We start from the raw sequence: 72,089 nt of genomic DNA, 5'->3' as shown, positions 1-72,089 counted from the left end.
GAACCCTCAGCTGCAGGTCTGTTAGAGTTTGCTGGAGGTCCACCCCTGACCCTGTTTGCCTGGGTATCAGCAGCGGAGGCTGCAGAACAGTGAATATTGCTGAACAGCAAATGTTGCTGTCTGATCGTTCCTCTGGAGGTTTCATCTCAGAGGGGTACCCAGCCGTGTGACATGTCAGTCTGCCCCTACTGAGGGGTGCCTCCCAGATAAGCTACTCAGGGTCAGGACCCACTTGATGAGGCAGTCTGTCCATTCTCAGATCTCGAACTCCATGCTGGGAGAACCACTACTCTCTTTAAAGCTTTCAGACAGGGACATTTAAGTCTGCAGAGGTTTCTGCTGCCTTTTGTTTGGCTATGCGCTGCCCAAAAAGGTGGAGTCTACAGAGGCAGGAGGCCTCCTTGAGCTGCAGTGGGCTCCACCCAGTACGAGCTTCCTGGCTGCTTTGTTTACCTACTCAAGCCTCAGCAATGGCAGGCGCCCCTCCCCCAGCCTCACTGCCGCCTTGCAGTTTGATCTCAGACTGCTGTGCTAGCAATGAGTGAGGCTCCATGGGCGTAGGACCCTCTGAGCCAGGCGTGGGATATCATCTCCTGGTGTGCCGTTTGCTAAGACCATTGGAAAAGCACAGTATTAGGGTGGGAGTGACCGGATTTTCCATGTGCCGTCTGTTACAGCTTTGTTTGGCTGTGAAAGAGAATTCCCTGACCCCTTGTGCTTCCTGGGTGAGGCGATGCCTCACCCTGCTTCGGCTCACACTCGGTGCGCTGCACCCACTGTCCTGCACCCACTGTCCAACAAGCCCCGGTGAGATGAACTCAGTACCTCAGTTGGAAATGCAGAAATCATTCATCTTCTGCACTGCTCTCACTGGGAGTTGTAGACTGGAGCTGTTCCTATTCGGCCATCTTGGAAATGCCCCCGGATGTGTGCACTTTCTTTTTTTTTTTTTGGAGACGGAGTCTCGCTCTGTTGCCCAGGCTGGAGTGCAGTGGCACGATCTTGGCTCACTGCAAGCTCCGCCTCCCGGGTTCACACCATTCTCCTGCCTCAGCCTCTGGAGTTGTTGGGACTACAGGCGCCCGCCACCGCGCCCGGCTGATTTTTATTTTTTTGTATTTTTAGTAGAGACGGGGTTTCACCATGGTCTCTAACTCCTGACCTCAAGTGATCCGCCCGCCTCGGCCTCCCAAAGTGCTGGGATTACAGGTGTGAGCCACCGTGCCCGGCCCTGATGTGTGCACTTTCATGAGAGTTTTAGCATATGAGTGAGCTCAGTGAAATTTGAGATTATGATTGTCTGGTTCAAAGTTCTGTCCCAATGCTTACAACATAATCTGATACATTACACACACACAATCAATGATTTGACCATATGTCAGAAATAATTTCCTACTCCTAAATATTTATTCATGCCCAAGGTATTTACTGGTGAGATCTAGTCTGTGCTTGACCCTGTCCTACGTGTTAGGGGTACAAAAATCCCTAAGATATTTTTTCTGCCCCAAGGAGTTCACTCTCCTTGGAGTAATAAATGTGCAAGCAAATAATTACAATGAATAATTACTGTAAGTGCTGTAATACCAAGTGAGATACTCATATAAAGGAAATATTGAGTGATTCTTCTGGGAAAGTTACATGAGTGGTATTTAAGATAGGTCATGGCCGGGCGTGGTGGCTCACGCTTGTAATCCCAGCACTTTGGGAGGCCGAGGCGGGAGGATCACGAGGTCAGGATATCGAGACCACGGTGAAAGCCTGTCTCTACTAAAAATACAAAAAATTAGCCGGGCGTGGTGGCGGGCGCCTGTAGTCCCAGCTACTCGGAGAGGCTGAGGCAGGAGAATGGTGTGAACCCGGGAGGCGGAGCTTGCAGCGAGCCGAGATCGCGCCACTGCACTCCAGCCTGGGTGACAGAGCGAGACTCCGTCTCAAAAAAAAAAAAAAAAAAAAAGATAGGTCATGAAACATGAGTAACAGTATGCAAAGCTGAGCAAAGTGAACTATATATTCCAGGAAAATTGGAGTATGTGCCAAGTCATGAAGATGTGAAACCACCTCACATGTCCTGGGAACCATAGGTAGTTGAATACTGTTTATGTGTTGTACGTTAAGGTTAGGGGTGTGAAGTAGGCAGGAAAAAATATGTTGAGGACAAAACCCGGAGTTCTCTTCTGCCATTCTAAGAAATTTGCGTTAGATGATATTAGCAACTGGACCTCTCAAGGGCTTGCAAGCAGAGGAGTGATATGGTCAGATTTGCCTTTTAGAAAACTCACTTGTGCTTCAATAACAAATGAACTGAAAAGGTTTCAGTGAGAGACAGGGAGAGACACATAGCAGTTGCAGTTTGTTTGGAGAACTGAAGAGTTACTATGCATGTGTGAGAACAGCATAGATTCTGGAAAGGTGCAGAACAAACGAGGAGCAACTTTTAAGGCTGAGTGGATGAGTGGAGAAAGGAGGAGGATTTACGGATAACTCAGGAATCTCCTGACAAAGTTAAAAGCCTGTAATTTCCCTACCATATATTTTCTTTCTTCTGAGTAGTTTGGCTAGAGAGAAGAATATTATGGCCTTAGGAAAAATCCTTTCAGTGGAAATGAGAATTTTAAATAAAATAAATAAAATCTAGTCAAGTTCATAATTTGCCACAACTGAGAAGATTTATGTCAAGGCCACTACTTTCTGGTTTTGTCTTCAGTCAGAAGAGCACTATTGGTGGAGTTTTATTGTGTTTTCTGAATCAACTTCACTATCCACAGGCCATAACTATGAGATTCTGAATAGTCACTCCATCACTTTCCAGGGGGCAGAAGTCAGCTTGGGTTCAGTGGAGGGAGGTGGTACCATGGCATTACACCTGGATGGCCCCCCTGCAAAGTGAAATAGTATAAAGAGTGTGGTGGGAGGAATCACTCAAAAAGGCCTGGGTTCAAATGCAGATTTGGCTACTTAGAACTGTTCCTTAACTATTATGAGCTTCCACAGACTCAGCCATAGAATGGATGGTAATATCCATCACACAGCGGTCTTTGTGAAGCTATTGTGATGGCTGTAGTAAGATATTGCACATAAGGCATTATGCCTAGCACCGCATAAGTGTCCTGTGGTGGACAGTGTGGACACATTTAATCTCTCAATAATAGTTTGAGGTATTAATACTTCCATTTTACAGACGTGGAAACTGAGACAATGAGGTGTATTCACTTAAGACTACACAAAGGAGGAAGTGGAAGAATAGGTTTTGAACCCAACTATGAAAGATGGCTGGCAAACTCTCATTTTGTCAAGGGTAGTAGCTCCTAACTTCTTAAACTTTGAGATTTCCTTTTGGCAAAGTGAAGCTGGTTGTTTTTCTCATTTGGACTATAAATATTCATGATGCTAAAATGGAAGCATTGGTAGGATATATAGGAATACACTGAAGTTGAAAGAAGAGAAAAAAACAGAGGGAGAAAGGTAGGGAGGAGGGAAATGAAAAAAGGAAGGAGGGAAGGGAGGGGGGGAGGGGAGCGGACGGGATGGGACCTCACAGAGAAATAGGATCCAGTGTGAATTGATAACACACTTGTTAATTCTTTTAATCCACTAGTATGTTGATGTCAGCTCCTAGGAAGGATCCATAGCCTTTGATGATGATAATTTTCAGCTAGGCATGTTTTTTTTCCCTGCAGGGAATGTCCAGTTTGCTTAAGGGACTCTCATTCCTGGCTGCTGTTACAAGGAGAAATATAGCTGTGGGTCATATGTATGTCTATGTGTATAAGTGTGGAGATGCACATACACTCACTTTTACACAAACACACACACATGAATACTTTGAAGCTTATACAGGAAAGTAAGAGTGCTCTGGCTTCACTGCTGTCTGTGCTTTCCCCTTGACCCTGATTTACTTCAAGAAGTCTGCTAATTACAATTCTAAATCTAAATTGATATGACTATACAGGCTTTTCTTGATTTAATTAGTTTAATTACATCTATCAATTCTTTCTGTGAAAAGATAAGCCAAATTTTCTTAACTCTATAATCCCACCTAATTTTTACAAGGTAAATTTTTTGCATAGTATTTGTCTTTACATAAATAGAACAATTCAACTTTCCTTCTTGTTTCTTTAACTTTAAATAGCATCTCATGAATCTCCATCGATGTAGGTACCTCATCCCTCCTTCTCATCTCCTAGCTTCCTCCGGTCTTCTGGGAGCAGTGTCTTTTCTTTTAAGCCATCAAGGCTGACGACATCTATATCTTGGTAAACACATTTGTATTTTCTATCTTGTGTCCTTATATTGACATGAAAAATAAAATCCAATAACCATTTCTTATTTGACAACATAAAAGTCCCTCACTGTCAAGCCAAGTAGTTGTGCTTTCATTTTATTTTCTTCTTTTGCCATTGACTATTACTTTGCTTTTGCCACTTAAAAAAGTTCTTCCTACCCTGTTCAAAGGTTTATCTTTTATTACCCTCCAATATCTAAAAATCATGACATACTGCATCTGCTTCAACTGTGACTCATGTCCTTTGTGAGAGAAATACACCATTGGGATGTAGACTGTGGGCTCTGGGGTGAATTACAAGGGGTTCTTGTCCTGACCATGAGGTTAACTTCGTGCCCTTGAGGAGCTCTCTGTGCTTCAGCATCTTCATCTTTTAAATGTGGGTGAGAGCAGCACCAAATATGTAGTATTGTCAGGAGGATTAGATGAAATGTATACAAAGGATTTCACACAGTTGGCCACATAGTAAACACTGCAAAATGTTTTATTATAACATGTTATAAAAGTTTTAAATTATCTTATTATTCAGTGGAAGGAGCATTTGCCTAATTTACCATGTCACTAACATTATCTAACTCTTTAGTCATTGTGTTGCTTGGACTCTATTTGTTTCAACTTTTTGAAAACATATTTTTGGATTTCTAATTCTAATTTGAACTACTGTTATTTTACATGCTTTACAACTGCCTTTTTAAGCTCTTCCAAGCAATCCACTCTTTTGTAGTGGTCCACTTCCCAGTACTTTGTTTTCCCCCACGGTTTGTTATGTACATCAGCAGATGTTCACTCATGCTCCCTGATCCTACAGTTTGTGGAATCTATCCACTGACAGTCCTTTTTAGTCTCTTCACTGTTGCTGCTTTAATTTATTCCGTTCACTTTACCGAGCTATATAGGACACCTTGTACTTGTTTCATTATTCAGATGTAAACAATCTCCTTTAATCCTCATAGAAAGCCCAACATGTAAGTGCTATGATTTCCATTTTGGGGATGGAAAACTGAGGCACATAGGGATTCAGAAACTTGCTTAAGTGGGGAGTGGTGGATCATGCTTATAATCCCAGCACTTTGGAAGGCTGATGCAGGAGGATTGCTTGAGCCCAGGTATTTGAGATAAGCCTGGGCAACATTGTGAGACCTCATCTAAAAATTTTTTTAAAGAATTAGCCAGGCATGGAGATGTGTGCCTGTAGTCCCATTTACTTGGGAGACTGAGAGAAGAAGGTCACTTGAGCCTGCAGGAGTCGAGGCTGTTGTAAATGAAAAGAGAAAAAAAGGAAAAGAAAGGAAAGAGAAAGGAAGAGAAAAGATAAAGAAAGAGAGAGACAGAAAGAGAAAAAGAAGAAAGAAGGAAAGAGAAAGATAAAGAAGGAAGAAAGAAGAAAGAGAAAGAGAAAGAAAGAGAGAGAGAAAGAAAAGAAAAGAAAAGAAAAGAAAAGAAAAAAGGAAAGAAAAGAAAGCAGAGAGGAAGGGAGGGAGGGAGGGACTTGCCCAGGTCACCCAATAGTAAGTAGCAAAATCCTGATTGCACTTCATGTTCTTTGGACTTGGCAACCCTTGTGAGAAAGGGCAGCAGTGATGTTTGCCTGCTTCAGAGGGATCCTGGAATTGTAAAAGTCTTACTTAAATGCAAAGAAGGCAAAGGAGATTGAGGAGTAGACAGTGCTATGTTAGCACATATACCTTGCTAAGGAAGTAGATCTGAAAGAATAGATACAAATGTAACTGACTCACAGGCTGAGGAAAAAAGGAAGGGGCAGCATAAAAAGAACCAAAAACACATAGACACTTTTGCTGCAAGTGGTGACAGCAAGTGCCTGAATGTCAGCTGTGATTGTATATATTTCCAGAGAACAAAGCTTTATAATAGTATCCTTGTCCCAACTAGACTGACAAATTAACACTTGTTGATGATGGTCCACACCTCTCCACCACGTGGGGATGGCAGCTGTGGCTAGCAAGCATACTGATGGGAGAGTAGCTATAGATTTTTTAACCTGGAAAATCCATTTTATATCTTCTATGTGCAGCCCTTAAAACGATAAATAAAGTTATATATACATATATATAGAAAACATATTTATATTAGAAAATGCATATACATACTTGCTGATTGATTCACCCAAAGTTCATAGCAAAATATTGTCTGTGAACAAAGCATGTACTTGTCAGAGAATAAGAAATGTTTATTCTATATAAATGTATAACATATACCACATATGTATATTTTATATAATTATATATGCTCTCATTATGTTCATATTCAAGAGACAGGAGTTGATAATATATGTATACAGACCTATAACTCTATTGCATATGGCATATGGACATGTCTCCATAGCTTGCTCTGTATACATATCTGTGTGTGTATATATGTATGTATGAATCTATCCACAGAATGTTACTAGAAAGAACACAAACTTTAGAGTCAGATACATTTAGATTTAAAATTCAAATCTCTGACTCAATGAATACAGAACTATGGGCAATTTACTTCACGGTTTTAAGTCTAGGTTTCCTTCTTTGCAAACATAAGATAATGAGAGTACCTATGTTAGGGTTCACTGGTATGCCAAGGAAATGAGAGTTCATGTGAAGCACTTAGCAAAGGATTTGGCACATAGGGCATAGTCAAAAAATGTTAACTGTGATCAAGATATTCTCATGCATTTAATTCAACATATATTTACCCAGCATGTATTATGTTATAGAATATATATCACAGATGCTTATAAAATATTTACAGATACTTGCACACAAATATGTATAGAATTTATTAAGTATAATTTGCCTACCTATTTGAACTTATTATATGCATATGTTTGTAGTCGTATACATATGTAGATCTAACTCTACTAAATTCAGGAAACATTAATTGAAAAATGTTTTGAACCAGCCTCTATAATAGTTCCTTGGGTGTTAAAATATGTGCCACACTTATAAAGTGCTTTTGGTATACTGAGGAAGAAAGATACATAAATATATTAATATAATGCTATATAAAATGCAATAGCATGGAATGTGGAAGAAGTGTGAGAGAATCGATTACTTTTTCCTAGAAGGACTGAGGAGTGGGGTTTATAGGTTGCAAGAAAATTGAAATGGGCTTTAAAGAATGAAAAGGATCTCATTAAGAATGGAATAGGAGGGAAAGGCAGAAGCCAGTTCAAAGGCAGGATAGCAGATGAGTCTGAAAATAAAGATTAGATTAGTTTGTGAGTGGCTTTTGCTGCCACCTAAGAAAGTTTAAACTTTATTCCATATAAGTAATATGGATCCAAGGTAATCTGGATACATCTATGCTATAGAACGTTGTCCTATACAAAAGGTAGGATAAGGAGAAATTTGTAAAAAATAAGATTATATAGGAAGGTATTGGAAAGTTACAAAAGAATTATACTTGTGTAATCTCTTACATTTGACAAAACATATTCATAATTGTAATTGCTTTTCATGCAACCCTATAAGGCTTATCTATCCCTATCAGATTGTTAGCTCTTAAAATCTTTAGTTTGCCTATCCCTGACTCTGTGGTTTATAGAGCTAGAATGGAAGAAATGTAAAGGGTACTGATGGTTTGGCTGTGTCCCCACCCAAATCTCATCTTGAATTGTAGTTCCCATAATCCCCACCTGTCAAGGGGAGGCCAGGTAAAGATAATTGAATCATAGGAGCAGTTTTCCCCTTGCTGTTCTTGTGATAGTGAGTGAGTTCTAACGAGATCTGATGGTTTTATAAGGGGCTTCCCCCTTCACTTGACACTCATTCTTTCTCCTGCAACCCTGTGAAGATATGCCTTCTGCCATGATTGTAAGTTTCCTGAGACCTCCCCAGCCATGAGGAACTGTCAGTCAATTAAACCTCTTTTCTTTATAAATTACCCAGTGTTGGGTATTTCTTCATAGCAGCATGAGAATGGGCTCATACAGGTATGTAGATCGAACAAATGAAAGAGTGATTTTTTTTCCCCATGACAGAGATAGGAATGGAGATTTGGGAGACTTAGATTCTTCAGCAGCCACATCTGCCAGCTTGTATGACAAATCTCCTCCCTTTAAAATCTCAAAATATCATCCTGTCTGATGTTTATAATGTTGTGAAAGGCTAAACACCAAAGACATAAAATAATTGTTTGGCTTAGATGCAAATCAGGCTTCATCAACTCACTATGCCTCCAAGTGTACAGTATAGTATATACACATGAGTGCTTTAGTTTCTTTTATCTTACAGGCATATTTTCAAGGTTGCTTTCAATACATGTATGACAAAAGGTACCTAAAAATGTGGTATGGAAAGGGACAGAGCAAGAGGTAAAATCTGAACCTTCTGACAACAAATGAATATCTGTAAGTCGTGGGCAAGTCACCCATCATAGGGATGATTCTATATTTTTATCAAGTGATAAATTGCTGTTTACTCATATAGGGAGGATTACCATACTTAGCAAACTAAAATATAGAGCACACATAAATTTCAAATAAATATTGGATACTTTTTAGAATAAGTGTGTCCCATCTAATAAGAGGAACCTTTCCCTGACATTTCTAAACCCATCCTGTCCAGGCTCTTTTTGAGACCCATTGTAATCTCATCTGTTCTCATGTTTCAGCTCTTTCATTGATACCCATGACATTTTAAATTTTATGTGTAGATGGAACCTCTTTCTTGAGCTCTGGTTAAATAGTCCCAACTATCTTTTGTAATGTCCTTTAATTTCTTTGCCACAAAATGATAATAATAATACTGCCTCTTTGACTAGGTTGCTGTGAGGATTTAATGAGTGCTTTTTAGAAGCATATATAATAATTCCTGGCATATATATCAGCTTGAACGATAGAAAATTGCCATTGTTTATAGGTTAAATGTTGGTGAATTTTAATAGTAAGCACTATATTATTGTTTGCCATGATTATCCAGTAGCATTATAGTCTTCTTACCCTCCACAAAGACCTAAATTATTTTATTGCCTCAGCCATGTGACAGCACCCTAGCTCTCTGCAAGAATGACCTATGTGCATGCGCTTGGCATCCTAGCTCAGCACCTGGCACGTGGCAGGAACTCAAGATCACTTTCCAGGATTCCTTACAAACTGCCTCCCAAATAATCTTCCTGAAACTCAAAGCCATCTCAAACATCATCTATGGTCCTATTTATGAGATCATGTTGTAAAATGGAAAAGACTCTGATGTACCACTGACTAGCTATGTGCCCTTGGACAAGTCACTTCATCACCTCCTGCCATACCATGGCATTTCCTGCCTCTGCCCCTTTACTGACACCTTGTCCTCTTTGGAATATGATGTCACCTCTATCCTGCCTCACAACTCTCCAATATAAATCACCTCATCCTTCAAGCCCAAGCTGAAAATCTCCTTTTACACATTGTTTTTTTGTTTATTCATGCAAAACTCTGTTAAGCATTAATTATATTCCAGACCTGAATATCAAATTCAGGGCACTTGGCATCTGACAGGTGCTGGAATATTCATGCACTTATGTTAGATGTCCTCATTTGCATTATTGTATTTCAGCCATGCTATAAACCTGTGGAGTAGTTATATTCCAAGTTCTCAGCAGAGGAAACTGACCTTTATAAAAGTTGAATGAAGGCCAGGCACAGTGGCTCACACCTGTAATCCCAGCACTTTGGGAGGCCGAGGCAGGCAGATCACGAGGTCAGAAGATCGAGACCATCCTGGCCAACATGGTGAAACCCCGTCTTTACTAAAAATACAAAAATTAGCTGGGTGTGGTGGTACTCACCTATAGTCCCAGCTACTTGGGAGGCTGAGGCAGGAGAATCGCTTGAACCTGGGAGGTGGAGACTGCAGTGAGCCGAGATCGTGCCACTACACTCCACACTCCAGCCTGGCAAGAGAGGGAGACTCCATCTCAAAAAAAAAAGAAAAGAAAAAAAAGGTTGAAATTTTTTCCCAATAACTCATAGTCGCTAATAAAATTAAGATTCTAATTCTGTTGTGATACCTTCTTACCCCCAATCGAAACTGTGTCCTCTCAAAAGAATCTTCATATACAGTGTGAACCTCAACAGTGTTCTTTACAAATATTTCTGCAATCTGGTCTTTACGTGTTAGTTTTATTCCCTGGATTAGAAGTTTCTTGTGGCTGAGGGTTACATTTGATTTAATTCTTCTTTGTCTTGCTTCACATAGCATAATAATAAAAGCCACAATACTGAATAGCTATGAAGTACTAATACTGTACGATCAATTTTTCATTTTTTTCTTTGAAACAAAATAAAGCATCATGCAGAAAATAGATCTATTTAACCTATAATTGTTAACTATTACTAATTTTATAAGACAGGGATCTGAGAAATAAAGTCCCTAAGCTACTAAATGAGGCACTCAGGAATTGAGCTAGATCAGCCTGCCTCTAAAGTTTAGCCCTTCCTACTCAGCCCTGTTGCCCCATTCATTTAAACAACACCAGCTTAGCAACTGCTTATATGCCCCACGTGGTGCTGAGAGTTAAGATCAAGGACATGAAAAATTGTCCGTTTGCTTTGCCCTTGGAGTTTTGGAAACAGGCAATTGAAAAGTTGTTCATTTAAAATGATCAGCCATTTTCAATCATGACTTCCTTTGGACATATTGATTTTTTTATCCATTTACTTTTTTCAACAAATATTTACTAAGATCTTAGTATACATCAGACGCTATGCTTTAACAAACCAAACCTCAGCTCTACCCTCCCAGAGCTCATAGTTCAATTGGAAGACAATCAGGAAGCAAGTGATTGTAGATATAAGCAGAGTTAGAAAAGGGACCATACAGAGATGCACTGCAAGGGCTTCAGCCTGGAAGGGGTGCCAGGGAATGTGTCTGTGCAGAAGGACTGTGGAAGCTGCCAAGACCTAGAGTGTATGGGGGGATTGAGAAGAGCACTGAAGGCAGAAAGGGAAGAAGATGTAAACCTACTGCGGTGGGAGGGAGAATATCACATTATAGGAAATAGAAGAATATTAAAAAGCGTCTTGTATGAGGGGAAGAGGGGTTAAAGAGGTAAGCAGGAGGCAGAGCTCCTTGCCACAAGGCTAAACAGTTTGGACTCTACCCAAAGGTATGGATAAACTGATTCAAATACATCTTGAGCCAACCTAACCTTTCAGAGCTACAAAAACCATAGAAAAACCAACTCTATTTACCTGTTTGTTCTACATGCCATTAAAAATGCATATATATATATATATATATATATATATATATACACACATACGTTTACACATAAAGGTATGTAAAATTATGTAAAGGATTCAGTACTTGTGGACCCTAATTGCAAGATTTTATTACAGATTTTAGAGAGAGCAACAACCAGCTTTAATTTTCACAGCCTAGGTTGAGTTTTCAGCTTCACTCAGACAAAAATATCAGCTCTCCTTTGTGTCCTGAGAATATTTCAGGGCCAAGTCACACAAGAGAATGGGAATTGAGACTTAGAATGCCATTTTCACAGTTGCTTTCCTGATTATAATCATACCACAAGATGTTATTCCAGAACTTAATTAATTATTTTATTGCTCCTTTGTCATTTTCAAAGTGATAACAAATACGAAAAAAAGAAGTCTCATATGAGTACATGGTTTCACAGAGATCTACCGGGGACGTCTCTGATATTTTTCCTTTTTACACAATCAGTGTTTCCTTTAGTTAGAGAGGGGCTTCAATCTATCAGACTGCTGAGAGCACCCCTTTGAAATCTTCAGGGTGATAATTTAAGTGAAATAGAAATAGAGAGAGGAAAATGTCGCATCCTTGGAAATCTTTTGTGATAAAGGATTTTCCTGGCTCTTTAATAAGATGGCACAGAGGGGATGAGCATTACAATTAAGTTTGCAATCTTGTTGTACCTAGTGACTCCTTCTAAATATTATCTTCATTCTCCTTAGTTTCCTTGCAACAATAAGGTTGATAAACTCCTCTGACACTCCTACCTTTGTGAGAGGACTTATTTGGCTCTGAAGTCCCAACTGCATCTAAGGAAAATATTGTTTCTTTATTCAACTCTCCCTTTCCAGGTGCATTTCTGCAATTGAACAACAGTTACAGATAGCTTTCAAGATTCATTAAGATTCCTCAATTCCCTTAGACCATAGCAACTCTGCTAAGTGGAAAATGCAGTGGGAAAACCACAGAGTTTAAACTCAAGCAATCTTAAATTTGAATTGAAATGTTGCCACTATTTACATGTCACTAAGCCCCTCTAAGTCTCAATGTTCTCAGTTAAGATTATTGGTCCTGAGTGATAACATATGCAACATGCTAGTAAGTGCCCATATGCATAGGTCTAATCAATATGTGAAATGGTCCTCTTACCCTCTAGTTCTCATATTCTTCAGGAATATCCTTCCCCTTTCACTCCTAGATCAAGCCATTCTTTAGGTTCAGTTAAGTCCTACTCATGATAAGGATAGTATCTACTTTAGATAGAGAAAAGGATGAAATTTGAGTGACCATTTTTCTGACCTTCAAGGATCTTTCCATCTAGAAAAGAGAACAAGTGTATGCACATCTAAATTAAGCACAAGGCTGAAAATGTCATGACTCTGTTAAAGGAATTGAGAATGGTGAGGGTAGAGGAGAGGAAAGTTAATTTCAGCTGCAGAAGACAGGACAGATTTTCTGGGAAGGTGTCATCAGATCTTACTTTTGAGGTATGGGTACAATTTAGACCAATGGAGATCATGGGTAGCAATAATACAGGCCTTTGGTGTGTAATTACAAAGTCCAAAAATCTCTTAAAGCTAAAAGCATTTTCATAGCTCAAATGGTAGCAAAACCTAAAATACATGTTAGAGGCTTCACTAATTTTACTTAGTGTGAATATTTACATATTGTGCTCCAGAAATATTAATTTATTTTGGCAAAAGAAAGTTGTCTTAGGCCCTGCTGAGGACACTATATAACACGCAATTACATTGGTTTATCTCTATAAAATACTTCTCTTGTGCCCCCATGAATTCTTCCATAGATCTGGCCATATATGTTTTCAATAAGGGATTTATTGTGGTTCTTTACTATAGGTAGAAATAATAATACAAGCAATTATGTAGATGTATGAAAATATAGAGTATGTTAAAATAATATCAAATCATCCAGTGTTACTGGAAAGATTAGTGGATGACTAGGACCGCAAAGATCATGAAAGGATTTCATTCCTTCAGCAAACAGTATTTATTGAGATATTTCTGTATTACAGGTGTTCTTATAGAGGTTGAGAATCTAGCTGTGAACATAACAAACCATTTTAATATGGTAGTAGGATTCCTTTCTAAGTCCCCTATTGTTTCAGAATGGTGGCAATCTACCAGTGGTTTAGGTGGTGGTGCAGGGTAATGCGTAATGGTGGCCCACAGAGGTTAAGTACTGTGCTTAAGCTTTTGCGCCCATTAAGTACCAGAGGCAGGAAACTGATTTAATGTTTGACGTGAAGTCAGTAGGCTAGCATGAGAGTGTATGCTCACAACCCTATGACACTATTCTTTTTGTATTTAGAAACATGCAGGAGACACGTTAACTATCTCTGTGGGATTTGATGACGTGTCACAGAAGGCTTGCCATAGGCTGTATTACAAAGGATGAATAAGATGTGTTGCAATATAGGAGAGGATCGGGTTACTAGGTGATGAGCTCAATGTGGGCATAGGCAGGTAGCACAGTGGATGAGAACAACCCCACCATAAGCCCCACTCTCTGGTTTCTATTCTTTACTTGGCCACTTACTGGTAGGTGATCTTGGTTAACCTTAACCTCTTTTATTATTGTTATCATTTTTTAAAAATTTTTGGGATGGAATCTTGCTCTGTTGCCCAGGCTGGAGTGCAGTGGCACGATCTTGGCTCACTGCAACCTCCGCCTCCCAGGTTTAAGTGATTCTCCTCCATCAGCCTCCTGAGTAGCTGGGACTACAGGCGCCCGTCACCGCGCCCGGCTAATTTTTTTCTATTTTTAGTAGAGACGGGGTTTCATCGTGTTAGCCAGGATGGTCTCGATTTCCTGACCTCGTGATCCACCCGCCTCGGCCTCCCAAAGTGCTGGGATTACAGGCGTGAGCCACCGCGCCGGGCCAGTATTTCTTTGTTTTTATGTCATTTTTTTCACCTTCAAGCAGCTATAGTAACGTACATATATTACCATTCCTATTCAGTGATTTTTAACAGTCTTTTAGACATTTTATGATGCTCTTAAAACTGTGACCCATTTAATCTTGCCAGAGAAATACATCTATAATTAAAAATGCATATGCTAATTCTCTACTCAAAACTTCCTGGATTCAAGGCTATTTTTGATCCTGTCCTTTTTTGCTTCTCCAATCTCAATGCCTGCATCTTATGTACCCCTGCTCCATGCTCAGTAAATGACGCCTGTTTCTCTAAAGTCCTCTTCTTCTTTCAGACTTCAGTACTAATGCATATTTGGCCTTGAATGTGTTTCCTCCTCTCATTCTTTCAACAACTTCCTTCAAGTCTCAGCACCTCCTCTCCTGTACTCCTTCCTTGACTCCAATCGGTCATCCTCTGAAGATTTATTTCCCTCTCTGCACCATTTGCATATCAACATTAGAGCGCTATTCCTATTACATTGAACTTGATAGTCCACCTCGTTATTCTCTCATCTTATAATGCAGGGACTACACTTTTTAGCTTTCATATTCCTAGGTCTAGTACAGTACCTGGTGGTACTAGGTTCCCACTCTCAACCTGAATCTCTTTTTCTCCCTTTCCTTATCTTTGTGTGTGTATATGTGTGTGTATGCATGTCCATGCACGTACACACTTTCATTTAATAAGGAAGTTGTTCCATGTCATGTGGATTTTGTTTTCTCTAACAGTTACCACACTCCAAGGTAAATACCACGTAATGTAAACAAATTAGAGGAGCTCTTATCTTAGCATTTAGTTCGTAGACACATATTCCCATGGAATAGACAGATACTGGAATAGACATTTTCTCTAAATAGTACAATGTGCATTCACAGCTGTAAAATCAATACATCATTTACTGAGAGTTAGCTTCATCTGTTGTGTGTGCTGTATTACAAATTACTTTATACAAATGTGATTGAGCTCGACTTTCCAATTTGTGAAAGTTGTTCATTAAAATTATTTCTCATTCATACTCAAGAATGAGCCTTCAATAAACAGCATAATCTTAGGAATTAGTTTAAGAAACAATCTTCCCAGAAATGCGTTTGTTTAGGTTCTTGGGAATTCCATGCAGTCATCTATGCATTGAAGTTGAACACAGGCTATGTTGTTCAAATGAATAATTATTGCTAAGAAATGCCATTGAAAGCTAATAGTTTCAAAATCATTTTTAATTGTTAGTTTTATTTTACAGTTATCAACTTGATTATACAACACGCTTTTTTAAAATTTTTAAACAAGGAGTAAAGGAATGCTTGCCTATAAGATAAATAATTAAGAGCATATTATTAGTTTCCCTAATCACATTTTTATTTTAAAAATATTATTAATGGGCTAGGCACAGTGGCTTACGCCTGTAATCCCAGCACTTTGGGAGGCCAAGGCTGGATCGCGAGGTCAGAAGATCAAGACCATCTTGGCCAACATGATGAAACCCTGTCTCTACTAAAAAATACAAAAATTAGTCAGGCATGGGGGCATGTGGCTGTAATCCCAGCTACTCAGGAGGCTGAGGCAGGAGAATCGCTTGTACCTGGGAGGTGGAGGTTGCAGTGAGCCGAGATCGCACCAATGCACTCTAGCCCATATATATATAATATATATATATATATATATATAATATATTATATATATAATATATTTTATATATATATACATACACACACATATATATACACACACATATATATATATACACACACACATATATATATATATATATGAAATTGATGGCTAAGGAAGCTTTTTTTTAAAGAAATGTTTGTGTATGTAGTGTATGTATTAGCAATTACTTCCTCATGATTTGTTTCACATTGTTCCTTCCAACCTTAGTCTACATGCATCCATTTATGCATACATATACCCTTATTCTGAACCATATACTTTGAAACTATGAGGTTTTATCATATTTTCATATAAAATATACTTCACATGTCCAGAAGAACTTTTCTGTTTACATGTCACATGCTTTAATAAGTAAAACATTAACAGTACTATTGAATGACACTTCTTTTTTTATTTAATTTTTATTTTTTAATGCTAGATTTAAGGGGCATAAGTGAATGTGTGTTACATGGGTATATTGCCTAATGGTGGGGATTTGGCTTTTAGGGTCTCTGTCACTCAAATATTGAACACTGAATCCAATAGATAATCTTTCAACCTTTATCTCCTTCCTACCTCCCCACTTCTGAGTCTCCAATATCCCTTATACTACTCTGTATACTTTTGTGTACCCACAGCTTAGTCCTCATTTATATGTGAGAACACGTAATATTTGATTTTCTGCTTCTGAGTTAGTGTACTTTGGATAATGGCCTCCAGCTCCATCCATGTTGCTGCAAAGGACAGGAATTCATTATTTTTTATGGCTGCATAGTATTCCATAGTGTCTATATAACACATTTTCTTTATCCAATCAACCATTGATGGACACTAGGATTAGTTTCATGATTGCCATGGTGAATAATGCTGCCATAAGCATATGAGTGAAGGTGTGTTTTTTATATAATGATGCATTTTTCCTTTGGGTAGATACCCAGCAGTGGGATTACTAGGTCGAATGGTAGCTCTACTTTTAGTTCCTTAAAATATCTCCATATTGTTTTCCATAGAAGTTGAACCAATCTACATTTCCACCAACAGTATACAAGCATCCCCATTTCTCCATGTCCACACCAACATCTGTTATTTTTGGCTTTTAGTAATAGCCATTATGACTGGTGTAAAATATCTCAATGTGTTTTTAATTTGCATTTCTCTGGTAATTACTGATGTTGAGAGTTTTTTCATGTGTTTCCTGGCTACCTGTATTCCATTTTTTGAGAAATATCTGTTCTTGTCCTTAGACCAGTTTTTAATGGGATTGTTTCTCCTTGAGTTATTTGAGTTTCTTATAGATTGTGGATATTAGCCCTTTGTCAGAGGCATAATTTGTTTTCTCTTATTCTGTAGGTTTTCTATTTACTGTTTGATTATTTCTATAGCTGTGAAGAGGACTTTTAGTTTAATCAAGTCCCATTTGTCTATTGTTGTTTCTGTTGCATTTGTTTTTGGGGTACCTGTCATAAATTATTTGCCTAGGCATTTGCAGGTCTTACATTTAAGTCTTTAATCTATCTTAAGTTAAATTTTGTATATAGTGAGAGAGAGAGGTCCAGTTCCATTCCTCTGCATATGGCTAGCCAATTATCCCAGCACTATTTATTGAATAGGGTGTCCTTTTCCCCATTGTTTATTTTTGTCAACTTTATTAAAAATCAGTTGGTTGTAGGTATGTGGCCTTATTTCTGGTTTCTCTGTTATGTTCTATTGATCTTTTTCTATTTTTGTACCAGCACCATGCTCTTTTAGTTTCTATAGCCTTGTAGTATAATTTGAAGTCCATTACTCATTACTGGTTTGTTCATGATTTCTAGTTCTTCCTGTTTCAGTCTTGGGAAGTTTTATGTTTCCAGGAATATATCCATTTCCTCTAGGTTTTCTCATTTGTGTGCATAAAGGTGTTCTTCTGAATCGTCGTTTAGTGACATTTCATTTTAGATTTACTACATATGTATGTATCCATAAGAAATTTTTGTAAATGTGTCCACCAAAATTATTTATCTCCGCTTTTTTTCATCCAGCATTAGGTATACGACATTCATATATGTTGAAGCATATGGCTATAGTTCACTCGTTATTAATTCTGTAATAGTATGTTAGTATAAGAAGAAACTATATGTAATTTAACCATTTTCCTGTTGATAGGCATTTGGACTATTTATCCTCACTCTTGTTAATAACAATGCTGTTGTATGAACATTTGTGTATTTGTCTCTAGTATACATAAGCAATATATTTTCTATGCTGTAACTCCATAGAGGTTAAATTGCTGATTGTACGGTATGTGGATCCTCAAAGTTACATGATGATAGAAAATGATTTTCTATAATTGTATTAATTTTACTTCTACTAGTATGTTATTGTTGCCTTAAAATCTTGCCAATGCTGGCCATTGCCAGGCATAAGTAATTACTAACCTGGTGAGAATGTATAGTATAGTAATTATGTTATAATTACCATATAGCTTCAAATATATATTCAGTTTATCAAATTATTTCCAGGTTGTTAATATATTTGATGAGTATAATCAAATTATTACTGGTGCAGTTAACATTTTACCATCATTATATTTGATATATCTTATGTCATCCTATTTTATCCTCTTTTTATGATTCCCAATATAACAACATAAATTTATGCTAATTTTGAGAATATTGTGGGCCACTTTAAAATTTCTTCTTTGCATTCATGTTCTTTTATTCATCACCAAGCATAGTCTCTTGGTCTTTGTTGTGCTTACTAATTTGGAAGTTGGAAAGATGAAGAAGCATTAATCTAATAACTCCATTATGCTATTTTGTAATACTACTTCTTGGATTCTTTTTTAATTCAGTATAATATTCACCCCATCATATCATTGTCATTTAAGAAACCCTTTCCTATGCTTTACAATATATTTTCAATCTGTTTAATTCAGCCACTAGTGCCACTGAGAAATGCCATTTGCCTAACACCAAACTGGGCTAGGTAGGTGGCTTCACAGTCACCACCTGGTTTGCATTAATGTTCAGGATAAATTCCATAATACATCACAACACAGTTTGAGGAACAGGCTTCATTCAGGACACTTAAAAAACAATGTTCACTAAGAAGATAAGACCTGGGTTTATAAATCTATCTTTATCCACATGACAAGATAAATTGGGACCATAGGCCTCTGCTGCACATGCCATATGTATGCATTCCACAAGAGGGACCTGGATCCCCTCTAACTATATACTTTTTTATTCTATAAATATGAGAAAGTAGCCTCATCAATGGATGGATGAAGAGAGTACTCGGGTACCAATTAGTCTGAGTTCATATATCATTTCTTCAAAGAACTTGTTTGGAAATGCCAGCTGCCCCATCCTAGGAATGTGATAGACCCTCTTAACAGAGAAAGGAAGGCACTGATCTCTCAGAGGATTGTTGTGAATATTAAATAAGATAGAGAATTTAAAAATGCCTAGTTCATGATAGGTATTGGCAAACATTAGTTCACATTTCCCAATAAGGTGTATGTGTATAAATATATGCACGCATTTAGGGTGTGGTATTCTACCATTTATCACTAAAAACAGCAATAGATTGTGAAACACTTTAGAAATTTTGACTCTCATTTAGGAAATACCTATCGACTTAATATAATTCAGCTCTTTACATTTTGCATGCTTCAAAGGACTTTATATAAGCCATCCCATTTGATATTCACCATGACTAAGGGAGGGCTAGTATTGTCTCCATTATACAGAAATGAAAAATAAAGGTTAAGGAAGCAAAATAGTACCAAGCTAAGTGAGCAAGGGAGAAACCATATACAAAGACCCCAGATTAAGGAAATGAAGGAAGAATTAATTCCATGTTTAACATTTGGATGTAACTGATTGGCAGTCATGAAATTAGGAATGATTCTCTCACTTATAGGTCATGACTGATAGGACATGCTTTAGGGCTATTTACTTATCCCGAAATCTGATGAAGTTTGTTGTTATTTCTCCAAATTCTTGCCAAATACCTAGAAAAATATGTGCCATATCCCACATAAGAGGCCAGATTCCTATATTAAAGTCTCTGTAAACTGTTCATTTTCTTGGAATTAAAGAAATACACATCAAAACTATCCATTATTTGTCACACTCTAGTTAAAAGCCCCACTATAGAACTGAACCCAGAGTGGATATTTTATAGGAATTCACTCCTCAAGAGGTTCCCAGCTTTAACCTTGTATTAAGTGACACCACAAGAAGGCTACATGTCTGGTTCACATCATCTACTCCATTCCCAATCACCTGCCAAAATTAGCTTAAATAACTTTATTTTCCACCATACCCTTGGTTTTTACTATGAATCTCTGATGTAAGAACCAGTCATACAAGGAAGGCATTCATCTTTCTCATAAAACTGTCATCTATGACACTGGTAGTTACTTTGCTTACTGCTGTCATTTAATAGCTCTTATGGCCAATATTTCTCAGGCTCCAAGCCAGGAAAAGATATGGTTTTTCTAATCAACAGGTCTTCCTCCTTTGGTTGGACAATTAAAACAATGTGCGATGGAAAAAATATATATTGACTTGTTAGTTGACATCTATACATTTTCATCCCAGCTCTACATGATCTTAACGAAATTATTAACATTTCGTAAGCCTCGGGTTTCTCTATAAAATGCAAATTATGAGCCCTCAATTACAGGAGTATTCTGAGAAACAAACACTGCGATGGGCTAACTGAAGAGTTTTGCAACAATTGCTAGCTTTACAAAGTCTCTGCCATGTGTCGGAAACCATCAGTTCCTTTGCACATATTATCTTTAAACTTCTCAGTAACACAAAGTAATTTCACTATCTCTATTTTATAGATGACTAAATTAAGGTTCAGAGAATAGTAGTAACCTGTCTGAAGTTACACAGCTGGTTGGTAGCTGAGCTAGAATTTAAAATCAAGATTTACTAACTCTGAAATTGGTCACTTACTATTTCCCTGGACCTTTCTGCATGTTTCTTTCCTTGGTCCTATCTGCTACAAAATTTTTAGCTAAGTTATATGGTCAGATACTAAAACTTTCCTCCAACAAATTTTTAAAATTATAATTCTATCCCTCTCCACTGTCCTGTCATGCCTTGTTTCTCTTTGGTAGGCATGGTCACGGGGAAGGCTTTCAGAAAAACAATATATTATAGTGCTTACAAAGTTAGGAGTATGAAGTGAGACACACTTGGGCTTTAGTCCTGCCTCCATTATATTTTGTATGTGTAGACAAGATATTTCAGTTCTGAAATCTCAATTTCTCATATGAAAATATCTGCTTTGTAGATTAGGGCAAATATGATAATGTATAAAAAGGGCCAGCATGGTGGCTGGCACATCATAAGCATTAAATAAATGTCAGTAAGTATTATTGAGAGGTGACAGCGTGCTGGCAGCCCTCACAGCCCTCGCTCGCTCTCGGCACCTCCTTGGTCTTGGCACCCACTCTGGCCACGCTTGAGGAGCCCTTCAGCCCGGGCGCTTGCAGGCCAGCACGAGTTCTGGGTGGGTGTGGGCTCAGTGGCCCCACACTCGGAGCGGCCAGCTGGTCCCACCGGCCCCGGGCAATGAGGGGCTTAGCACCTGGGCCAGCAGCTGCTGTGCTCGACTTCTTGCCGGGCCTTAGCTGCCTCCCCGTGGGGCAGGGCTTGGGACCTGCAGCCTGCCATACCTGAGCCTACCCCTCACCATGGGCTCCTGCGAGGCCCGAGCCTCTCCAACGAGCGCCACCCCCTGCTCCACAGCGCCCAATCCCATCGACCACCCAAGGGCTGAGGTGTGCCGGCACATGGCGCAGAACTGGCAGGCAGCTCCACCTGTGGCCCTGGTGTGGGATCCACTGGGTGAAGCCAGCTGGGCTCCTGAGTCTGGTGGGGACTTGGAGAACCTTTATATCTAGCTAAGGGATTGTAAATACACCAATCAGCACTCTGTATCTAGCTCAAGGTTTGTAAACACACCAATCAGCACTCTGTATCTAGCTCAAGGTTTGTAAACACACCAATCAGCACCCTGTGTCTAGCTCAGGGTTTGCAAATGCACCAACTGACACTCTGTATCTAGCTGCTCTGGTGGGGACTTGGAGAACCAATTTCAATCCATTTCAACTACTAACTAATTAGGTATGATTAGATAATTTAATTAAACATTATAAATCTGTTTCATCAATGAAAATGGATGATAATGCATTCCTCATTGGGTTCTCCTAAGAGTTGGGAGAATCATGTGTAACTAAGTACAACATCAGAAATATGAAGGTTTGGTTAACACTGACTGTGATGATGCTATTTGTTATTGAGGCTCTGTAGGCTTTTCCAGTGTGGCAGCTAATTTAAAGAGCCCTTTACGTTAGTGAATTCATTAGGTAAACAGTAAAATCCTGAGTGTCTACCATGGGCAAAGTACTGCCATGTACCTTGGATGTAACAGTGTTCCCAAGCAACCTGAACTTGACTATCAGAAGTTTATAGTCGAGTAGATTTAATCATACAAATACATCTTTTAAATTGTGAAACATATCATGAAAAAAATCGATTTTTTGGTTTTGGTATATGGAAGCATACCGAAAGGGCTCTAATTGAGATAGGATGATCAGAAAAGGCCTAAGGAGGGACACTTGAGACCAAGCACTACAGAATGGTGAATATGACAGGCTGGGTTGGGTAGGGAGGGGGCTGGGACTGGGGAGAGTTCAAAGGAAAAACATCTGTACATAGGTCCTGAGGTCAGAATGACTGGAATGAGTTCAGTTTTTGTGAGGAACTGAAAGGAGCCCAGCATGAGCACAGCATAAGGAGCAAAAGTGTATGTGTTGGGTGGGAAGGTGGGGTGGGGGGTAAAGGAAAAGATGAGGTTGGAAGTAGGTAAGGATCCTGTCATTCAGTGCTACATTGTAAGCCATTGATGAGTTAGAAATTTGGTCTAAATGAAGAGAGAAACCAATGAAGCATTTCATACAGGGAAGTAGCAGGGTCTCATTTACGTTTTCAAAGGCTTACCCTGGCTTTTTAGTGCAGAACAGGTTGGAAAGGGGCAAAAATAAATGTGGAGACCAATTAGGAAGCTATTTGAATGGACAAGACCAGAGGTGATGGTGGCTTTGACCAGGTCAGTGGTAATGAGGTTGTCTTACATCTGTATTAGTAGCAAATTTGATGAACCAGATGAAAACCTATTCTCTAAAAAGAAGGTAACGTAAACTATATTACAGGATTGTTGTAAAGATTGAATAAGATGTGTGCAAACATAGGCCAAAGCCACAGCTATATACTAAGAACTCAAAAAATTTCCTCCCTGTTTTCACAAATACCAGACTATTGGTTTCATGAAGATATTTATGTTATTCCCGTTTGAATCCACCCAGTCTTCTAGTACTGTGTTTCTTGAATGACTATGTATCACATGACTGCAAAATACTAAATCTTTTAGAAACAACGTTCTAAGTCAGGAGAGAAAAAGCCTAGCAAACGTGTTTCACTTTTAAATTCTCGATTTGACTTTCTTCTGTTTCCTCTTTAGACTTAGATACCGTAATTCCAAGGGCTCCTTAGAGGCTGTTTTGTGGAATGCTGAAGGCCATCCGAAATTCAATTTTGTTGTTGTTGTTGTTGTTGTTGTTGGAATGAAACATCATCCAGCACTTGTAGAATTATCCTTTAAGAACTACAAAGTGCTTTTCAAATGAAGATGCAGCCTGCTGATGAACTAGAAGGGGAAATGAAGGAACTGGATGATTTATATATCTATGTGCAGTAGGCAAGTGAATTGGCAAGATGCAAAAGATGAAATACCAGTGTCTCCACCCCATCTTACCATCATTTTTTATTGTAAAATTTAACTTTTTCTTTCTCTTCAGGATTTCTTGGAATAATGTCAGTAAAAAAAAATGCAGCTGGATCCCTGGCTTTGCTTTACTTTCTTGACAAGAATATAAGAAAGCTATGAATCTGGGAATCTAATACCCCATGTGTCCTTTTGAAAGGCATTGTCTATTGCATTGGGTTCGTTTGTTTTGTTTGTTTTGTTTTGTTTTGTTTTATATGAGGATGTTGAATCTACTCTGTAAATTACTTCATCAAATTGTGCATTTAAAAGCAATTGATAATTCTAAAAAAGCATTTTCATAAGCAACACATCTCAATAATTACTAAAGTGTCTGATAAGGAAATAATAAATCCCATGGTAAATCAGACCAATAACAAGTCAGAACAAAACTATTTCTAAGAGGGAAATGAAACAGTTTCTCTGGGTAAAATACAGTGGAATTACTCATTATACTGTGGCATGACACTAAAGACAATACATTAGGTCAAATTTTGGATATGATCAGGACTCTTTCTGAAAAAAAAAAATCGTCCATGAAGCACCTGCATGGTTTAGGTATGAACCCTGAGTAGAACAAATGGAAGATTATATGCTTTTTTTATGATGCACTGTCTGTAAGCTAAGTGAATAGAAGATGGGTAGATAATTCTTCAGCACTCCTGCTTGCCTGAAGTATTAGTGCACTCTTTAATAATAAGTCACTGTAAAAATTATAATGTCCATAGGTCAATTTATTATTGTAAGCACTAAACAAAAGATTGGAGAATAATCTTTGGCTGAGGTTAGGATCAAAGGCTGCACAGAGTGTACAAGCTATGATTGCAGGCTTGATCCATTCCATGACTCTTATTATATCACACAAATCAACCAACCAGTAATGATTTATTTGGTGTCAGTGTCATGCTTATTCCCATTTTAAGTGCGCTGAAGTTGATAGGGAAAAAATAACTAAAAGTAATAGTTGGTTCATGATATTCATTCACTAAATTTGCTGAATGTTATGAATGAATAAATGAATAAAAGATTATTTTATTGCCTTTCTGGGAAATTGTTATGCCTTTTCAAAAATCTTTGTTTAGAGTTTCTTCTACCGCTACCATCCACTACAAACCCCGGATGTTCTAAATCTGCTTTCCTGTGTGACTGTACTAACACACTTACTTTTTAAAGAAATCTTTCTGCACTTCACATTTTATCTCAATTAACCACGTACATGTCTGTTTTACCAGAAACTATGTCTCATTCATTTTTATATCAGTGCTTATACAATAGTTGGAACATATTAGATGCTTCAATTACTAATTCATCCATAAATTCATATGCTTATGTATTACATGAGAACCTGTTATAATGAGTCCCTATGCTAGGTGTTGGCAAGGTACCTGTCACAGTCTCCAAAACTCTATAGCTGCTTTAGATTTCTGTTATTAGTGCACTGATCAACATAAGATGCAACTATTCTGTCAAACTATTAAGAAAAAAATAAACCCAACATTTATAACTGGTAGTTTTCCAAGGCAGAAATGTGAATCCTGAAGCCAAATGATAAATGTGTTTATTATTTACTTTTTGTAGCATTACAATCTTAATTGTTATTCAGATATTCTACTAGGTCTACCTACATGGTTAGCTAGGCAACTAATGATCAAGTGAGCTGTTTTTTGTTTTTTTTTTTGGTTTTATCTTGGAACATCATGAGGAGGGTCATAATGTTGATTGAAAATCAGTTTTCAATAAGGTGAACCATGGTCAATATAGCATATTGCCTTCTGTACTGGGAGGCAGTATGCAAAGTGTTAGGAGCATAGAAACTGTTATCAGCCTTCCTGGGTTTAACCTTAACAATACCTTGAACATATGTACCTTGAACAAAGTACCAAGACTTATTATGCTTTTTTGTTTTTGTTGAACAAAGTACCAAGCCTTATTATGTTTTTTTGTTTTTGTTTTTGGATGGAGTCTCACTCTCCCTCAAGCTGGAGTTCAGTGGTACGATCTCAGCAGTTCACTATAGCCTCCCTCTCCCAGGTTCAAGCGATTCTCCTGCCTCAGCTTCCCGAGTACCTGGGATTACAGGCATGCGGCACCATGCCCTGCTAATTTTTGTACTTTTTTTTTTCTTTTCTTTAGTAGAGATGGGGTTTCACTATGTTGGCCAGGCTGATTTCAAACTCCTGACCTCAAGTGACCCACCCACCTCGGCCTCCCAAAGTGCTGGGATTACAGGTATGAGCCACTGTTCCCAGTCACCTCATTATGTTTTAACATTCTCTCACATTAGGTAAAGATATTCATGATGCTTACTTCACAGACTTGTAAAGACAGAAGAACACATGCAGTGTACCTAGAAAAGTGATCAGTATATAGTAGATACTCAATAAACTTTAGCTATCATTATTAGCCATATATTTTTGCATTGACTTTTATAAAGAATATAGATTCTGGGCTGGGCGTGATGGCTCATGCCTGTAATCCCAGCACTTTGGGAGGCCAAAGCAGGAGAATCACGAGGTCAGGAGATCGAGACCTTCCTGGCCAACATGGAGAAACCCCGTCTCTACTAAAAATACAAAAATTAGCCGGGCATGGCGGCACAGGCTTGTAGTCCCAGCTACTCGGGAGGCAGAGGCAGGAGAATCGCTTGGAACCTGGGAGGCAGAGGTTGCAGTGAGCCAAGATCATGCCACTGCACTCCAGCCTGGTGACAGAGTGAGATTGCATCTAAAAAAAATAAAATAAAAAAAAGAACATAGATTCTGATATTCCTAGAGTTTCTCCTGATGAAAGTTAGACAGTTCTGTTTATCAGTCACATGAAGACATTTGTTTAACTAAAATTTTATTTACGATATATTGAGATTCACATGAAGTTGGAATAAATCATGCAGAGAGATAATCCACATCCCTTACCTATTTCCCCCATCAGTAACATCTTGTAACATCATAGTACAATATCGCAACCATGGAGTTGGCATTGATAACAGTTATGATGCAGTTCTGTCATTACAAAGACTCCTCATGTTGCCTTTTATAGCCATTCTCACCCACCCCGACTCCATCTCTCTGTTCCTGATTCCTGTCACCCACTAATTGTTCCCCTTTTCTATAATTTAACTCCTTCAGCACCATTTATTTAAAAGGCTGTCCTTTCGACCAGGCGCGGTGGCTCCCACGGGAGGCCGAGGCGGGTGGATCACGAGGTCAGGAGATCCACACCATCCTGGCTGACACGGTGAAACCCCGTCTCTACTAAAAAAATACAAAAAATTAGCCGGGCGTGGTGGCAGGCGCCTGTAGTCCCAGCTACTCCGGAGGCTGAGGCAGCAGAATGGTGTGAACCCAGGAGGCGGAGCTTGCAGTCAGCCGAGATCGCGCCACTGCACTCCAGCCTGGGCGACAGAGCAAGACTCCGTCTCAAACAAACAAACAAAAACAAAAATTAAAATAAAAGGCTGTCCTTTCTTCATTGAAGTGCTTATACAGTTTTGTCAAAATACAATTGTGCATATTTTGGTGGGTCTATTTTTGGGTTCTCTATTCTACTATATTGACCTATGTATTTACCCCTCCTTAACCACACTGACTTAATAACAATATAGTTATTAAGCTATATAGTAGGTCTGAATACCAGATAGAATTATTTCTCTTACTTCATTCTTCTTTTTCAAGATGCTTTTAGCTATTGTGGGGCCTGTGCCTTTCCATATGAATTTTATGATAACTTACCTATGTCTGCAAGAAAACATACTGATATCTTGATAAGAGTCATAACTATAAATAATTTGAGGAGAATTGATATCCTTACTATGCTGAGTTTTCCTATTCACAAACACAATGCATTTCTTTTCTGATTTCTGTCAGCATTTTAAAATTTTCAGCATACAGATCCTATACATGTTTAGTTAGATTTAAATCTAGGTATCTAATTTTTTATGTGCTTGCAAATAGTAATGTCTTTTTAATTTCAGTTTCTACATGTTCAATCTTAGTATATAGAAATCCTGTTAGTTTTTTTTGTATTGATCTTGTAAGATCCTAGAACCTCGCTGTACTCATTATTGGAGTATTTTTGTATATCTTTGGGTTTTTTCTATGTAAATAATCATGTCATCTGCAAACAAGAACAGTTTTATTTTTTTTCAAATCTTTATTTCTTTTTCTTGCCTATTGTGTTGCCTAGAATTTTCAGCACTCTTTAGAATAATAGTAGTGAGAGTGAATAGGTTTGCACTGTTCCCCATCTCAAAGGAAAAACATTGTCTTTCGATGTTATGTATCCTATTAGCTTATAGATATCTTGTGGATTTTTAAAAAATCAAGTTGACGAAGTTCTCTATTCCCAGTATACTGAGAATTTTTATAATAAATGAGTGTTGGATTTTGCCAAATGCTTTTTTTGGTGTTAGTTGACATAATGAGAAGATTTTTTTGTTGTTGTTTTTTAGCTCATCCATACAATGAATTCCATTGATTGCTCTTTGAATGTGGGACAAGCCTTGCAGACTGTAATAATAAATACATTTAAATTGTTTTAGAATAAGATGAGGTATTTCTAAATGTCTTTTGTGCAGCCATAAGGTGAAGAACCAATGAAATGTATCTCTTTTGGTCATGGTGTATAATTATTTTTATACATTGCTGAACTTGATTGGCTAATATTTTGTTGGAATTTTGCTTTCTATGTTCATATAAGATTTTTTAAAATTATGCTTTAAGTTCTAGGATACATGTGCACAACGTGCAGGTTTGTTACATAGGTATACATGTGCCATGTTGATGTGCTGCACCCATTAACTTGTCATTTACATTAGGTATTTCTCCTAATGCTATCCCTCCCCCATCCCCCCACCCCACGACAGGCCCCAGAGTGTGATATTCCCCGCCTTGTGTCCAAGTGTTCTCATTGTTCAATTCCCACCTATGAGTGAGAACATGTGGTGTTTGGTTTTCTGTCCTTGCGATACTTTGCTGAGAATGATGGTTTCCTGCTTCATCCATGTCCCTACAAAAGACATGAACTCATCTTTTTTATGGCTGCATAGTATTCCATGGTATGTATGTGCCATGGAATGGCTTTCTTAATGGATTTCTTAATCCAGTCTATCATTGATGGACATTTGGGTTGGTTTCAAGTCTTTGCTATTGTGAATAGTGCCTCAATAAACACATGTGGGCATGTGTCTTTATAGTAGCATGATTTATAATCCTTTGGGTATATACCCAGTAATGGGATGGCTGGGTCAAATGGTATTTCTAGTTCTAGATGCTTGAGGAATCACCACACTGTCCTCCACAATGGTTGAACTAGTTTACACTCCCACCAACAGTATAAAAGTGTTCCTATTTCTCCACATCCTGTCCAGCACCTGTTGTTTCCTGACTTTTTAATGATTGCCATTCTAACTGGTGTGAGATGGTATCTCATTGTGGTTTTGATTTGCATTTCCCTGATGACTAGTGATGATGAGCATTTTTTCATGTGTCTGTTGGCTGCATAAATGTCTTCTTTTGAGAAGGGTCTGTTCATATCCTTTGCCCACTTTTTGATGGGGTTGTTTGATTTTTTCTTGTAAATTTATTTAAGTTCTTTGTAGATTCTGGATATTAGCCCTTTGTCAGATGGGTAGATTGCAAAACTTTTCTCCCATTCTCTAGGTTGCCTGTTCATTCTGATGGTAGTTTCTTTTGCTGTGCAGAAGCTCTTTAGTTTAATTAGATCCCATTTGTCTATTTTGGCTTTTGTTGCCATTGCTTTTGGTGTTTTAGTCATGAAGTCCTTGCCCATGCCTATGTCCTGAGTGGTATTGCCTACGTTTTCTTCTAGGGTTTTTATGGTTTTAGGTCTAATATTTAAGTCTTTAATCCATCTTGAATTAATTTTTGTATTAGGTGTAAGGAAGGGATCCAGTTTCAGCTTTCTACCTATGGCTAGCCAGTTTTCCCAGCACCATTTATTAAATAGGGACTCCTTTCCCCATTTCTTTTTTTTTTGTCAGATTTGTCAAAGATCTGATGGTTGTAGATGTGTGGTGTTATTTCTGAGGGCTCTTTTCTGTTCCATTGGTCTATATCTCTGTTTTGGTACCAGTACCATGCTATTTTGGTTACTGTAGCCTTGTAGTGTAGTTTGAAGTCAGGTAGCATGATGCATCCAGCTTTGTTTTTTTTCGCTTAGAGTTGTCTTGGCTGTGCAGGCTCTTTTTTGGTTCCATATAAAATTTAAAGTAGTTTTTTCTAATTGTGTGAATAAAGTCAATGGTAGCTTGATAGGGATAGCATTGAATCTATAAGTTACTTTTTTTTTTTTTTTTTGAGACAGCGTCTTACTCTGTCACCCAGGCTAGACTGCAGTGGCGTGATTTCAGCTCACTGCAAACTCCGCCTCCCAAATTCAAGAGATTCTCCTGCCTCAGCCTCCTGAGTAGCTGGGATTACAGGCATGTACCACCACACCCAGCTAATTTTTGTATTTTTAGTAGAGACGGGGTTTTATCAGGTTGGTCAGGCTGGTCTTGAATGCCTGACCTCATGATCCTCTTACCTCGGCCTCCCAAAGTGTTGGGATTACAGGCATGAGCCACCAAATATTTTGTTTTGTAGCTTTTTTTTTTTTTTTAACTTTTTCTAGTTTTGGTGTCAAGGTAACAGGAACTGTTTCTTCCTCCTCTAACTCTAAAAGCAACTGATTAAAATTGGTTGTAATCTTTTAATATTTGGTAAAATTTGTGAGTGATTCCGTTTGGGCCTGGAGATTTCTTTTTGGGGAGCTTTTTAATTACACATTTATTTAATGTTTATAGTACCATTATAGAACAGGCTATATATTTAATCTTGATTGAATTTTGATTATGTTTCATGGAATTGGTCAATTTATTCTGAGTTGTTGAATTTATGAGCATTAATTTGTTCATAGTGGCTGCAGAATCTGTAGTGTACATCCAGTTTGTTCCTGCTACTAGTGATTTGTGTCTTTTGTCTTCTCTGTCTTGTTAGAGGTTTATCAATATCACTGATATTTTTAAAGAAAATTCTTTGGTTTTATTTTTTTAAGTTGTATTCCTATTCTCAATTTTATTTTTACTATTTCCTTCCTTCTGTTTATGTTGGGTCTACTTGCTTTTCTTTTTCTATTTTCTTGAAATAATCAGGACAGTCTTGAGAGTTACAAGTGTTTCTATGAATAAATGCACTGGGAGAGCAGGTGTCCACTGGGATTATCAGGCAAATTAGAGAGGGTTGTCACCCTATTGATGACCTTAAGCAGTGGGACTGTAGGAATTAGATCCATGGCCACTTCATGTGTATCACAAGGGTCCTGGATCAGGATATCTGGTCAGCACTGGCTCTTTCGCTTCTTGCATGAAGTCCCTCATTACTAATTACAAAGAGCACAAATTGTTATCCTGTGAAGTCCCATAGTTCTGACACCCTAATATACTCAAGTTTGGTCTGCATTGTTGTTTTAGTACCAGGAGGTATATGCTAAGTCTTATAATAAGGTTTCAGGTATAGGTGAAAAGTCAGAAGTGGTAGCTAATATTTGTTGTGCCTCTGTTGTTGAATATGTTTAAATCTATAATTTACTCCTCATAAAAATAATGAGATAAGTATCAAAATCTTCATTTTGTAAAAAAGGAAATTAAATCTTGAAGAGGCTAAATCCTTTGCATAACATGTAGCAAATGGTAGAGATAGGATGTGAGGTGAGAGATAGATGCCTAACTCCATCCTACTAAAAAGCTTTCCAGTGCACGCTGTTTGCAGCAACACCTGCTAGCTGTCATTGCATACAGAGGAGGGTGCTCTGATCATGTAATCACAACTGTAGTTTCTAGAAAGGCCCCAGTGTATATTTAATCATGGTGAGATATGGTGATGTTGGATTCATATATGTAGTTGTTTTGATGAAGGAAAATAATAAATACATTTACATCGTTTTAGGAAAAAAATTAGATTTGTTAAATGTCCTTTGTGCAGCTATAAGAACCAATGAAGTAATATTTAAGCTACATTACCTCAGGAGCAGGTGTTGACCATGTCCTGAACAATCCATTTTATAGTTGGGAAATATTACCAGCATGTATGTAGTGTTTAAACCATAAATTATGCACACACAGGATCATAGGCAATGGACATAATCAATGACATATATAGACAAAATTTGGAGATTGAGATCTGACAAAGATAATCAGTAGAGCCCAGTAGAAAATGAAGTGAAGGATTTGTGTATGTAATTATATTCAGGGTCTACCAAAATGTATACAGCTTCATTTTGTCTGCTTTAAAAGGAAACAAGTTATACATTTTCCTTTCTTTCATTCATACTAAGATGTAGACAAAACACATTTATTTACTTATTTACATTTAAACATTTATTCCACAGCTTTTACTAAGAAGTGCAATCTGTTGATTAATTTGTATTAAGTCCACAGAACTTACCATTCAGTCATGAAAAGGCAACCTAATTTTAAAATGGGCAAAGGACTTGAATAGACATTTCTCCAAGGAAGATATACAGATGGTCAATAAGCACATGAAAAGATGCCTAGCATCACTAATTGCTATGGTTTGGCTGTGTCCCCACCAAACCTCAACTTGAGTTGTATCTCCCAGAATTCCCATGTGTTGCAGGAGGGACCCAGGGGAGGTAATTGAATCATGGGGACCAGTCTTTCCCGTGTCATTCTTGTTAAAGTGAATAAGTCTCACGAGACCTGATGGGTGTATCAGGGGTTTCTGCTTTTGCTTCTTCCTCATTTTCTCTTGCCACCACCATGTAAGATGTGCCTTTTTCCTCTCTCCATGATTCTGAGGCCTCCCCAGCCATGTGGAACAGTAAGTCCGATTAAACCTCTTTTTCTTCCCAGTCTCAGGTATGTCTTTATCAGCAGCATGAATAGAGCTAATATAGTAAATTGTTACCAATAGAGTGGGGTGCTGCTGAAAAGATACCTGAAAATGTGAAAGCGACTTTGGAACTGGGTAACAGGCAGAGATTGGAACAGTTTGAAGGGCTCAGAAAAAGACAGGAAAATGTTGGACAGTTTGGAACTTCCTAGAGACTTGTTGAATGGCTTTGCCCAAAATGCTGATAGTGATATGGACAATAAGGTCCAGGCTGAGGTGGCCTCAGATGGAGATGAGGAACTTGTTGGGAACTGGAGCAAAGGTGACTCTTGTTATGTTTTAAGAAAGAGACTGGTGGCATTTTGCCCTTCACCTAGATATTTATGGAACTTTGAACCTGAGAGAGATTATTTAGGGTATCTGGCAGAAGAAATTTCTAGGTACCAAAGTATTCAAGAGGTGACTTGGGTACTGGTAAAGGCATTCAGTTTTATAAGGGAAGCAGAGCATACAAGTTTGGAATGTGCAGCTTGACTATGCATTAGAAAAGAAAAACCCATTTTCTGAGGAAAAATTCAAGCTGGCTACAGAAATTTGCATAAATAGCAAGTACCCTAATGTTAATCCCCAAAACCATGGAGAAAATGTCTCCAGGCCATGTCAATGATACTCACGGCAGCCCCTCCTATCACAGGCCCAGAGGCCCAGGAGGAAAAAGTAGGCTGGGCCCAGGGTCCCTGTGCTGTGTGCAGCATGGGGCCTTGGTGCTCTGTGTCCCAGCTGCCCCAGCTGTGGCTGCAAGGGGCAAATGTACAACTTGGGCTGTGGTTTCAGAGGGTGGAAGCCTCAAGCCTTGGCAGCTTCCACATGGTGTTGAGCCTGTAGGTGCACAGAAGTCAAGAATTGAGGTTTGGGAACCTCCATCTAGATTTCAGAAGATGTAGGGAAATGCCTGAATGCCCAGGCAAAAGTTTGCTGCAGGGGCAGGGCCTTCATGGAGAACCTCTGCTAGGGCAGTGCAGAAGGGAAATGTGGGGTCAGAGCCCCTACACAGAGTCCCTAGTGGGGTGCTGCCTAGTGGAGCTGTGAGAAGAGGGCCACCGTCCTCCAGACCCCAGAATGGTAGATCCACCAACAGCTTGCACCATGCTCCTGGAAAAGCCACAGACACTCAAGGCCAGTCTGTTAAAGCAGCCAGGAGGGAGGCTGTACCCTGCAAAGTCACAGTAGCAGAGCTGCCCAAGACCATGAGAACCCACCTCTTGCATCAGCATAACCTGGATGCAAGACCTGGAGTCAAAGGAGATCATTTTGGAGCTTTAATAAAAATTTGACTTCCCTGCTGGATTTCAGACTTGCATGGGCTGTGTAACCTCTTTGTTTTGGCCAATTTCTCCCATTTAGAGTGGGTGTGTTTACTCAATACCTGTACCCCCATTGTATCTAGGAAGTAACTAGCTTGCTTTTGATTTTACAGGCTCATAGATGGAAGGGGCTTGACTTGTCTTTGATGAGACTTTGGACTGTAGACTTTTGGGTTATTCAGGTAATGATGAAATGAGTTAAGACTTTGAGGGACTATTGGGAAGGCATGGTTTGTTCTGAAGTGTGAGGACATGAGATTTGGAGGGGCCAGGGGCAGAATGATATGGCTTGGCTGCATCCCAACCAAATGTCAACTTGAATTGCATTTCCTAGAATTCTCACAAGTTGTGGCAGGGACCCAGAGGGAGGTAATTGAATAATGAGGGCTGGTCTTTCCCATGTTATTCTTGTTACAGTGAATAAGTCTCACGAGATCTGATGGGTTTATCAGAGGTTTCCACATTTGTTCCTTCCTCATTTTATCTTGCTGCCACCATGTAAGAAGTGCCTTTTGCTTCCCGCCATGATTCCCAGCCATGTGGAACTGTAAGTCCAATTAAACCTCTTTTTCTTCGCACTTTCGGGTATGTCTTTATCAGCAGTGTGAAAATGGACTAATACACTAATCATTAGTTAAATGCAAATCAGAACCACAATGATATACCATTTCATACCCATCAGATGACTATCATCAACAAAACCCCAGAAAATAACAAATGTTGACAAGGGTATAAAGAGATTGGGACCATTGTGCATTGCTAGTAAAAATGGAAAATGATGTAGCCACTGTGGAAAATAATGTGGCAGTTCCCCAGCAAATCTAACATAAAATTACCATTTGATCAGAAGTTTCACTACATTTAACGTAGTGAAACAGTTAATGTATATACCCAAGAGAATCAAAAGCTGGATCTTGAACAGATGCTTGTGCACTGCTATTCTTAGCAGTATTATAAACAATAGTCAAAAGGTGAAATCAACTCAAGTGTCCATCAACAGATGAATAGAAAAAAATGGTGTGTACACACAATGGAATATTATGTAGACTTAAGAGATGAAATTCTGACACACTCCATGACATGGATGAAACTTGAAGGCATTATGCAAAGTGAAATCAGCCAGCTGCAAAAAGACAAATACTGTATAATTCCATTTATATGAGGCACTTACAGTGGTCAAATTTATAGCCACAGAAAATAGAATGATGGTTGTCAGGGGCTTGAAAGAGGGGAGAATGGAGAGATATTTTTTAATAGATATAGCGTTTCTGTTTGGAAAGATGAAAAAGTTCTAGAGAAGAATGGTGGTGATGGCTGCCCAACAGTGTGTATGTACTTGATGCCACTAAACTGCCCACCTAAAAATGATTAAAATGTAAATTTTATTATATATATTTTACCACAATTTTGAAAACTTAGCATCTTTGTCTGTCTAGCACCCTCCCCTGATTCAACAGCGTAAATCAACTTAGCAAACTAAAAGCCAGTAAACTGATGTTTCGTTTATTTCCTGCAAATGGTCTAAAAGTTATCTTTAGCATTTTATTTTAAAAATCAAGTTAGTTTGGTGGCTTGCTTCTCTACCTTGAAAATAGCATGGATTATTGTTGAATGAGATAGCATGTAATGTAGATAATAAAAACAGTTCACGTGTTGGGCACTTTTGTGCCTGGCAATCTACTGTTTTACACGTTAGCTCATTTATTCCTCACCACAGTTCTGTATGACAGCTATCATTTTTGTCATGCACCAATAAGCAAACTGAGGCATGAAGTCTTTTAATAAATTTCCTGAAGATAGTAAACCAGTGTATGGTGCATCCAGGATTTAAGCCCAGGTAGTGTAACTCTAGAAACACACCATTTATTCATTATCTGATTAATTATCTAATAACCATGAATATTACTCTTGATCTTGCTGAGCTTTTGTTTTTTTCATGGGTAATTTTGTTAGAAACTTTCTTACCTTTAGCCACATGAACCACATGCCAGCAGTGTGATAAGCACTTTCATTCATTATCTCAAGCTTCTGTACCTCCAGAGCCTACAACAATGCGTGGCACATTATGTGTGTTCTATAACTTTAAATAAATGAATAATGCAAAAAGAATACGTGCTTAATAAGGAAGGAATGGAATTTATTTCCAGTTCTGTGGCCAGAAGCCATTTGTATCTCGTTTGTGTGTCTAGGACCCATTGGAATGCAATGCAGCCAAGTTAATATTCAGACAAACTGCAAACTAATAAATATTAAGTTTCCCTAAGTTTCCTATTGCCTGACGGTACTTCATTGATGTCAGTGCTGAAATGGGCCAGCTCCACATCAGGACATGGTTGGGAAGAGGCTGTGCACTGATCTAAGAAAGAAATCTGATGAAAATATGTTTCCACTGCATTATTCAAGGAGATAGTATACAAAACTCTGTATATACAAGCATACCTCTAAATGTAATCTGAATATTAAATTTTAAATTAGTGCTGTACTTTTATCTCTAAAATGGAACTCAGAAAGGATGGCATAATTCCAAGAAAAAAAAGTTTGGAAACTTCCTTAACGACACTGTTAAGAATTCCTTAACAACAACACAGGGAGGTGCTGTTTTAAAATAACTCATGGGTCAAATAGCAACTTTTTGGATATTGGTCACTGTTTTGGTGTGGTCTGTGGAATGGGTCAGAGGGGGACAGTTTTCACACTGAAGGAAAAATATGAATATTCTATTCTTGATGGTAAGTCTAATGAAAGGTAAATGGAGAAAGAAGGCAATTTTGTCTCGTTTCGCACCAGAAGTGTGAAAGGACACATAGACAATCAGACCAAAAATAAATGTTTTGTTTCAAGTAACCAGATACTTGAGGCAAAAGCATTTTTTGTACCTTCCTGTGTGTAAAATTATCTATCTCATTCACGTAAAATTGGTTTTGTTACCATTATCGAGATACTTACAAAACAATGGTTTTTATTTTCAGGAGAATAGTGAGTTCATTTCTATTTGTTTGTTGTTTAGTTAGTTGGTTGACTGTTATGAGGGAGCAGGTGGGAAGGCTGGCTAGATAATTGTCCCAATCAATTACTTTCCTCCTGTGTGTAGGGTTGCTCTAAATAAGGATAGTAGAGTGATCAGGCAAGTTACCAAGGTTGCCTGCTTCCCAGGTAATAAACTTCAAATCTGACAAATAGCCATAGGCACTTCATTCTTAATGCCACCAAAATGAATGGTGTCTCTCTAGTTTATTGGATGCTCTACATTAAAAAATGAGACAATGTGAGCATAGCTTTAAATTATTAAAATGGAGAAGATTTATGTTCATACCTTGTGTAAACTGGTTTACAGGATGCATTCTAAAACATGTAAAAAACAGAAGGTAGCAAAGTAATCATGCTAGTGGTCAAGGGAGATTTTGCTTAAGTTGTGTTTTTGTAATTTGCATAAAAATTTTTGTGTTGTGTCGACTAAAACTAGAAATAATTAAAAATCATGCATACTATGTGATTATACATTTAGACATTTACACTTGTGTGTGTATTCGGGGAAAAAGACTACAGGTAAATATATCCATATTAATAGTATTTCTGGATTGTGGAATTATGGCATTTTTTTCTTTGAACACTTCAGATTTACAAAGCACTGTATAAGCAGGAAGAATTACTTTTATAATCAGCTATGATGGTAAGTTTGTTTGACGTGCAGTCTCATTTTTCCCATGTAACAAAGGAGTGGGCCTTGACCCAATCAGAGCTAAGTGTTGTTTTTGTTTTAACTCACATCCATCTGTTTATTTCATTTATATGAAAAGCACAGGCATGTCCCAGGTTCATAAAAAGCAAATAAAATCATTGCCCTTTACTCACCTTGCTCTCAATTCAGTAAACTAAAAAGAAAGGATATTTATTGTGAAAGGCATGATTATCTATTCTACATATCTATGTTGAGAATATAGCATGTGCAAGGAATTATTCTAGGTGAAACAGGGAATGCAGCAGTGAAAAACACAACCAAAACAACTTCCTTTAAAAAGCTTACATTCTAATGGGAGGAGAAGACATTAGCGCACCAACTACATATTATGCTAGAAGATAATACATGCCATGGAGATTACAAAAAATAAAACTGAGTACATGAAATGAATTTAGAAAAAGAGTGAAATTGAAAAATGGCTAGTTGCTAGTCAGGGTAAGCTTTATTGAGATGATATTTGTTTTTTCTTTTTTGATAACTTTTTACAGCTTTATGTTTAATGAATATCAAACATACTGTCAATATTTAAAGTGTAAATGAGATGAATTTAACATGTACATGTGCCCATTAAACAATCACCATGAAAGAGATAGTGAACATATCCAACACACCCAAAGCTTTCCAGTTCCTCTTTGTAGTGCACACTCATACCTCTCAGGTGTGAAGTAGTGAGCCATACGCATACACACACACACACACTGGGCTATCTCATTGTTTCAGGAGATTTGTTCAAAATGTTATCCTTATGTCCATGCATTGTCTCAGAACTTTATTAAAACTTAGCTGATATACATGTATGTAACTATATTAGTACTATATTTTCTTAATTACTATAACTTTGTAAGTCTTGAGACCAGGTGCTGTTCTCCAAATTTGTTGCCTTTCAGAGTAACTTGCCATTGTAGGTCCTCTGCATATCTATTTAAATTTCAGAATTTTAGTTTGTCAATTTCTAAAAGAAGAAATCCAGCTATGATTTGATTGGGACTGTTATAGATCAATGTGGGAAAAGTAGACATCTTAACAATATTGAGATTTATGACTTGTGAATTCCATTTATTTGTTATCTTAGCAATATTTTGTAGTTTTCAGATGTTCTGCTTTTTTCAGGTTTATGCCTAATAACTACACATTTTGATATTTATAATAATATCAAAATTTATAATAATATCAAAATTACTGTAGTATTGTAAATGTTTTAATTTTTTTTCTCCATTAATTGTCAGGTACCTTTAAATCATAATTTAATTGGATGATACAACTGGATTTTGAAAAAAGTATACATATATGTATATTAAAAGTAATGTATTTTTTTCTGTTTGGCAGACTGACTCTGCTATCATATCATGTATTAGTCCAAATTCACACTGCTGATAAAGACATACTCGAGATTGAGAAGAAAAAGAGGCTTAATTAGACTTACAGTTCCACATGGCTGGGGAGGCCTCAGAATCACGGCAGGGGGCAAAAGGCACTTCTTACATTGCAGTGGCAAGAGAAAATGAGGAAGAAGCAAAAGCAGAAACCCCTGCTAAACCCATTAGATCTCGTGAGACTTATTCACTATAACAAGAATAATATGGGAAAGACCAGCCCTCATGATTCAATTACCTCCCTCTGGATCCCTCCCACTACATGTGGGAATTCTGGGAGATACAATTCAAGTTGAGATTTGGGTGGAGACACAGCCAAACCATGTCATATCATCATGTAAAATTGCACTCAGTACCACGCAGCCTCGTCTCAAGGACAATATATCAAAATATATGGCATGTTTCAGTTTATTTAGCATTGCAAAACTGTAAAATTGCACTTACTTTTAGAAACCTGGAATAATAATATAAATGCCAGCTCACAGGCAGATATAAGACTACATATGACAATTTTCTAAATGTCAGTCTAACCACTTTTTAATTCTATATTCTCAATGTTTTTCCTCCTCTTGAAACTCACTCTTATTTTATTTTTTTATTTCAATAGGTTTTTGGGGAACATGTGGTGTTTGGTTACATAAATAAATTCTTTAGTGGTGATTTGTGACATTTTGGTGCACCTATCACCCAAGCAGTATACACTTTACCCAATGTGTAATCTTTTATCCCTCACTTGGCTCCCATGCTTTCCCTCAAGTCCCCAAAGTCCATTGTATTATTCTTGTGCCTTTGTATCCTCATAGCTTAGCTCCCGCTTACGAGTAAGAATATATGATATTTGGTTTTCCATTCCTGAGTTATTTCACTTAGAATAATAGTCTCCAATTCCATCCAGATTGCTGTGAATGGCATTATTTTATTCCTTTTTATGGCTGAATAGTATTCCATGGAGTATATGTATATATACCAGATTTTCTTTATCCCGTCATTGACGGATGGGTATTTGGGCTGGTTCCATACTTTTGCAATTGCAAATTGTGCTCCTGTAAACATGCATGTGCAAGTGTTTTGTTCATATAATGACTTCTTTTCCTCTAAGTAGATAACTAGTAGTGGGATTGCCTGATCAAATGTAGCCAACTGATCTTCAACAAAGCAAACAGAAACAAAGTGGGGAAAGGACACCCTATTCAACAAATGGTGCTGGGATAATTAGCAAAACACATGTAGAAGAATGAAACTGGATCCTCATCTCTCACCTTACACAAAAATCAACTCAAGATGGATCGAAGACTTAAAGACCTGAAACCATAAAAATTCTAGAAGATAACATTGGAAAAACACTTGTAGACATTGGTGTAGGCAAAGACTTCATAACCACGAACCAAAAGGCAAATGCAACAAAAACAAAGATAAATAGATGGGACTTAATTAAACTAAAAAGCTTCTGCCGCAAAATAAACCACCAGCAGAGTTAACAGACAACTCACAGAGTGGGGAAAATCTTCAGAATCTATACATCCAACAAAGGACTAATATCCAGAATTTACAAAGAACTCAAATCAGCAAGAACAAAGCGAACAATCCCATCAAAAAGTGGGCTAAGAACATGAATAGACAATTCTCAAAAGAGGAAATGGCCAACAAGCGTGGAAAAATGCTCAGCATCACTAATTATCAGGGAAATGCAAATCAAAACCACAATGCAATACCACCTTACTCCTACAAGAATGGCCGTAACAAAAAAATAAAAAAAATTAGATGTTGGCGTGGATGTGGTGAAAAGGGAACACTTTTACACGGTTGGTGGAAATGTAAACTAGTACAAGCACTATGGAAAACAGTGTGGAGATTCCTTAAAGAGATGATATTTGAACAAGAACTTGAGGTGAAAGTCAAAAATGTATAGCAATCTGGCAGAAGAGTGTTCCAAGCATATGGAACAGCCTGTGTGACGACTCTGAGGCAGGGATGTGCCTATCATGAGCAAGCAAGAACAAGGAGGCCAGTGTTCCTAAAACAGAATGAGTGAGGAGGACAAATAATAGGTGATGAGGTCAGTGGTAATCAGGGACCAGATACTATGGCCTTGAAGGTTATAGTAAAAACTTTAACTTTTATTTTGGTAAGAGAAGTGAGGTAATCTAGCCTAACATTTTAAAGTATCATGCAGTTGCTGTGAGGAGAATAGATTGTAGCAGGACAAATATACCAGCAGGAAGACCAGTTAGGAATCTAATGCAGTAACGCAGGTAAGAGATGAGAATGCCTTGGTTAGAGTTGCTAGCAGTAGAAGCAGTGAGAAGTAGTAACATTCTATACATATTTTAAAGATAGAGCCAAAAGCATCTTTTGTCTGTGGAGATGGAGAGGCCTTAAGAATGACTCCAAAGATTTTAACCTCACCACCTGGATGGATAGAGTTGTCATTACTTGAAATAGTGTGTAATATATTTTTGTAAAGCACAGGAAATTCTGGTACATGCAGATTGACATGAGTTTTAAGTATTCTGTTGGAAATAATGAGTCAGCACTGGCTACACAAGTCTGGATTTCAGAAGAAAAAAGGCTTTTTGGCTAGAAATGCAATTTTGGGAATTGTTGGCATACATAGCATTCTAAAATTTTGTGGACAGATGTCAGGACTTAGGTGTAAGGCATACCAGCTTTTAGAGTTGAGTTCGATGCAGTAAAATCAGCAAAGGGAACTGAGAAGGAGGACTAAACATAAGGTAGGAGGAGTAAGTAAAGCTAGAAATGAAAATCTCTGAAGGAAGAGAGAATGATGAAATGTACCAAATGGGGTCTGTTTGATATAAAATAAGAAGGAGATGAATTAGAGACAGTAAATACAGAAAACTCCTTCAAAGAATTATAAATAGGTAAGAAATGTGCCAGTAAGTAGAACAGAAAGTGTAACAAAAGGAAGAAGGCTCTTGTTTGTTTTGAGAAGAAATAATAACATATTTATTTACTCTTGGGAATGATCTAATAGTGAAAACAAATAGTAAAGGGGAAAGAGAATGTGGGGCAAAGTCCTTGAGTGAGTGTCCTAGTGCTTAACTGAGGCGAGTCCAAGTAGAGGCACAGATTAATGTAGATTCTTACAGATGGTGTTGGGATGGGTGGCAGTTCTCTTCTGACTGTTTCAATTTTCTCAGTGCAGAAGGAGGCTAAATTTCAGACTGTACATACATGTATACATTTAACACATTGAGCATATTTTGTGTTCTGAATACTATCCTAGGCCTTGATGTGATTATGTCATCAGATGTTCTTGCCCTCAGAAAATTTGCACTCTAATGAAGATGTACAATTAAACTTAAAAAATTGTAAATGTTATGAGAAATGTTAGATTTCTATGGAAGTATACAAAAAGGGCATTTAATTCACTTGGCCATGGGTAGCACCAGAGAAATCTTCCCTCGCAAAGTAATCTCTAAGTTGAAACGTGACTATTGAATAGTGGTAGAGGGGCTGTAAAGGGTACTTCAGATAGAAGGAATAGTGAATGGAAAGGCTGAAATATGAGAGCTAATATGGCAGTTAAAGGAAATGGCAATGACAGTAAAAGTAAAAAGGTTAATGGAAAGAGTAACTGAGGTTGAAAGACTGGCAGGGGCAAGATTATGTATCCCTGTAGAAGACTTTGCAATTTCTCCTTTGAACATTTGGAAGGGACTTAAACAGTGAGAAATTATGGACAGATTTGCATTTATACTCTAGAAAGAGCCTTGGCTCAAGTGTGACAAATAGAATGGAGCGAATTGAGGGGAAGTCAAGGAGAGCAGGTGAGAGACTATTTCAGTAGACAAGGTGAGAGGCAGTGGGTTGGAAGACTAGCCGTCATGGTGTTGCAGGAAAGTGGGTCCACTCGAGAATATTCGGGAAGAAGAATCAAGTCGGTGTGAGTAGTGATTGAATGTGGATGGTTGAGTGAAGAAAATCAAGCGTCACTAACAGAATATGGCTTGGTGGTAACTTTAAATGAAGTAAGATAACGAGGCTTTGGGGAAAAAGTGCTGGATTAAACCTTTGACAATGCTATGTGATGCCCAAGTGGAGTTTTTGAAAAAGACAGAAATGAGTCTAAAACTCAAGGAAAGTTGTTGTTTGATTGAAATCATAAATTTGGAAGTCATCGGCATAGCTATAATTCAGTTTCTAACCAACTACAAAGAAAAAAATAAAAACTTCAAAGAACAAATAGGCCAACAAATTGACATTCAGGTCACTGTTAACTTTTCTTATCACTAAGCCTAAAGGCCATTTATTCAGGTTTTCCGTTGTTCTTTAGAGGGTGAATTAGCATGTTCCTTTAATGTTTCCATATGGAATTCTCATGCATTTTGAAGTGAAAGGGTTATAAATGTCACACAATATTCCTTGGCATTTTTATTTTCTTCAAGTAAAGAACAATTCACTATAAAGCATTTATAATGATATTGATTTTGTTGGTCATATTCTCCAGCTACTAATTTTCCACAAAAGCTCGCTTGGGGGAAAAAAAAAGGAAAAACACTTTTTATTAGGATTTGAGCTTAACTGAGTTAGCTTGTTCATGGCAAAGAAGTCACTTATTGCTGACACGGCCCCTGCTGCTGATAGTCTTTCTCCATAAATCTAGCGTGTCCTGTGAAAGGTTAATGCTGCAGTTTAGCAGCCAATTCCATCCAAAGTGTAGTGAAAATTAGCATACTTTTTTTTTACTTAGTTATGTGTATGCATATCAAGAGTCTTTTTAAAATTCAGACTCCAAATAATCCAACATTAAATAAATAAAAATAATTGATTGTGTTATGTATTATGCTAGAGTTTTATATTCCTAAACTCATTTAAGTTTCTCAATCATACTTTCCAATTGGTATTGTTATCTTTAATGATGTAGATGAAGAAAATGGGTGCCTGAAAGGTGGGTCTTTCTCCAGAAGTGAGAAATAAGTCATAATTCCCAAGTCCAAAACGTCAACAAAAGTGAAAACATTTTGGATAAATAATACTCTATGAGGGCTTGAACATTCGTCATTGTGCAAGCAGAGAGTCATTGAGAACTGGCTCCGAGAATCCCAATAATTTTTCTTGCTGTCCTTTTGTTTATTGTCATTGTGTGCATTTCCCCAATGCTTTGGGAATAATTTGGAGTCTTTACAATGAAAGATGAGATCTTTGTTGTGACAAGACAGAAATCTAATTTATCTCTGACATGGTTCCCCCTTTACCCAGCATAAATAGAGTGCCAGCTCAATGATGTCATTCCCTATAATGTAGAATATCAAACAAGGAAGAAGTCATTTGGGGTCTGCACTGGGGAAAACAATGAACAATGTCTTTCGGTTTCTTGTGAGCACCACTGCAAAGGTTCCTAAATTTATCCCTAGCGTTTCCAAAAGGTAGAGATTGAGTATTGCACAGAACTAGTGTAACTAGCCTCTCAGGATCATTCTAAAGATAAAATCAGATAATTTGAGTAATTAGATCTAGCATAGTGACTTGAACTTAATATATTCTTATTTTTTTCTTTCTATTTTTTTCTGTTTCTAGGTTGATTACTTCAGGCTAGAAAAGTACCTTTGAATTTTGAAAGAAAATCTCTCTCTCTCTCTCTCTCTCTCTCTCTCTCTCTCTCTCTGTGTGTGTGTGTGTGTGTATGTGTTTGCAACTTTGGCTCTGTAAAAGGAAAAGTATAAAATTTTCTAGTTTCAGTTTTCTGTACCCTAAAATGTTACGGTACTAACATTTAGATGTTAATTTCATCTAGGTCTAGATGTCAATTTCTTTTTTTTTTCATTTTATCTTTTTTAAATTTTTTTTATTTTTATTATTATACTTTAGGATTTAGGGTACATGTGCACAATGTGCAGGTTTGTTACATATGTATCCATGTGCCATGTTGATTTCCTGCACCCATTAACTCGTCATTTAGCATTAGGTATATCTCCTAATGCTGTCCCTCCCCCCTCCCCCAACCCCACAACAGTCCCTGGAGTGTGATGTTCCCCTTCCTGTGTCCATGAGCTCTCATTGTTCAATTCCCACCTATGAGTGAGAACATGCGGTGTTTGGTTTTTTGTCCTTGCGATAGTTTACTGAGAATGATGTTTTCCACTTTCATCCATGTCCCTACAAAGGACACGAACTCATCATTTTTTATGGCTGCATAGTATTCCATGGTGTATATGTGCCACATTTTCTTAATCCAGTCTATCGTTGTTGGACATTTGGGTTGGTTCCAACTCTTTGCTATTGTGAATAGTGCCGCAATAAACATACGTGTGCATGTGTCTTTATAGCAGCATGATTTATAGTCCTTTGGGTATATACCCAGTAATGGGATGGCTGGGTCAAATGGTATTTCTAGTTCTAGATCCCTGAGGAATCGCCACACTGACTTCCACAATGGTTGAACTCGTTTACAGTCCCACCAACAGTGTAAAAGTGTTCCTATTTCTCCACATCCTCTCCAGCACCTGTTGTTTCCTGATTTTTTAATGATGGCCATTCTAACTGGTGTGAGATGGTATCTCACTGTGGTTTTGATTTGCATTTCTCTGATGGCCAGTGATGATGAGCATTTCTTCATGTGTTTTTTGGCTGCATAAATGTCTTCTTTTGAGAAGTGTCTGTTCATGTCCTTTGCCCACTTTTTGATGGGGTTGTTTGTTTCTTTCTTGTAAATTTGTTTGAGTTCATTGTAGATTCTGGATATTAGCCCTTCGTCAGATGAGTAGGTTGCAAAAATTTTCTCCCATTCTGTAGGTTGCCTGTTCACTCTGATGGTAGTTTCTTTTGCTGTGCAGAAGCTCTTTAGTTTAATGAGATCCCATTTGTCAATTTTGCCTTTTGTTGCCATTGCTTTTGGTGTTTTAGACATGAAGTCCTTGCCCACACCTATGTCCTGAATGGTATTGCCTAGGTTTTCTTGTAGGATTTTAATGGTTTTAGGTCTAACATATAAGTCTTTAATCCATCTTGAATTAATTCTTGTATAAGGTTTAAGGAAGGGATCCAGTTTCAGCTTTCTACATATGGCTAGCCAGTTTTCCCAGCACCATTTATTAAATAGGGAATCCTTTCCCCATTTCTTGTTTTTGTCAGGTTTGTCAAAGATCAAATAGTTGTAGATATGCGGCATCATTTCTGAGGGCTCTGTTCTGTTCCATTGATCTATGTCTCTGTTGTGGTACCAGTACCATGCTGTTTTGGTTACTGTAGCCTTGTAGTATAGTTTAAAGTCAGGTAGCGTGATGCCTCCAGCTTTGTTCTTTTGGCTTAGGATTGACTTGGTGATGCGGGCTCTTTTTTGGTTCTATATGAACTTTAAAGTAGTTTTTTACAATTCTGTGAAGAAAGTCATTGGTAGCTTGATGGGGATGGCATTTAATCTATAAATTACCTTGGGCAGTATGGCCATTTTCACGATATTGATTCTTCCAACCCATGAGCATGGAATGTTCTTCCATTTGTTTGTATCCTCTTTTATTTCATTGAGCAGTGGTTTGTAGTTCTCCTTGAAGAGGTCCTTCACATCCCTCGTAAGTTGGATTCCTAGGTATTTTATTCTCTTTGAAGCAATTGTGAATGGGAGTTCACTCATGATTTGGCTCTCTGTTTGTCTGTTATTGGTGTACAAGAATGCTTGTGATTTTTGTACATTAATTTTGTATCCTGAGACTTTGCTGAAGTTGCTAATCAGCTTAAGGAGGTTTTGGGCTGAGACAATGGGGTTTTCTAGATATACAATCATGTCATCTGCAAACAGGGACAATTTGACTTCCTCTTTTCCTAATTGAATACCCTTTATTTCCTTCTCCTGCCTGATTGCTCTGGCCAGAACTTCCAGCACTATGTTGAATAGGAGTGGTGAGAGAGGGCATCCCTGTCTTGTGCCAGTTTTCAGAGGGAATGCTTCCAGTTTTTGCCCATTCAGTATGATATTGGCTGTGGGTTTGTCGTAGATAGCTCTTATTATTTTGAGATACATCCCATCAATACCTAATTTATTGAGAGTTTTTAGCATGAAGGGTTGTTGAATTTTGTCAAAGGCCTTTTCTGCATCTATTGAGATAATCATGTGGTTTTTGTCTTTGGTTCTGTTTACATGCTGGATTACATTTATTGATTTGCGTATGTTGAACCAGCCTTGCATCCCAGGGATGAAGCCCACTTGATTATGGTGGATAAGCTTTTTGATGTGCTGCTGGATTCGGTTTGCCAGTATTTTATTGAGGATTTTTGCATCAATGTTCATCAAGGATATTGGTCTGAAATTCTCTTTTTTGGTTATGTCTCTGCCAGGCTTTGGTATCAGGACGATGCTGGCTTCGTAAAATGTGTTAGGGAGGATTCCCTCTTTTTCTATCGATTGGAATAGTTTCAGAAGGAATGGTACCAGTTCCTCCTTGTACCTCTGGTAGAATTCGGCTGTGAATCCATCAGGTCCTGGTATCTTTTTGGTTGGTAAGCTATTGATTATTTCCTCAATTTCAGAACCTGTTATTGGTCTATTCAGAGATTCAACTTCTTCCTGGTTTAGTCTTGGGAGGGTGTATTTGTCGAGGAATTTATCCATTTCTTCTAGATTTTCTAGTTTATTTGCATAGAGGTGTTTGTAGTATTCTCTGATGGTAGATTGTATTTCTGTGGGATCGGTGGTGATATCCCCTTTTTCGTTTTTTATTGCATCTATTTGATTCTTCTCTCTTTTCTTCTTTATTAGTCTTGCTAGCGGTCCATCAATTTTGTTGATCTTTCAAAAAACCAGCTCCTGGATTCATTAATTTTTTGAAGGGTTTTTTGTGTCTCTATTTCCTTCAGTTCTGCTCTGATTTTAGTTATTTCTAGCCTTCTGCTAGCTTTTGAATGTGTTTGCTCTTGCTTTTCTAGTTCTTTTAATTGTGATGTTAGGGTGTCAATTTTGGATCTTTCCTGCTTTCTCTTGTGGGCATTTAGTGCTATAAATTTCCCTCTACACACTGCTTTGAACATGTCCCAGAGATTCTCGTATGTTGTGTCTTTGTTCTCGTTGGTTTCAAAGAACATCTTTATTTCTGCCTTCATTTCATTATGTACCCAATAGTCATTCAGGAGCAGGTTGTTCAGTTTCCATGTAGTTGAGCGGTTTTGAGTGAGTTTCTTAATCCTGAGTTCTAGTTTGATTGCACTGTGGTCTGAGAGACAGTTTGTTATAATTTCTGTTCTTTTACATTTGCTGAGGAGAGCTTTACTTCCAACTATGTGGTCAATTTTGGAATAGGTGTGGTGTGGTGCTGAAAAAAAATGTATATTCTGTTGATTTGGGGTGGAGAGTTCTGTAGATGTCTATTAGGTCCACTTTATGTAGAGCTGAGTTCAATTCCTAGATATCTTTGTTAACTTTCTGTCTCGTTGATCTGTCTAATGTTGACAGTGGGGTGTTAAAATCTCCCATAATTATTGTGTGGGAGTTTAAGTCCCTTTGTAGGTCACTGAGGACTTGCTTTATGAATCTGGGTGCTCCTGTGTTGGGTGCATATATATTTAGGATAGTTAGCTCTTCTTGTTGAATTGATCCCTTTACCATTATGTAATGGCCTTCTTTGTCTCTTTTGATCTTTGTTGGTTTAAAGTCTATTTTATCAGAGACTAGGATTGCAACCCCTGCCTTTTTTTGTTTTCCATTTGCTTGATAGATCTTCCTCCATCCCTTTATTTTGAGTCTATGTGTGTCTCTGCACGTGAGATGGGTTTCCTGAATACAGCACACTGATGGGTCCTGACTCCTTATCCAGTTTGCCAGTCTGTGTCTTTTGATTGGAGCATTTAGCCCATTTACATTAAACGTTAATATTGTTATGTGTGAATCTGATCCTGTCATTATGATGTTAGTTGGTTATTTTGCTCGTTAGTTCCTAGCCTCGATGGTCTTTACTATTTGGCGTGTTTTTGCAGTGGCTGGTACCGGTTGTTCCTTTCCATGTTTAGTGCTTCCTTCAGGAGCTCTTTTAGGGCAGGCCTGGTGGTGACAAAATCACTCAGCATTTGCTTGTCTGTAAAGTATTTTATTTCTCCTTCACTTATGAAGCTTAGTTTGGCTGGATAGGAAATTCTGGGTTGAAAATTCTTTTCTTTAAGAATGTTGAATATCGGCCCCCACTCTCTTCTGGCTTGTAGAGTTTCTGCTGAGAGATCACCTGTTAGTCTGATGGGCTTCCCTTTGTGGGTAACCCGACCTTTCTCTCTGGCTGACCTTAACATTTTTTCCTTCATTTCAACTTTGGTGAATCTGACAATTATGTGTCTTGGAGTTGCTCTTCTTGAGGAGTATCTTTGTGGCGTTCTCTTTATTTCCTGAATCTGAATGTTGGCCTGCTTTGCTAGATTGGGGAAGTTCTCCTGGATAATATCTTGCGGAGTGTTTTCCAACTTGGTTCCATTCTCCCTGTCATTTTCAGGTACACCAATCAGACGTAGGTTTGGTCTTTTCACATAGTCCCAAATTTCTTGGAGGCTTTGTTCATTTCTTTTTATTCTATTTCTCTAAACTTCCCTTCTCATTTCATTTCATTCATTTCATCTTCCATCAGCGATATCCTTTCTTCCAGTTGATCGCATCTGCTACTGAGGCTTCTGCAATCTTCGCGTAGTTCTCGAAACTTGGCTTTCAGCTCCATCATCTCCTTTAAGCCCTTCTCTCCATTGGTTATTCTAGTTATCCATTCTTCTAATTTTTTTTCAAAGTTTTTAACTTCTTTGCTATTGTTTTGAATTTCCTCCCGTAGCTCAGCATAGTTTGATCATCTGAAGCCTTCTTCTCTCAACTTGTCAAAGTCATCCTCCATCCAGCTTTGTTCCATTGCCGGTGAGGAACTGCGTTCCTTTGGAGGAGGAGAGGTGCTCTGCTTTTTAGAGTTTCCAGTTTTTGTGCTCTGTTTTTTCCCCATCTTTGTGGTTTTATCCACTTTTGGTCTTTGATGATGGTGATGTACAGATGGGTTTTTGGTGTGGATGTCCTTTCTGTTTGTTAGTTTTCCTTCTACCAGACAGGACCCTCAGCTGCAGGTCTGTTGGAGTTTACTAGAGGTCCACTCCAGACCCTGTTTGGCTGGGTGTCAGCAGCGGTGGCCGCAGAACAGCGGATTTTCATGAGACCACAAATTCAGCTGTCTGATAGTTCCTCTGGAAGTTTTGTCTCAGAGGAGTACCCGGCCGAGTGAGGTGTCAGTCTGTCCCTACTGGGGGGGTGCCTCCCAGTTAGGCTGCTCAGGGGTGAGGGACCCACTTTAGGAGGCAGTCTGTCCGTTCTCAGATCTCCAGCTGCGTGCTGGGAGAACCACTACTCTCTTCAAAGCTGTCAGTCAGAGAGGGACATTTAAGTCTGTGGAGGTTCCTGCTGACTTTTTGTTTGTCTGTGCCCTGCCTCCAGAGGTGGAGCCTACAGAGGCAGGCAGGCCTCCTTGAGCTGTGGTGGGCTCCACCCAGTTTGAGCTTCCTGGCTGCTTTGTTTACCTAAGCAAGCCTGGGCAATGGTGGGTGCCCCTCCCCCAGCCTCACTGCCGCCTTGCAGCTTGATCTCAGACTGCTGTGCTAGCAATCAGCGAGACTCCGTGGGCATAGGACCCTCCGAGCCAGGTGCGGGACACAATCTCCTAGTGTGCCGTTTTCCAGGCCCATTGGAAAAGCGCAGTATTAGGGTGGGACTGACCCGATATTCCAGGTGCCGTCTGTTACCCCTTTCTTTGACTAGGAAAGGGAACTCCCTGACCCCTTGCGCTTCCGGAGTGAGGCAATGCCTCACCCTGCTTTGGCTCGTGCACAGTGCGCTTCACTGACTGTCCTGCACCCACTGTTTGGCACTCCCTAGTGAGATGAAACCGGTACCTCAAACAGAAATGCAGAAATCACCCGTCTTCTGTGTCGCTCAGTCTCCTAGATGTTAATTTCATCTAGGCCTGGAAAGAATAAAACAAACTTTCAAATCTGCTGAAGTCAAAAGATTAAAGTATCTGTGCTAAAAATACATAAACAAAAACAGCAACAACCACAATATTCTAATGAAATGTAATAAGTGTAAAATAAACATATAAAATAAAAAAGAGAAAACAATAGAAAGGAATAAGCTAGCAGAAGCTTTAAGCAATGTTACCCAATGAGAGTTTTGAAGGAATTTTGGAATTTTCAGGAGTTTATATGAAAAAGTGTAAGTTTAGGAAAGAGAGAAAATTATGGGCAGATACAGAAGGCATAAGCCATGTAGCATGTTTGGGAAACTTCACAGAATTTGAAACTGGTGAAATAAAAAGGCCAAAATTCTACATTGAGGCTGGGTTCTGATTGTGGTCTACCTTCTATGCAAAGGAACTGGACTTTTTCCTCAAAACAAGGAGAACCTTTGGAGAGCTGCCATCATAGGAATGCCTGGATCTGGCCTAGACTTAAAGATTAATTTTGAGTCAGGGTAGAGTTGCTCAAATTCAAAGACAAGTTTCATTCTTGACTCATCTCCACCCCTTATAACCTCCCATAACAAATGAACACAACAATCTGTTCATTTTACTCATTAAATATATTTTGAACCTGCCTCTTCCTCTCTACTCCTTCTGACACAATCCTGATATGAGCCACCATCACATGTCATTTGGGTCTTTTACCTCGTTTTCTGAGTTGTCTCTCAAGAAACCCTTTATCCCCAGATCCAATCTATACAACACCTAAAGGTCTTTTTAAACTACAAATCTGATCATGTCACTCCTTTGTTTAAAACCATTCAATGCCTTCTTCTAACACTTAAAACTGTGCAAAATAACCTACAAGGCCCAGAGAAATCTGGATACATTCTACGTCTTCAGGTCTACTCTGTACCACTGACCCCCTGGCTTCCCAAACTCCAGCCCTATCACACTTTGCTCAGCCCTTGTCTCCAACAATACTAATTCTGCCTGGATGCTACTCTTCCTGATTGGAACACCTCTTCCCAACATCACCTAGCAACATCAACCCTGCCTTCCCTTCAGCTTCAGACTGCTTTTTCCCTACCCCTCATCATGCCTGCAGTTACCTATCCAATGCTTATCTTCCTGGCTCAACTGGAAATATGCAGGGACCTTGTCTTGTTTGCTGGTGAAACCAACATTAATAGCATAGCACCCATCGTGTTGTAGACACTTAATGAGATTCTACCAAACAAACTTGTTGAATAAATGAATAAAGTGACTTGCTGTCACTGTACTACAAAGCCACAGAAAACATCATCTCTTGTCCTCAGAGAACTCACAATCTAGCAGGTGAGAGAATAATGAACAAAACATGAGTCGATGTTTTATCCTCCTTCATAGGGACAAGCAGGGGCCATGATAACACAGAGGAAAGAGTGAATAAAGAAAAATCTTTGTGGCAGAGGTGAAGTTTAAATTAGTTCTGAGAGGAAGCATTGAAGACACTGTAGTCAGGCTGTCAGAACCTCAGGAAAAGGAAGAAGGAGGCAAGGATGCGTGCAATATAAAATCATGAATCATTCTTGTCCCTGGACCCAATAATTACATATTTGAGTATTCGATAGTGACATCAAAAAGCACAGAGAACAGTAATAGGTTTTATTTCCCTGAAGTAGAAATAAGTGTGAATTGTCCGTGCTGTGAAGCTGGTGTGCAGAGTGGTTACTTTGGTAGTTAGTGAGCCCAATTGTCTGCCAAACATCCTTATTGCTTAATGGTATCATGGTTTTAAAATGTATTGCCATACACACATTCATAGTTCAATTTACTACATCTGATATGTTGTCCATGGTATGTAGATACTCGAATATCTTACAGCATAACTATTAATTTGAAGAAGCCCAATCTAAATGTTAAAATATACATCATGTATACCTAGTAAATGTATACACGCTCACATATGTATAGTCTTATGAATAGAGTATATAGTAATAAAATAATCCTATTATCTTATACTACACTAAATATTTTTCACACATTATCTAATATTATTTTCACAATATTCCCCAAGATACTGATGTTAATATATCCATTATACAGTTTAGGAAACTAAAGGTTTGATAGGTTAAGTAACATGTCCTTTACCTGAGGGTTAGAATGAGGATTTTAACTCATATTTTCCATCTCCATAGCACATTCCCTAATATGATACACTGCCGAAATAAATACATTAGATATTTAATTATACACTGGAAATGAGGAAAAATATTAAGGCTTTTCAATGCAATAAATGAGGGAGGCAATATTCTTATGGCATGGTTATGGCAGATAACAATAATGGTCCTTAAGATTCAAAGGCAACCTCCTGCATGTGTGTTGAGTTTGTTGGTTTTACTTTCAGTAGGAAGCACAGCCTGCATGACTAAGCTTTCCTACTGCTGTGAGATTAATTTCAGGTATCAGAGTTGTACTGGTGTGCACTGATGGCTGGATCTAATGCTCCTGGAGGCACACCTATTCCTCATGTCATGCTCAGTCTTTTCTGTTGCCTTTCCATGTGTAAAATAGATTAAGCTTCCTTGGTATTGTCTTATAAAATATATAACAGAGAACATAAAGTGAAATTGCTTTGTATTGCAGAATAAAGGAAAAAAGCCAGATGAGAGTAATTGCAAATATGCATATTCTTTTCATGTTTGAGGGCTTATTCTTTTATTTAAAAAAAATTAAAACATCTGTCCCACTCTAGGCCCTTTATATAAGTTGATTCATCCTTGCAGATCAGAAGGCCAGTGATAATAGCAAAAGTACAGGGATGTTTAAGACTTACCCAGTAACTTTACAACTCTCTTCTCTATATCTCTTATTCTTTGCTTTTCTACATATACATTTCCATTGGTCCACTGCTCCCATTTAGCTCATGAGACATCCTACCAGACCTGTGATGTGATTGGTCCCTAGGTTAAGTGTAATGAAAGTTTTAGAGAAAGGCTTCACCACAGACCGCTTCTAGACTTAGTCTGACTGCTTATCCTGATGTTCTTCCCATCAGTGTGGGCAGATTGAACATATTAATAATGCTTAGTGCCAGGGATTGTGGTAATAAGACACCTACATGAGAAGAGGCAGAGCTTGTTTAGTCACTTATTGTATCAGAGCTTTCTGTTTTTGTCTTTTTTTCTTTTAGGCACTTTTTATTTTCCAAAAAAAAATGTCGTTAATATATAAACATCTCATTCTCTCAAAAAAGTCTACAATTACACAGCTGTTTGCTCCATTATTTGCATAGGAAATGACCACAATACAAAAATAAGAGAGAAAAAGAAGCAAAACAAAAACCGATTTATGCTTTTCGTGTAGGTGTGTTTCCACGTATAAACATTTTGAAGCCTCTTACAAAATTATTTACATCGTTTGTCATCTATTTGCATCTTTTAAGAGCAACTTTTCTAACAAACAAAACTATAATTCATCAAGTTATGAAAAATGTCTTCTAAAAAAACGTACTATATTACCACAAAATAAATAAACAATATTTTAAAAACAAAATTAAATTTTCATTTCAGTTAAGACCCCTTTTGGCATTTTGCTTATTTATTCTGCCCTTTGGTTAACAGCATCAGCATCACATTACTATTTTATATTGCATATCTGTAGCACTTGCTTCCTTAAGTTTTCAACATACTTATATTTAAAGGCAGACACTGAGTCACTATTAATAGATTAACTAAACTGCACTGTAATTTAGATAAAATTACTGTGTCTCACCATATATTACATGCAAAATCCACATAAATTGTCCTTTAACCAACAGTGCTGCACGAGCGAACATCCCGATATATGAAAACTGCATCATCAGTTCAACATTTCGGTACATGAAACTGCATCATAAATGCAACATTGTCATATGTGAAAACGGCATCCTAAGTCCTTCTTTTTAAAAATGACATTGTGTTTAGCTTATTGTAAGAGGTTGAACTTTTGTATTTTGTAACTATCTTTAAGCTCTTCAGTTTATAATTCATATAAAATGCCTTTTGTATTTAAAATAATCCTATTTTAATCAGTGCATGAAATTTGCTTTTTTAAAATTCATTTGAATGATTATTCCTTCCCTCTAAAATGATTTTGGTAATGTTGAGAGGTACCTTACCACAAATCCTAACTGTAAGTGTATTCATGGTTATTTTCAAAAGAATTATGACTTTTCCCCAAAAGAATCCTAAAAAACTTGTAATAAACCTATAAAGCTGATTTGCATATTTACAAAATTTTGAATAGCAAATATAGGCAACTCATATATGTATACATTTTTTAAAAACCCACATATTTGTTCAATGGTTATTTGTGAATTGCCAGGTACACTGTATCTCTAAGGAATTACCTACTATTGAAAAAAACTACTCAATGCCAAGTAAAATCTTGACATACAATCCATTCTTCTTCTGGTGCCTGCCAACTGATTTGTTTACTGAAATGGTGCCTAGGTAAAAAGGCTGCACACACTCCCCTCCACCCCCACCCCTTACCCATGTTGAGATGTGGCTGCCTGTCATGAGATAAGATCTGCTTGAGTAAAGCCATATACATTACAGCAAGCATTCTAGATTCTTAAAATGACCAAACACTTTGGTATTAATACAATGTATTCCCTGTTTTCTCAAATATACACAATATACATTTCCAATTTTAGTTGTGGTTTTGTTTTTGTTTTTGTTTTTTTGTTTTTATATAGGAACAGTTAGGTCTGTCGTTTGAGAGGGAGCCCAGGGGACCTGGAACGGGTCACACGGGCAGTGCTCAGTTCTGGTGCCTCTTCATATGCAGGGCCAGGTGGTCAGAGCGCGAGAAGCTGCGGTTGCGCACCCCGCACTGGAACGGCTTGGCGCCTGTGTGCTTCCGGTAGTGGCAGGTCAGCTCATCCGATCGCGCGTACCTCCAGTCGCAGCCTTCCCAGGTACACTTGTATGGCTTTTCACCAGTGTGAGTCCTCAGGTGAGCTTTTAAATGAGAAGACTTGGTATAAACTTTTGTGCAACCAGGGTAATCGCAGTAGTGGATGCGTCGTTTCTCCAAATCGGGGTTACTTCTTCTGTTGTATCTGACAGGTTGGATGTTTTGTGAGTTAACCGGCAGGGTGGTGGGTAAATTTGGATTGTGAATGGCCAGTTTAGAAGCAATTGTAGCAGCATAGGATGGAGGTGGGGTTAAATTTTGGAGCATCTCTGCTTGTCTATCTGGACTTCCAGGCTCTGAGCTTGGTGGTGACGGGGGAAAGTAGGTGGCCTGTTGTGGAAGACTGACTTGGCATTGTGTATGTGCAAGGGGGCATGCCCTGGAATTGTTTCACTGCAGTCAGCGGAACAGCAGAGGTGTGTGTGTTAAGGCCTGCCATGGCAGCTGACATAGAAACATTAAGAGTGTCCATTGCTGCTGTCTGGTTTGTAAAACTGAGCATATCTAGATCCGGTGTATTCAGTAGCTGGTACAGGTGGCCCTGCTGGGGAGGGACAGAAAGATGAAGATCTGGTGTAGGAAGTTCTTGTTAGATGAAAATATTGTTCACCTCTGGAGCTGCGGTCTGGTGTGAGCTGAATATACTGGTGAACTCAGGGAGGGCCTGGGTCGGGGCCGGAGGAGGGGCAGTCCTTTCACTCTGGTGGCTGAAAATGGCAACAGGTTCTGTCTTGATGTGTGTTACGCACAGTCTCTGGGATTTGTAGAGGCCAGTTCTCAGGTGAGTGATGTCAGGGAGGAGGACGTTCCTGTTGATAGTGTAAGGTAACCCTTCAGTGTCAGTGAAGAACTGGTCTACGACTGAGGCACTGTCTCGTCTATACTTTTTATGCTCTGGAATTATAGCAACTGGAGGAAGCTGAGGTGTCAGATACTTCATTTCACATCTTGTCTGGACCAGCTCCTCTGGAGGCAGCCGCGGGCCGGCGGCGGGCGGCTGGGCGGGCTGTGGGGCCTGCGCGGGCGCGGGCTGCGCCTGCGGGCGGTGGTGCGCGTGCTTCAGCTCCTCGCCGGGGAAGAGCGCCGCGTCGCGGGCCGGATTCGCGGCGCCCAGCACCGGCTTGAGCTGCGCGAACACGGGCTCGTCCTGCGGCGCCGGCGGCTGGGGCACGGGTCCCAGGCGGGCGCTCAGGCTCAGCACCCGCGTAGCCATGGGCACTTGGGGGCGCGGCTCCGGGCGCGGGTCGGGCGCACTTCCCACCTCACCCACGCTGGCTTGGGCCGGCGAGCTCAGCGCAGCGCTGCCAGCGGAGGAGGGGAGGTTTCGGGTGGACCCCTCAGACAGCAGCAGGCAGTTTTCGAAGGCGCGCACGAAAAGCAAAACTGTTCCGCTCTTCCACAGGTAAACGCCAACGTCCTCCTGGCGGCCACTTTCTCCCGCCCCGCCCCACCGCGCTCTCAGGCTCCCCCGAGCCCGCTCCCGCCACCGCCGACCTCGGCGAGAGAACTGCGAGCGCGCGTACCACCTGCCCCGCTGCTCTTTATCAGAGCTTTCTAAAGCAAGGGAATCAGCCATCATCACTGTGTTAGCTGGAAACTCATAGGTAGGCAGGGAAGTGGAAAACATCATAGTGAACAGAAGAGAAGGGTTCAGGTATGCTTTGATTGGATGTGGTTGGCATGAAGAAGCTGCAGTTGCACTAATTAGAAGCAGGGCATCCTCTGTAATTGGTTTGGGGAGCATATTGGCTTTTTCTGGTTGGTCCTGAGGTGGAAGCAAAAATAAGGGAAGCTATAGTCATTGAACAAATCCTATCTGTTCTGGGTCAGTTGCTGCAGAGCGTTTGGTTTGGTTTCCTGGGGATAATTGCTGCTGAGATTAGGGATCAGAGTACAGGGGTGATATTGGCTGGAAAGTGGAACCTTTATGGGGAAGAATCAAGGGAGGATTCAGCCATCCCCGATTTTGAAGGATTAGTAGAAGTTTGCCAAATATCCAAACAAGGGAAGTTGTCACAGAGAGAACAGCAGGCACAGAAGTGTAAAACAACAAGGCATGTGAAAGGGGCCTGACTATATTTTGGAGTTTTGAGAATATGACTAGGGCCAAGTCCCACAGAGCCTTATCCACAAGGCAAAGGAGTTCAATTAACCCTAAAACAAATAAGGATCTAGAAGGAATTTACAGCCCAGAAGTAGTGCTGTCAAGCTTGCTAAGTGAAAAAATATGCTGGACAGGGGGTAGCTATTTGTGAAAAAGGCCTTGGGATATCTAGGACTCAATGACTAGAGCAACAGTCAAGCCAAGGTCAGTAACAAGATACTGGGATGAACAATACCACGTCAGGTAGAGAGGATTGTAGGAGTACTGGAAACAAGATTTAAATTTAGGACATAGACAAGTCACGTGAGGTAGCAGCACACAGAAACAAGAACTTACCCTCATGAGGCTATTTTAAAAGGCCTCAATATGAACGATTCTGCTCATAATGGTGAACATCTTTAAAGTGCTGCTCAGCGGGGTGGAGCCAAGATGGCCGAATAGGAACAGCTCCGGTCTCCAGCTCCCAGCCCCAGCGACACAGAAGACGGATGATTTCTGCATTTCTGCTTGAGGTACCGGTTTCATCTCACTAGGGAATGCCTAACAGTGGGTACAGGACAGTCGGTGAAGCGCACTGTGCGCGAGCCGAAGCAGGGCAAGGCATTGCCTCACTCGGGAAGCGCAAGGGGTCAGAGAGTTCCCTTTCCTAGTCAAAGAAAGGGGAAACAGACGGCACCTGGAATATCGGGTCAGTCCCATCCTAATACTGCGCTTTTCCAATGGGCCTGGAAAACAGCACACTAGGAGATTGTGTCCCGCACCTGGCTCGGAGGGTCCTATGCCCACGGAGTCTCGCTGATTGCTAGCACAGCAGTCTGAGATCAAGCTGCAAGGCGGCAGTGAGGCTGGGGGAGGGGCACCCGCCATTGCCCAGGCTTGCTTAGGTAAACAAAGCAGCCCGGAAGCTCAAACTGGGTGGAGCCCACCACAGCTCAAGGAGGCCTGCCTGCCTCTGTAGGCTCCACCTCTGGGGACAGGGCACAGACAAACAAAAACTCAGCAAGAAACTCCACAGACTTAAATGTCCCTGTCTGACTGACAGCTTTGAAGAGAGTAGTGGTTCTCCCAGCACGCAGCTGGAGATCTGAGAACGGACAGACTGCCTCCTAAAGTGGGTCCCTCACCCCTGAGCAGCCTAACTGGGAGGCACCGCCCCAGTAGGGACAGACTGACACCTCATTCAGCCGGGTACTCCTCTGAGACAAAACTTTCAGAGGAACTATCAGACAGCTGAATTTGTGGTCTCACGAAAATCCGCTGTTCTGCAGCCACCGCTGCTGACACCCAGCCAAACAGGGTCTGGAGTGGACCTCTAGTAAACTCCAACAGACCTGCAGCTGAGGGGCCTGTCTGGTAGAAGGAAAACTAACAAACAGAAAGGACATCCACACCAAAAACCCATCTGTACATCACCATCATCAAAGACAAAAAGTAGATAAAACCACAAAGATGGGGAAAAAACAGAACACAAAAACTGGAAACTCTAAAAAACAGAGCACCTCTCCTCCTCCAAAGGAACGCAGTTCCTCACCAGCAACGGAACAAAGCTGGATGGAGGATGACTTTGACGAGTTGAGAGAAGAAGGCTTCAGACGATCAAACTACTCTGAGCTACGGGAGGAAATTCAAAACAATAGCAAAGAAGTTAAAAACTTTGAAAAAAAATTAGAAGAATGGATAACTAGAATAACCAATGGAGAGAAGGGCTTAAAGGAGCTGATGGAGCTGAAAGCCAAGTTTCGAGAACTACGCGAAGATTGCAGAAGCCTCAGTAGCAGATGCGATCAACTGGAAGAAAGGGTATCGCTGATGGAAGATGAAATGAATGAAATGAAGAGAGAAGGGAAGTTTAGAGAAAAAAGAATAAAAAGAAATGAACAAAGCCTCCAAGAAATTTGGGACTATGTGAAAAGACCAAACCTACGTCTGATTGGTGTACCTGAAAATGATGGGGAGAATGGAACCAAGTTGGAAAACACTCTGCAAGATATTATCCAGGAGAACTTCCCCAATCTAGCAAAGCAGGCCAGCATTCAGATTCAGGAAATACAGAGAACGCCACAAAGATACTCCTCGAGAAGAGCAACTCCAAGACACATAATTGTCAGATTCACCAAAGTTGAAATGAAGGAAAAAATGTTAAGGGCAGCCAGAGAGAAAGGTCGGGTTACCCACAAAGGGAAGCCCATCAGACTAACAGCTGATCTCTCAGCAGAAACTCTACAAGCCAGAAGAGAGTGGGGGGCCGATATTCAACATTCTTAAAGAAAAGAATTTTCAACCCAGAATTTCCTATCCAGCCAAACTAAGCTTCATAAGTGAAGGAGAAATAAAATACTTTACAGACAAGCAAATGCTGAGTGATTTTGTCACCACCAGGCCTGCCCTAAAAGAGCTCCTGAAGGAAGCACTAAACATGGAAAGGAACAACCGGTACCAGCCACTGCAAAAACACGCCAAATAGTAAAGACCATCGAGGCTAGGAAGAAACTATAGCAACTAACGAGCAAAATAACCAACTAACATCATAATGACAGGATCAGATTCACACATAACAATATTAACGTTTAATGTAAATGGGCTAAATGCTCCAATCAAAAGACACAGACTGGCAAACTGGATAAGGAGTCAGGACCCATCAGTGTGCTGTATTCAGGAAACCCATCTCACGTGCAGAGACACACATAGACTCAAAATAAAGGGATGGAGGAAGATCTATCAAGCAACTGGAAAACAAAAAAAGGCAGGGGTTGCAATCCTAGTCTCTGATAAAATAGACTTTAAACCAACAAAGATCAAAAGAGACAAAGAAGGCCATTACATAATGGTAAAGGGATCAATTCAACAAGAAGAGCTAACTATCCTAAATATATATGCACCCAACACAGGAGCACCCAGATTCATAAAGCAAGTCCTCAGTGACCTACAAAGGGACTTAAACTCCCACACAATAATTATGGGAGATTTTAACACCCCACTGTCAACATTAGACAGATCAACGAGACAGAAAGTTAAAAAGGATATCCAGGAATTGAACTCAGCTCTACATAAAGTGGACCTAATAGACATCTACAGAACTCTCCACCCCAAGTCAACAGAATATACATTTTTTTCAGCACCACACCACACCTATTCCAAAATTGACCACATAGTTGGAAGTAAAGCTCTCCTCGGCAAATGTAAAAGAACAGAAATTATAACAAACTGTCTCTCAGACCACAGTGCAATCAAACTAGAACTCAGGATTAAGAAACTCACTCAAAACCGCTCAACTACATGGAAACTGAACAACCTGCTCCTGAATGACTATTGGGTACATAATGAAATGAAGGCAGAAATAAAGATGTTCTTTGAAACCAACGAGAACAAAGACACAACATACGAGAATCTCTGGGACATGTTCAAAGCAGTGTGTAGAGGGAAATTTATAGCACTAAATGCCCACAAGAGAAAGCAGGAAAGATCCAAAATTGACACCCTAACATCACAATTAAAAGAACTAGAAAAGCAAGAGCAAACACATTCAAAAGCTAGCAGAAGGCTAGAAATAACTAAAATCAGAGCAGAACTGAAGGAAATAGAGACACAAAAAACCCTTCAAAAAATTAATGAATCCAGGAGCTGGTTTTTTGAAAGATCAACAAAATTGATGGACCGCTAGCAAGACTAATAAAGAAGAAAAGAGAGAAGAATCAAATAGATGCAATAAAAAACGAAAAAGGGGATATCACCACCGATCCAACAGAAATACAATCTACCATCAGAGAATACTACAAACACCTCTATGCAAATAAACTAGAAAATCTAGAAGAAATGGATAAATTCCTCGACAAATACACCCTCCCAAGACTAAACCAGGAAGAAGTTGAATCTCTGAATAGACCAATAACAGGTTCTGAAATTGAGGAAATAATCAATAGCTTACCAACCAAAAAGATACCAGGACCTGATGGATTCACAGCCGAATTCTACCAGAGGTACAAGGAGGAACTGGTACCATTCCTTCTGAAACTATTCCAATCAATAGAAAAAGAGGGAATCCTCCCTAACACATTTTACGAAGCCAGCATCGTCCTGATACCAAAGCCTGGCAGAGACATAACCAAAAAAGAGAATTTCAGACCAATATCCTTGATGAACATTGATGCAAAAATCCTCAATAAAATACTGGCAAACCGAATCCAGCAGCACATCAAAAAGCTTATCCACCATAATCAAGTGGGCTTCATCCCTGGGATGCAAGGCTGGTTCAACATACGCAAATCAATAAATGTAATCCAGCATGTAAACAGAACCAAAGACAAAAACCACATGATTATCTCAATAGATGCAGAAAAGGCCTTTGACAAAATTCAACAACCCTTCATGCTAAAAACTCTCAATAAATTAGGTATTGATGGGATGTATCTCAAAATAATAAGAGCTATCTACGACAAACCCACAGCCAATATCATACTGAATGGGCAAAAACTGGAAGCATTCCCTCTGAAAACTGGCACAAGACAGGGATGCCCTCTCTCACCACTCCTATTCAACATAGTGCTGGAAGTTCTGGCCAGAGCAATCAGGCAGGAGAAGGAAATAAAGGGTATTCAATTAGGAAAAGAGGAAGTCAAATTGTCCCTGTTTGCAGATGACATGATTGTATATCTAGAAAACCCCATTGTCTCAGCCCAAAACCTCCTTAAGCTGATTAGCAACTTCAGCAAAGTCTCAGGATACAAAATTAATGTACAAAAATCACAAGCATTCTTGTACACCAATAACAGACAAACAGAGAGCCAAATCATGAGTGAACTCCCATTCACAATTGCTTCAAAGAGAATAAAATACCTAGGAATCCAACTTACGAGGGATGTGAAGGACCTCTTCAAGGAGAACTACAAACCACTGCTCAATGAAATAAAAGAGGATACAAACAAATGGAAGAACATTCCATGCTCATGGGTTGGAAGAATCAATATCGTGGAAATGGCCATACTGCCCAAGGTAATTTATAGATTAAATGCCATCCCCATCAAGCTATCAATGACTTTCTTCACAGAATTGTAAAAAACTACTTTAAAGTTCATATAGAACCAAAAAAGAGCCCGCATCGCCAAGTCAATCCTAAGCCAAAAGAACAAAGCTGGAGGCATCACGCTACCTGACTTTAAAGTATACTACAAGGCTACAGTAACCAAAACAGCATGGTACTGGTACCACAACAGAGACATAGATCAATGGAACAGAACAGAGCCCTCAGAAATGATGCCGCATATCTACAACTATTTGATCTTTGACAAACCTGACAAAAATAAGAAATGGGGAAAGGATTCCCTATTTAATAAATGGTGCTGGGAAAACTGGCTAGCCATATGGAGAAAGCTGAAACTGGATCCCTTCCTAACACCTTATACAAAAATTAATTCAAGATGGATTGAAGACTTATATGTTAGACCTAAAACCATTAAAATCCTACAAGAAAACCTAGGCAATACCATTCAGGACATAGGTGTGGGCAAGGACTTCATGTCTAAAACACCAAAAGCAATGGCAACAAAAGGCAAAATTGACAAATGGGATCTCATTAAACTAAAGAGCTTCTGCACAGCAAAAGAAACTACCATCAGAGTGAACAGGCAACCTACAGAATGGGAGAAAATTTTTGCAACCTACTCATCTGACGAAGGGCTAATATCCAGAATCTACAATGAACTCAAACAAATTTACAAGAAAAAAACAAACAACCCCATCAAAAAGTGGGCAAAGGACATGAACAGACACTTCTCAAAAGAAGACATTTATGCAGCCAAAAAACACATGAAGAAATGCTCATCATCACTGGCCATCAGAGAAATGCAAATCAAAACCACAGTGAGATACCATCTCACACCAGTTAGAATGGCCATCATTAAAAAATCAGGAAACAGCAGGTGCTGGAGAGGATGTGGAGAAATAGGAACACTTTTACACTGTTGGTGGGACTGTAAACGAGTTCAACCATTGTGGAAGTCAGTGTGGCGATTCCTCAGGGATCTAGAACTAGAAATACCATTTGACCCAGCCATCCCATTACTGGGTATATACCCAAAGGACTATAAATCATGCTGCTATAAAGACACATGCACACGTATGTTTATTGCGGCACTATTCACAATAGCAAAGAGTTGGAACCAACCCAAATGTCCAACAACAATAGACTGGATTAAGAAAATGTGGCACATATACACCATGGAATACTATGCAGTCATAAAAAATGATGAGTTCGTGTCCTTTGTAGGGACATGGATGAAAGTGGAAAACATTATTCTCAGTAAACTATCGCAAGGACAAAAAACCAAACACCACATGTTCTCACTCATAGGTGGGAATTGAACAATGAGAACTCATGGACACAGGAAGGGGATCATCACACTCCGGGGACTGTTGTGGGGTGGGGGGAGGGGGGAGGGACAGCATTAGGAGATACACCTAATGCTAAATGACGAGTTAATGGGTGCAGGAAATCAACATGGCACATGGATACATATGTAACAAACCTGCACATTGTGCACATGTACCCTAAAACCCTAAAGTATAATAAAAAAAAAAAAAAAAAAAAAAATAAAGTGCTGCTCAGCACCTGACATGTAAGACTGAACTGGATGCACATTTTGAATATGCAAAACTCTTTGCAAAGATCATTGTAATTGTCCCGTTTCTATTATTAGTGTTTATAATTACAACACAAGAAATCAGTATCCAGGGATAAATACATGATAAACAATATTAAAATGTTTAATCCAGTAGTTTTAGATGAGAATTTATTTTAGCTAATGACCCCAGGTGTCATGCTTTAGAACAAGGGTTTGCAAACTATGGCCCCCAGGCAAAATCAGGCATGCACCATTTTTGAGAAGGTCTGTTGGAACACAGCAATACCCACTTATTTATGCATTGTTTATAGCTACTTTCACACTACAACAGCAGGGCTGAATCATTTTAACAGAAATTGTATGGTCTGTAAAGCCTAAAATATTTGCTATCTGGGTTTTTTTTTTTTTTTTTTTTTTCCTTTCCCCTTGAGATGGAGTCTTGCTTTGTCACCAAGCCTGGAGTGCAGTGGTGTGATCTTGGCTCACGGCAACCTCTGCCTCCTGGGTTCAAGCAGTTCTCCTGCCTCAGCCTCCAGAGTAGCTGGGATTACAGGCACCCGCCTCCACGCCCAGCTAATTTTTGTGTGTTTAGTAGAGAAGGGGTTTCACCATGTTGGCCAGGCTGCTCTCAAACTTCTAACCTTGTGATCTGCCTGGCTTGACCTCCCAAAGTGCTGGGATTACAGGCGTGAGTCACTGCACCTGGCCTGCTATCCGGCTTTTTACAGAAAAAGTTTCCCAGCCTTTGACTTAGAACCCAGGGCAAATGGAACAAAATATATTCTAATTACTTGACATGAAAATAAACATAATATGTGAATCCTATCTTATGTGCATAATCTTCATAGGAGGTAACATCAGTCCCATGGTGTAGATGAGGAAGGTGAGGTTCAGGGAGGTTAAGTAATATTTTGAGCAGAATATAACAAATATCCAAAGTATGATTTTGACTTATGTCTAACTAGCTTCAAAGTCTTTCTACTTTGTCAGATTTTCCCAGTTGTAACTTGCTGTTTAATTTAGCAAACATTGAATATTTACTTCCCCGGTACCTGGTAGGTCACTGAGGTAGGTTCTATAGCGGTAACTTGCCTTCAAGAAACTAAAATCTAGTGAAAGAACCAGAGAACCAGACAAACATGGCAAAGCATGAACAAAGGCAGGCCATATAGGTTTATCAAGTGTAGAAGTTAAGAGCCTGCCTGTCTTGAAGTCCTGGGTCTGCTACAGGTAAGCTGGGCAACAAATCTAGTTATGGGATCTTTCTGTCGTGCAATTTTCATGTCCATTAGGAAAAGATGATAGTTACTTGTCTTATGAAGATTGTGAGGAATACTGCATTATTTTATTCAATGCATACTACTGAGCATCTACTAGAAACTGATATTGTCTGAGGCATTTGAAATACCTCATTGGACAAACCACCACTGCTTTGTAGAATTTATGATTGCCAGGGGAAGAGAAACAATAAATTGTAAGCATTGTTAGTAAGTTAATTGTATAAAATATTAGAAGAAAATGAGCACTGTTGAAAAAAGATAATAACTAAGTATAAGAGAGTATGGAGATCAGCAACATGGGGCAGTGGGGAAGGGGAACTGCAAATTAAATAAAGCCATCTGGGAGAGCCTCCTTGAGAAGGTGAGTTAGGAGTGAAGACTCAGAGAAGGTGAGAGAGTTGGCCATGTGCGTTTCTGGCTGAGAGCACTCCCAGCATGAGGTCGTTGAGGGGAGCAGCAAAAGTCTAGGCCATGTCTGAGGTAATAACTGTGCTATCCAAGGAGAGGTAAGTGTGCCAGAGTGGTTAAGATGGAATAACCAAGGGAAAATAATTCAAAGATGAGGGATCAGAGGGGGTCTGGTTCATGTAAGGCTTTAGGGGTCTTGTGAGGACTTTGAATTTCAGTCTATCTAGATATCCTTGCAAGGCTTTAAGAAGAAAAGGATATAACCCTTTGAATGTTTAAAATAATGCTTTACTTAGCTTATAGTAAGTGCTCAAGAAATATTAGTTGTAATTATTTTAATGTTGTTATCATGTTGTGTGTATCCCTAATGGGGGATAGCTCATTGTCTATGAAGGAGGTCAGTGTATAAGATGAGACTGGAGAAGCAAATAGTTGCCAGATTATAATTAGTGTCACACCAAGAAGATTTTGTACTTGATTGTGAAGATGGTAAGAAACGGAAACAATTTGAGACCCATGGTCACAGGAAGACTATGAGTTTAGTCTTCAGCTAACCCAATTTGGCCTATTTGTCTCCTTCCTAGGAGACTGAGATAGCTGAAATCTGCTGGGGTAGAATTGGAAAATCTACTTCATTATTTCTAGGCCAGATCTTGGCATTCCTATGATTATAGCTCTCCAAAGGCTCTCCTTGTTTTGAGGAAAAAGTCCAGTTCCTTTGCATAGAAGGTAGACCACAATCAGAACCCAGCCTCGATGTAGAATTTTGGCCTTTTTGTTTCACCAGTGCCAAATTCTGTGAAGTTTCCCAAACATGCTACATGGCTTATGCCTTCTGTATCTGCCCATAATTTTCTCTCTTTCCTAAACTTACACTTTTTCATATAAACTCCTGAAAATTCCAAAATTCCTTCAAAACTCTCATTGGGTAACATTGCTTAAAGCTTCTGTTAGCTTATTCCTTTCTATTGTTTTCTCTTTTTTATTTTATATAAGTTTATTTTACACTTATTACATTTCATTAGAATATTGTGGTTGTTGCTGTTGACTCTATATGAAAATAACTGCCCTTAAATTATTTTCAGATCACAAATTTTTAATGAAAGGAGATGGCGGCTGGGTGCCGTGGCTCACGCCTGTAATGACAGATCTTTGGAGGCCAAGGTGGGCGGATCACTTGAGGTCAGGAGTTCGAGACCAACCTGGCCGACATGGTGAGACTCTATCTCTACTAAAAATACAAAAATTAGCTGGTCACTGTGGTGAGTGCCTGTAATCCCAGCTACTCGGAGGCTGTGGCAGGAGAATCACTTGAACATGGGAGGCGGAGGTTGCAGTGAGCTGAGATCATGCTAGTTCACTGCAACCTTGGCGACAGATCAAAACTCTGTCTCAAAAAAAAATAAATAAGGAGATGGTATGTAATCAATATTAATTTTGGGCCTCTCATGTTAGCTAATATGTTTAAGCCTAGGACAAGATAGAAACTGACCGAGATTATTAGCATGTTTCAGTGCATAATATTTTAAAATAATTCAACACTGACACATAATACTATACTATTCCACTTAGATATTAAAAAATGGTAACAGAAGTCTCACGTTCTTGTCCTGGCATGGTGGCTCACATCTGTAATCCTAGCACTTTGGGAAGCCAAGTGGGGAGGATCCCTTGAGCCCAGGAGTTTGAAACCAGACTGGGCAACATAGTGAGACCTATCTCTACAGAAAATTTAAAAACTAGCTGGGCGTTGTGGCAAGCACCTGTAGTCCTAGCTACTGGGGTGGCTGAGGTGGGAGAATTGCTTTTCCCAGGAGTTCGAGGCTACAGTGAGCTATGATCACATCACTGCACCCCAGCCTGGGTGATACAGTGAGAACCCTGTCTCTTAAATACACAAACAAAAAAAATCCCAGAACTCTAATGTTCTTATATGACATAGGACTTTTAAAAATTAGTCGGGCATGGTGGCGCATGGCTGTAGTCCCAGCTACTTGGAAGGCTGAGACACAAGAATTGCTTGAGCCTGGGAGGCAGAGATTTCAGTGAGCTGAGGTCATGCCACTGTACTCCAGCCTGGATGATAGAGCAAAACTTGTCTCTAAATAAATGAATGAATGAATGAATGAAAGTATACCAAAAGTTTTAACTTAACAAATTTTATTTATGCCTCACATTGATGAAGTGATAAGAACTAATAATACTAAACACATATAGGATATTTTCCAAAATTTTTTTTTAAAAAATTAAACCCTTATGATATAGGAAATAATTTATTTTTTTTTTTTTTTGAGACGGAGTCTCGCTCTGTCACTAGGCTGGAGTGCAGTGGTGCGATTTTGGCTCGCTGCAACTTCCGCCTCCTGAATTCAAGCGATTCTCCTGCCTCAGCCTCCTGAGTAGCTGGGACTACAGGCATGTGCCACCACGCCCAGCTAATATTTGTATTTTAAGTAGAGACGGGGTCTCACCGTGTTGGCCAGGATGGTCTCGATCTCTTGACCTCATGATCCACCTGCCTCAGCCTCCCAAGTGCTGGGATTACAGGTTGAACCACCATGCTCGGCTGCAAAGTGATTTAAATTTATCAACAATTTTATCTTAATGCAAACTTTTTGTCATTTGTGATATTTTCCAATAGCTTATCTGAAATCGTTAGAATCAGATTTCAAAATAAGATTTCAAAGTCAGATTTTTTGAAATCACAATTCAAAAATATTTAGATTTTAGAAAGGTAATGTGGTAAATATACTGCATATTTTGGAATACCCTAGTGGCAAATCATATGAATAATCACATGAACTGGGATCAATAAAGACTACCCCTGGCTGGGTGCGGTGGTTCACACCTGTAATCCTAGCACTTGGGGAGGTTGAGGTGGGTGGCTCGCCTGAGGTCAGGAGTTCAAGACCTGCCTGGCCAACATGGTGAACCTTCGTCTCTATTAACAATTAGCTGAGTGTGGTGGTGGGTGCCTGTAATCCCAGCTCTACACAGGAGGCTGAGGCAAGAGAATTGCTTGAACCCAAGAGGTGGGGATTGCACTGAGCCAAGATCGTGCCATTGCACTCCAGCCTGGGCAACAGAGCAAAAACTCCGTCTCAAAAAACAAGACTATAATGCTCCTACATCAGCATAGATCAGATTTTACCAAACTTATGTTTAGGTATTCATAAATGTTGAATTTTGTAATTCCATATGAAGAATAGTAGATCTGCATATATTTTCAAATACTAATAGTTACAATTCCATAGTTTATAAGTCCAATTTTTGGTTATTTTCATTATTAATATTTTTCCATTCATCTACCCTTTCTAATAGAGAATACAGTATGTTTCTTTTCTTTTCTTTTTTTTTTTTGAGATGGAGTCTCGCTGTGTCCCCCAGTGAGTGGACAGTGTGAGTGCAGTGTGCAGAGTGCAGTGGCGCAATCTCAGCTAAGTGCAACCTCCGGCTCTCAGGTTCAAGCAATTCTCCTGCCTCAGCCTACTAAGTAGCTGGGACTACAGGCGCGTGCCACCACGCCTAGCTAATTTTTATATTTTTAGTAGAGACTAAAATTTTAATTTTGTATTTTGTATTTTTAGTAGAGACGGAGTTTCATCATGTTGGCCAGGCTGGTCTAGAACTACTGACCTCAAGTGATCCACCCACCTCAGCTTCCCGGAGTGCTGGGATTACACGTGCGAGCCACCGCACCTGGCCAAGAATACAATATGTTCCTAAGTTGATAGTCTATCATTTATCCACGTTTCTATGATGAACTTAAGTAATTTATAATTTCTCCCTATTGGAAATAATGATGCTACAAATAATTTCATTTATGTATATTTTTGTTCATTTGAACAATTTCTTTAGAATAAATTCCAAAGCATAAGCCACTAGATCAAAGAGAATTAAATCCTTTTATTTTTAAAAACATTGGCAGATTTCCTCCAGAAAGCACTATGCTAATTTACAATGCCCCCAGAAAAATATTACTATGCCTTTTTGGTAGTATTATTAACCGGACCATCGGTATTCCTTTCTTATGCCCGTTTAATAGTGTAGGATGGTTCATTTACTTTTTTTACATTAGCATTTCTTCAATTGCTACTAGTGAAAAGAACACAGTCCCATATATACATGTATGTATTAAATGTGCATTCGTTTTCTTTGTCCTTTTGTTGATCAAGGTTTTAGTGGTGGCCATGTATATTTGAATATGTTTTCAGTTATTAACCCTTCATCATGTTATAGTTACTTTGGTCATTTTACTGATGCTTAATTGGTAAGAATCAATTTCACTAGGGATAAAAGTCTGAAGAATAGAAATTGTGAGTTCCTTTGTGAAGATCCAAGGACCTTCAAGGACCCCAGAATAGGCAAGAACAATCATTTCTATTTTTCATCTTCAATGGAAAAAAGAGCCCATTATACCTTTCTAGCCTATTCTGGAATAAATAACAATTAAATTTTAGTTAGTGTAAACTAACAAAGAAAACACTTAATGAAATGTTAAGTAAGTTACATTTTAATGTAATAATGTAGTCTCTACAATTTGTTAGACTTCTTTTTTTTTATTTTTAGGTAGACTTTGTTTTTGAGACGGAGTCTCGCTCAGTTGCCCAGTCTGGAGTGCAATGGCTTGATCTGGCTCACTGCAACCTCTGCCTCCCAGGTTCAAGTGATTCTCCCTTCCTCAGCCTCCCTAGTAGCTGGAATTGCAGCTGCGCAGCACCACTCCTGGCTATTTTTGGTGGAGACAGGCTTTTGCCATGTTGCCAGGCTGGTCTCCAACTCCTGACTTCAGGTGATCTGCCTGCCTCAACCTCCCAAAGTGCTGGGATTACAGGCCTGAGCCACCGTGCCAGGCCGCAAGCTAATTTTGTATGTTTAGTAGAGACGGCTGTTTCTACTAAACATGTTGGCCAGGCTGGTCTCGACCTCGACCTCGAAGTGATCTACCAGCTCGGCCTCCCAAAGTGCTGGGATTACAGGCTAGAGCCACCGCCCCGGCCAGCATTTATGTTACTTAAATTACAAAGTAACTGGCCGGGCGTGGTGGCTGACGCCTGTGATCCCAGCATTTTCAGAAACCGAGGCAGGTGAATCACCTGAGATTGGGAGTTTGAGACCAGCCTGACCAACATGGAGAAACCTCGTTTCTACTAAAAAGAAAAAATACAAAATTAGCCGGCATGGTGGCACATGCCTGTAATCCCAGCTACTCAGGAGGCTGAGGCAGGAGAATCGCTTGAACCTGGGAGGCGGAGGTTGCAGTGAGCTGAGATCACACCATTGCCTTGTAGCCTGGGCGACAAGAGCTAAACTATCTCAAGAAAAAAAAAAAAAAAGAAAAGAAAGAAAGAAATTGGCCAGGCGCGTGGTTCACGCCTGTAATCCCAGCACTTTGGGAGGCCGAAGCGGGGCGGGAACATGAGGTCACGAGATCAAGACCATCCTGGCTAACACGGTGAAACCCCGTCTCTACTAAAAATATAAAAAAAATCAGCCAGGCGTGGTGGTGGGCGCCTGTAGTCCCAGTTACTTGGGAGGCTGAGGCAGAAGAATGGCGTGAACCCGGGAGGTGGAGCTTGCAGTGAGCGGAGATCGCGCCACTGCA

General features: G+C 39.3%; 1 pseudogene; it reads right to left on the bottom strand.

The window, feature by feature from the left end:
- Positions 1–55,858: 55,858 nt before the first annotated feature.
- On the bottom strand, positions 55,859–57,288 carry LOC100602601 (annotated as a pseudogene).
- Positions 57,289–72,089: the final 14,801 nt, after the last annotated feature.

The sequence above is a fragment of the Nomascus leucogenys genome, chromosome 18 (assembly GCF_006542625.1).
Source record: "Nomascus leucogenys isolate Asia chromosome 18, Asia_NLE_v1, whole genome shotgun sequence".
NCBI classification, from domain to species: Eukaryota; Metazoa; Chordata; class Mammalia; order Primates; family Hylobatidae; genus Nomascus; species Nomascus leucogenys.
This window is presented reverse-complemented; position numbering and strand designations above follow the sequence as displayed.